Source organism: Cheilinus undulatus, linkage group 12 (assembly GCF_018320785.1).
Source record: "Cheilinus undulatus linkage group 12, ASM1832078v1, whole genome shotgun sequence".
Classification (NCBI taxonomy): domain Eukaryota; kingdom Metazoa; phylum Chordata; class Actinopteri; order Labriformes; family Labridae; genus Cheilinus; species Cheilinus undulatus.
Window position 1 is genome coordinate 11,489,399 of NC_054876.1, and position 72,089 is coordinate 11,561,487.

Here is a 72,089-nt window from a genome sequence, read left to right on the forward strand (position 1 = left end):
TGGTCTTCTGCTTCATGGCTGAGTTGCTGTTGTTTCTAAACGCTTCCACTTTCTAAAAACATCACTTACAGCTAACTGTGGAATATGCAGCAGGGCTGAAACTTCATGAACCATCTTATTGCAAAGTTGGCATCCATCATAGTATGACAAATGCTTACAAATGTAGACTGCTTGGCTAAGTGCTTGATTTTATACACCTGTGGAAACAGCATACATTAATAACACAGTCAGTTAAACAGCATTTAGAGTTGTATACATTTGCTACCAGACAAGCAACACATGACCTGTCGTCACCTCCAGGAGAAAATGTTAGTATGGTAGCAGTGGTTCTCAACCCGTGGGTTGGGACTGACATTTGGCTGTGAAGCTGTTTATTTATCACATTTAGTTGTGTGACAGAGGCAAAAACAAAAAAAAAAGAAATGCTTAGGACAGTGGCAACTACCACTGGCAGCTGCATAGCACTGGAGCACCCAGCATTTTAATTAACTTCAAATGTAGATCATTGCATCTACTCTGAGGTTGTCAATTTTCAATTTCACTTCCAAAGTGGTGTGGTGTAAACACAAAAAATGGATGGAATAGTTATGCACATATGTTCAAGTCTTTGTTTTCAGAGGGAACTTTGTATTGCTCTGTACTTGCATGACAATGAAAATGGTGCCTCTCTAAAACTTTGACTCTTGAACCCAATTTCAAAACTTCATGTTCTCAGGCAACCGTTGTCTATTAATGAAAATCTAACAAAACAAAAAAATGTTAGTGTTACATGATGCAATCTTTGTCATGTAAATGTGGCTTTAGATACAAGTGGGGGGGCCTCTGATGATTTGGAACTAAAATGCTGGTGTAGACACTGGATGGATGGATGGATGGATGGGAAGGTCAAACTCCATACATGCTGAAACACAAATGTGTCTCTAGGGCAGGAGGGGCAGTGGCCACCCCTCGTGGCCCAATTGTTAAAAAAACGTGCGCTAAAGTGCCCTCTTTGGAGCCAAAACACGTTAAAGTGCCCTCTTGGGAGCCAAAACACGTGCTAAAGTGCCCTTGAGAGCCAAAACGCATGCTAAAGTGCTCTCTTTGGAGCCAAAACACATGTTAAAGTGCCCTCTTTGGAGCCAAAACACACGTTAAAGTGCCCTCTTGGGAGCCAAAACACATACTGAAGTGCCCTTGAGAGCCAAAACCTGTGCTAAAGGGCCCTCCTGGGAGCTAAAAGGTGTGCTGAAGTGCCCTCCTGGTTGTTAAAACACAATAAACTGCCCTCTTGGGTGGAAAAAACACACTAAACTGCCCCCTTGGCTGGTAAAAACATGATTAACGGCCCTCTTGGGTGGTAAAAATGTGTGCTTAAGTGGTTGGCAAAACACACTAAACTGCCCTCTTGGGTGAAAAAAACAAACTAAACTGCCCCCTTGGCTGGTTAAAACATGATTAACTGCCCTCTTGGGTGGTAAAAACGTGTGCTTAAGTGCCCTCCTGGTTGGCAAAACACTACTGCTCTCTTGGGTGAAGAAAACACACCAAACTCCAGAAGACCATTAGGACCAAGAAATACTATGAAACATTACTGTCACAATGACTTTTATGTTGGTGTTTTTTGATCTATATTGAGCCAGAACTATATCTCACAGAACCAGTTTAGATTATCTGGTACTAATATGGTGTTAAAATGCACTAGAATACAGGATATGGCATCTATGTAATTGAAAATGTTCTGGGGGAAGACCCCCAGACCTCCTAGGGATTTCTTTATTTATTTATGTATGTTCTTCACAGTCCAGCGTTGAATCTACACAGTACTTGTGGATGCTGATCCTAACTACAGACTAACTTGAGTAGTCTGTCTAATTAGTCTGTTTTAAGGCTATATAATGTGCCATGTGTATAACATATAAACATGTCTAAAGTGACCTCAAAAACACATGAAACTTAGTGCCCTCTTCAGTGGTGAGAACGTGCTGTATGTGCCCTTTTTTTTCCTGCCCCTGCCCTTGAAAAAGTCTGTGCATGCTACTGGTGGACTGTCATGGTGGAAGCACCCATGGTCTCACTGACAACTGAAAGTCATGGCAGAGGGTGAATATTCCTTTATTCCTCCCAGCATTGTGAGTATTCTGGCTACATTTCGCTGTCTTTCTCTGTTACACTCCAGCTCGTCTCCTCTACCGGGCATGCGTCTTTCAAACTCTATAAACTCCAAAACTTTAAATAGAAACACACCAAAAACATGCTGCTGGGATTCAAGTTACTCATGTCTGCCATCTCCTGGTGTAAAGTGGTAACAGCGCAGAGCTCTGCCATTAGCCCCATCTCCCAGTAGTGAAGAATCCTTCAAAAAATTCCTGGATCCAGAAGGTGATCGGGATCACTCCCAAAATCTAATCAGTTCCTCCTTGTGCCATTTCTGTAATTTTCTGAAAATTTCATGAAAAAAGATTGAACAAATGAACAAACCCACCCGATCACATAACCTCCTTGGCAGAGGTAAAAAGTGCGAAGTATCCGCTCAACTTCAAATACAATATCATGCATGGACATCCGATCATATATAATCACTATATCAGCATCACACCTCATCCTGCAGCACAAGCAAAATGTCACTGGGAGGTCAGTGAGTCACAGAGCTAGCTAGTTAGCTTTTGAGGTGAAAAAACTGAATGAAACCACACATTCCTTGAAGCAAACATTTAACCTTTATCTTCATAATGTACTTGCCCGAGGGTGGAAGCAATAAAATCACAGAATAATGTCAAAATGGACAGCAAATCAACCTCAAGAGGGCAAAATAATCCACTGTTGACATACTATTACTGCGTGAACTTGCAGTTCCTCCATGATCTCTGCCCTCTTTGAAAGCTGATCAGGGCTGCGCTGCTTAGCGCAGAATTCTAAACACACTTCCAGTGAGCAAGGTCACTTGCCTTCAGTTGAAGCAAAACCACTGTGCTGTGGAGCGCAGCTCAGCCAATGTATGGAGAAATAATTAGTAAGGCTGGCTGGTTGATGTCTCTGACTGAGTGGCGACCAGGCCAGAGTTGTCCCAATGAGAAACGAGGAAGGTATATAGGCAGTGGGTGGATAAAAAACTGAGCCTCCTGCTTATCTTTGTTTGCTTGGAATGATTATACAGAATGAGGCAGGTGAGTAGCAGGAATGATATAGGATTTCTTCAACCATCCATCCATCCATTTTCATCTGCTTTTCCAGAGCCAGTTCGCAGGGGTTGCAGGCTTAGCAAGTCCACCCAGACATCCCTTTCCCCAGTGACACTTTCCAACTCCTGCCCAGGATCCCAAGGCATTCCCAGACCAGGCAGGATATGCAACAACGTGTTCCGGGCACGTCAGGGTGCCTGGAACACCCCAATGGGGAGGCAGCCAGGAGGCATCCTGATCAGATGCCCAAACCACCTCAACCGGCTCCTTTTGATGCAAAGAAGCGGCGGCTCTATGACTAGCTCCCTCCAAATGTCTGAGCTCCTTACCCTATCTCTAAGGCTGAGTCCAGCCACCCTCTGCAGGAAACTCATTTCAGCTGCTTGTATCTACGTTTTCATTCTTTCAGTCATTACCCAGAATTCATGACCATACGATAGGGTTGGGAGGTAGATATGATATGATACTTTGATAGTTTTTAGTTTGTTTGTTTTCTTTTTTGTTATTAGAGGTTTGTTTTACTATCAAATGACACATTTTGTTTTTGGGCAAGAAAAAAGCACACACTGTTCTGCTTTTGAGAATATAATAACATATATCAAGGCTGCATAGGAAATCTTCTCCACTGACATGACATGGACAAAACCATGGAGGGCTGATATATCTCTCCACACAGCAAGGCACAGAGCCCTGACCTCAACCCTATCCAACACCTTTAGGATGAATAGAGTTAGTGTTCTAGGACTTCTCATCCAACATCAGTGCCAAACCTCAAAGATGTTCTACAGAATAAATGGGCACAAATTTCCACAGAAACATTCTGAAATCTTGTTGAAAGCTTTCCAAGAAGAGTGGAAGCTGTAAAGAATAATATGAGCCAAGAGATCAACATTTCAGCTTTTATTTCCAGATCCAAACCTATCTGGCCCTGTGTGAAAAAGTATTTGCCCCCTGAATAATAACTGGTTGTGCCACCCTTGACAGCAATAATTGAAATAAGGCATTTGCAATAACTGGTGATCACTGTGGAGGAATTTTGGCCCACTCTTCTTTGCAGAATTGATTTAACTCAGCCATATTGGAGGTTTATCCAGCATGAACTGCCTGTTTAAGGTCACACCACAGCATCCCAATTGGATTTTAGTCCGGACTTTGACTTAGCCACTCCAAAACATTAATTATGAAAGATTTAGAAAATCTTTCATACCATCAGCAATTAGACTGTATAATTCTAAAGAAAACAGATAAGACCCCCAGATGATTGAATTTCCCTTCGGGGATAAATAAAGTTCTTGTATTGTATTGTATTTTGTTTTTCTTGAGCCATTCAGAGGTGGACTTGCAGGTATATTTCAAGTTGCCCTGCTGTATAACCCAATAACGCTTGAGCTTGAGGACACAAAATGATGGTCAGACATTCACCTTCAGGATTTTCTGGTAGACAGCAGAATTCATTGTTCCATCAATCACAGCAAGTCATCCAGGGCCTGAAGCAGCAAAGCAGCCCCAGACATCACACTGCCACCACCATGTTTGACTGTTGGCATGATGTTCTTTTTATCAAATGCTCTGTTATTTTTACACCAGATGTAACGGGCCACACACCTTCCAGAAAGTTCAACTTTTGTCTCGTCAGTCCACAGAATATTTCTCCTAAAGTCTTGGGGATCATCAAGATGTTTTGTGGCAAATGTGAGACTAGCCTTTGTGTTTTTTTTTGTCAGCAGTGGTTTTGCCCTTGGAACTCTCCCATGATGCCATGTTTGCCCAGTGTCTTTCTTATGGTTGAGTCATGAACTCTGACCTTAACTGAGTCAGTGAGGCCTGCAGGTCTTTGGATGTCATTCTGGGTTCTTTTGTGACCTCCTCGAAGAGTCGTCGTTGCACTCTTGGAGTCATTTTGGTTGGCCAACCAATCCTGAGAAGGGCAACCACTGTTCCCAGTTTTCTCCATTTGTGGATAATGGCTCTGACTGCAGTTCACTGGAGTCCCAAATCCTTGTAAATGGCTTTCTAACCTTTTCCAGACTGATAGATTTCAATCACGTTTCTCATTTGTTCTTGAATTTCTTTGGATGGTGGCATGATGCGTTTCTTTTTGGGATCTAGTAGCCCACTTCACTTTGTCTGACAGCTTCTTTTTAAGTGATTTCAACAAGTCTGGTGGTAATCAGGCCAGGCTGTGGCCAGTGAAACTGAACTCAGCTTTCCAAGAATTGTGGTCAATCACAGTTATCTCATGATTCAACAAGGGGGGTGATTACCTTTTCACACAGGGCCAGATAAGTTTGGATTTTATCCCCCCTTAAAAAAATCAAATAATCATTTAGACACTGCAGTTTTTATTTACATGGGTTAAGTTGTTAAATACAAAAATTGGTTTGATGATCCAAAATATTTGAGTGTGATAAATATGCAAAAACATCAGGAATCAGATAGGAGGTAAATACTTTTTCATGGAACTGTAGTACTTAAGGTAACAATAGCATGCTAGTGGAAGCAGCAGTAACAGTTCTATTAGTATAAGTAGTAATAGTGGCAAAAGTAGTAGAAGTAGCAGTGGTAGAAATGGTAGTAACTTGTAATTGCTGTACAAGTAGAATTTGTAACAGTAGCAATAGCTGTCATAGCAGTAGAGGTAGGAGTAGCAGTAGCATTAGAAGTAGCAGTTCTGTTAGCAGTGTAAGTAGTACAGTACAGTATTACAATGTCATTTAGCAGACACTTTTATCCAAAGCGACTTACATATGTGACAGGTATTTCTGTCGTTAAGGAACCAAGGGTCCACACTGGACACTTGCTCTGACTGGGATTTGAAACCCCATCTCCTGTTATCTGCCCGCAGTGTGGCAGATTACAGCAGATTACGGCAGATCTGCGGCAGATTGGGGTTGATGCAGATTGGACTTTTCGTGGGTCTGAAATCTCTCCAGTGCTTTTGCCCAACTAAAAAAAACATCCCTTACGAAAGCTTACCAAGATTCTTGATCATGTGTTGTGGATGGGAGAGGGGCACCCATGTTTTTGCTGCAGTGCAGACTTCACAAAATACCTTGTTTTTAGATGCATCGTATGAAATCCATTAAAGTTTTCCTTTCCAGCTAGCTTGAAAAGTACGACCCTTTTTCAGTAAAACTTTGCTGCTTCTGCTGCTGTTGTCCACTGGTAAATCGTAGCTTTACTAGTTAAGTTGACAACGCTTTTTAGTTACAAATTTAGCCATTGTCAAAAACTGTGCAAAACAAAAATAAGTCCGCACACCAGAAGCTGCTCCAAAGGCTTATTTAATGAAGACTGTCACCACATGTGACATTTTGGGCCCTAGCCCTTCATCAGACATTTGCGTACTAGCCCTTCATCAGACATTTACGTATTAGCCCTTCATCAGACATTTACGTGCTAGCCCTTCATCAGACATTTATGTACTAGCCCTTCATCAGACATTTATGTACTAGCCCTTCATCAGACATTTATGTCTGATGAAGGGCTAGTACCGTATCCGTACCATACCTAAACCAGAGCGCAACTCACTGTCACACTGTTACAACCAAAGCAAACGACAGCAACAGCCTGAATATTCCCAGATAAAAGTGTCCTGTCTATGAACACTTTGTTTCCCAGTAAAATACAACAGTGGACAAAGACAACAATAGTAGCGCTGACATTATTCAGCAGGTCGTCCAGCGGATCAATCGAAGCGTTTGTAAAGGCACCGCTCAAACAATAACGTCACTGTAACGAAGAGGAACAACAAAGTCTCACCAGCTGGTTATAAATTTCCCATGATTTAGATCTTTTTTCTTATTTTAACAATGGTGCTCTGGTTTATTAATTCTAAATGTGGTACCTTCAACTGTCAGCCTCAGAGGAGGGGGAGAGGGGAATCCATCATGTCTGCAGCTGTGTCATAGGTAAAATTATCTTCAGATTTCACACAGGTCTAACCTCTTTATCTGCCAAGATGGGCTGTGAAAAGTCCTCCCAAACTTTGTAGTAGGTCCCATTGGTTAAAAAAAGTAATCCAGTGCTGAAGTCTGTGCTGAAATCGGCAGGAGACACTAATTAGCATACTTAACAAGCTAATTTATAGTTGTATGATGATATGTTCAAGAGGCTAGGAAATTTTAGTGTTTAAAGAATGGGTATAAATTAGTGCTGTTACTTGATTTAAAAAAAAAATCAAGTCCCCATTGCTATCACTATACTGTGATTAATCATGATTAATCACAGCATAACTTTTCTTATAGTTTAAGTATATTTTTTTATGTTATTTTAGATTTTAAAAGGTTTTTATTGTCAAGTGTTTTATTTTTATTCTTTTAATTCTATGTACCACACATTGAAACTGCTTGAAGAAAAAAAGAAATATTTATAAATCATACATTCAAAATACTACCATTTACTTGCATTTTAGTTTGAGATAAAGCAGTACAAGTATAGTGTTTATAAAGGAAAAATTAAACTATAGTTTTTAAACTTTAACATTTCAGCTTAATTGTAATGGTTTGTAAAAAAAAAATGTCTTAATTCTCTGAGCAATAACATTTATAAACTGCAAACAAGCCCAGCAGACAAACACATCAGGTACAAAATAACTTCTGCTGTAAAGTTGATGATCAGGTGTGCGTTTACCCCGAGGTAGTCATGGTTGCTGACCGATGTCCAGTGGTCTCTATACTAAATTTCCCCATTTTTATGTGACATTGAACGAATCATAATATACTGCATACAGTCATCTAATTTACTGAGGTTACCTGAACACCTCGTATTTTCCGTCTTTCAGCTACGTTTGATAACATTTGCTAATTAACTTCAATTTTGCTAATTCCACCACATATATCTACACTGGATTAATAATTTTAACAAACAGGACTTGTTAAAAAGTTTTGGAGCACTTTTCATCATTTATCTGAGCAGCTGAAAAAGAAAACTGTCCTGAAGCAGTTGAAGAGAGTGGTATAAGCTGAAGGTACCACATTCTGGTTTAATGTGATGCACAATTTTGATGTGCAATTATGTTCCCCCAGCAAGAACTGATGTATTTTTTTTACACCAGTTATATCTTAAAATGACATTATGTAATAGAGAGTCTCAATAGCAGTATCCATAAGCTAAAAGTTGGTAGTCTCTGCCCTTTGCCATCAGTGATGTTGATGGTCTGCAGTCTTTTACAACCAATTACCGATTGCATTAGTTAGCTTAGACCTTGTCATTGTGTGGACAAATCCAGGTCTGCTGGACTCCGCCACTGTAGCTTGACGACCATGGCTTGATCCCTTGTTGTTGTTAGCATATTTGCTAACATTAGCAAAGATGTGATTTGCCTTGAGGTGGTACTTAAGACTCGTTGTGCTTCGGTGTAAAGACAGATCATCGCTGCAGTTTGTACCATCAATTTTGGTATTATATCAACTACCATTCGTCGGCTTTTTAAAAAGAAAATTGCCCTTAGGCAGACCTGGGTCTGTCTCCTCACTCATCACTGCTGGCTGTGTCTGACCCGCCTCTCACCTCTTCACCTGCAGGCAAGTAAACATACACGCTAGTTAACAGTGAAGCTTAGATGATAAATAAAGCCAAATATAAGCAAAAGCAAATATAAACATGACTAGAAAACTCACAAATAAGTTTCACGGAGACAACATGTACTTAATCACACAGTAATTCATAACACATTTAAAGAAGTGTTTATTTTTAGTTAAAGATTCACAAAGGATTGACATTAAGGACATTTATGACATTTTAACATAAGTAAAATATACATACATTGTAATAAGAGAAAAACAAATCCATACTAGTGGTGACTGCTTGCATCTTGTCTCAAGGTAACATGCTGTGTTTTAACGAACCCTTTTCCCATTTTAATACCATGTCAAGCCCTGATGTACTCATGCACTTCAGGCCTGATGCCATTTAAATCCATGACCATTTTGTGCTTTGGGTTTTAGGGTGGACATCAGGACTGAACCATGCAGTTTTCACTAGTTTAGTAAAAGCTCTGTACCCAAGAGAGAGGTAAGCCTTCCTCCCACTGGGTCTAAGCATTTGAGATGTTTTTCAGAGCTCAGCTGGAAACAAGGATAAAGTGGTTAGGAGGGTCAAGTGAGTATTTGCTGAAACATGGTTGTGTTGACTGAAAACAGCAGCACTATGATGTTTTTTTCCAAGTAATGTGGTACATCAGTCATTGATACATCAGGGAAAAATACACACATTATAAATGATAAATGGACCATCATACTTTGTATGCAACACTTGTCACATTACTTTTTCACTGATACAAAAGAATAAACACTCATAAGTTAGAGTTACAACTAACCCAAAATCTGGTGCAATAAAAGGCATTAGGAGGTAAAGATGAGTGTCAGCTTGGGACACTTTGTGGATGTTTCATATTATGGAAATGTACTATAAAAGGAAATCCCATGTTCCAAACTGTTATTTTATTTGTAAGCATGTACCGAAACATCCAAGATATACTGTAATACTGTGATTTATCTACAGAACACACACTTAAACACACATTTGCATGTTCATGAATAGGACGTTGCTTGTAGTGAATCCTGGCAGCTCCAGTAAGACATCAGAGGAGGCAGCAGCTGGCACCATGTTCACAGAGAGGCAGGCAGAAAGATGACGGGGGATATACGGAGTCTGTCAGAAGCAATGTCAGGGCACGGCTCTCCTCATCTGCTCTCTGCCGAGCTCCATTCATCTTGGCAGATAGCAATTGATATGTCAAGTTAACCTCCCTCCAAAGACTTGGCTCCGATGTCTGACTGGGGCAGAACAACTCCTCTGACAATTCGATGGTGCAATAACACAATTACAGGGCAGTGAATAGAGCAGGGAACAGCTCTAACAGCCGCACTACATTAACCTCCTTTCACCACAATGGCTGGATTCATACTCACATACAGAGACGGAGAAATGTAAAGGTAGAAAATATAACCTCTTCAACAGAATCAGGTCAAAGGAGTGCAGTCAATGTTCAAAGAGGCTCACATGCTGGAATGGGACAAATGTTGGCTTTACTGTTTGATTTCTAAGTTAGTTTTTGGGGGGATTGAAATTTGAGATGATGTTTTTTAAGCTTTTAGAGAGTTGAATGTTTTTTACTGAAACAATGAATATCTTGGTAGCTGTGTCTGCATACTCAAGTGTTTCTTAGAGGTCCAGTGTTTAGTTTTTACCTGAAGTTTCTGCAGTAACTAAAAATGAACTAATCATAGATATAGGTTTTTAATTAGTGCTTGCATTACCTCAAAACAGTTTTCTAGAGAAACCCTTACTTTTCGTAGTTGTACCAGGATGTATTTTGTAGTGGTGGCCTTATCTTAAAACACAGGCAGTGGTGCCACTGCTAGAAACAGACACACACTTTTTTTTTTTTAAGATTTATTATTGGGCATTTTTGTGCCTTTATTTGAAAGAGGAGGACAGTGGATAGAGTTGGAAACAGGGACGAGAGTGAGGGGAGAGACATACAGTAAAGGGCCTCAGGCTGGATCCGATGGGGCACGCCTTAAACCACTGGGTCACCTGAGCCCCAACAGACACACACTCTTAACGCATGTCTTATAAACACATTACACTGTAGATTATTTTTATGATTGTAATTAAAGGGAGACTGTTGCTATTTTGAAATACCCCAGGATGCTGAATTATCACCCAAGCATATTGCAAAAAGCATCTTTTTCACAAACGATGGCACTAACATGTACAGTAATGGATCATTTATGCTCCCTCAATGTATGACAAAGCACAAAGGAAATGTGTGCTTGGTAGATTATTCCTTTGTTGTTACAATTTTTTTTTGGTAATAAATCTTACACAGTTGGAAAGCCTGTTTATTTCCCTTTAAAATGGTGCCATAATGGTAAAGAACATGCATTTGTGGGATGAGCAGCAGAGCTGAGAATGTGGGTTCTGCCCACAAAATACTGGCTAAATCTTCTCTGCCAATGCAAAACAGTTTATTTCGCTGTTTCTATAGAGTGGTGCAGGAATGAGTCCTAAAACACGAGTTAGCATTTTTCAGCACTTCTGGTTCCCTCGTCTGAAAGTCTGTAGGATTTTTGACTGAGTTTTTGGTTAAATGCCTGAAACAAGGTATGTGGTGAACAGAAGCTCGAGAGTGTTAACGTTTTATCCTACAACATAAAATATATTTAACAATGCCCCACCTTTGAATTGTGTATCTTTTCACGTCTTAATGAAGGTGGTTGCTAAAGGAAAGCTAACAAGGACTACAGCATTTGTCGGGAAGATCATTATTATTATTGTAGTTCAATATAGCATGATGTTAGTCTTTCATTTTCCTCAGTTGTATTAACCCTCAGGCATCACTAGGGACATTTTTGTCCATTTGGGCAAATTTTTCGTCTTTACCTGCTCACCATTTTGGCTATGTTTGTCCATACGGTCTAATTTTTTGTAACAAACTATCTTTCTTGGCAAATTTTCAAACTCAAATTTCAATTGCTTTAATAGGTCAGGGGAACACTGTGAAAAAAATTTACCATCCTTAAAAGGCATTAAGGACAAAAATGTCCACGTCCAAAAAAACTGCTACAAAAACTTCACAGATTAATGTTTTTCTGTTTTTTGCATAAATCTCTTAAACAACTTCAGCTGTGGTCAAAACTACCAAACATTCAATTATTTTGAGGGTTTTAACCCTTTAAATGCCAGTTTGATTACTTAAAGTAAATGTTGTTTTTTATGAAAAAAAAGTGAAAAAATGTGATATCTTTCTCAAACCAAATGTTGGATGGCTGGGGCATTATTTCTAAATCCAGCGTCAATGTCAATGATTAGCCAAAATATTGACTTTGATACATTATTGGGTTTTGTGTAGCTTCCAATTTAAAATTTACGACTCTTTCGAGTCATTAAGGACAAAAACGTCCACTTCCGAAAATTGGCAATAAAATAGTATACATTCATATTTTTTCTGCTTTTTTGGGTCAAATCTTTTGATCTGAAGAGAAGCAGGAGGTTAGTACCACTGAAATCCAGGAACTCTTGGATGTGGTTGCCACTCAGAATGATCGACCGCAGGCTGAAATGTCCAAGTCTGACTTCCTGCAGAGAGAGGTAGCAGAGGTCCGACAGAGGCTGACGACTGAGGTGGACTCCCTTAAACAGCAGATAAGGGTCCTCCAGAATGAAGCCTCCAGAAAAGACACACCTACCACCCTGGAGAAGGAGGACTTGATAAAGCAGCTGCAGGCACAGATCAGCTGCAGTCATGAGCTGAACCACAACCTGCTGACCCAGATGGACACCATCCAGGCCCTGCAAGAGGAGACTGACCATGCAAGAGAGGTCATCGCACCTCAGGAACGCCGTCTGCAGGCTGAAAGACTGAGGGCTGACACTCTGGAGGAACTACAACATGTCAGGCTTCAGGTTTCAGAGGCAGAGGACAGGGACCCAAAGGTGCAGGAGGAAGTGAAGGAGGAGGCCACCAGGACAGATGTGTCAGACCCCCAGCAGCAGGAGAGCACACAATTCCAGCTCCAAGAAATGACAGAGAGCTGCATCACCCTGCAGACAGAGGAGGATGGATTAGATGGACAGGTGGAGGAGAATGTCTCTTGGTGAAGGAAGTTTAAAAAAGCTCTGACTCCGTTGTAGCACCGCCAGTACAAACGACAGAAGAGGCAGCAGGACCAGCAGAGAGTCTCCTCACTCAGTCCTCTCCCACCTCTGGACTCAGACAGGCTGTAACAGGTCTGCAGCACAGTGATGTCCTGATATGAAGTCCTGATAGACAGAGAGGAGTAGCTTTTTTCTGTCAGGATGTCACATGATCCACTGAGTCAACACGGGTTTTCTCTGGGAGCTCCAGTTTGCCCCTGAAAATTAAAAAAAAAAAGCTACAATTTAATCAAAACATGTAAATACAATAAAAACACTCTTGAATTAGACAGGTGAATTACTGTTGTTCAGTATTTTAACATTTGCATTTAGAGTGAATTAAACTCTTAAAGTTTGAAAGAATAATGCAATAATGCCTCTGCCTCCGTCCTCTGCCAAGCTGTTCTGTTGTAGTTGTCCATCTCTGTGCCCAGGTGAGCTAACATCATGTACGTGTCTTTAGTTTTTTTGTGTCATTTTTCAGATTATTCTTCTTTTGTTGTGTTTTGCTGCTTTAGACTGAACTGTTGGCTACATTGCCAACACTGCCCCAACAATTACCAATGGTATTGCAATGTTTCATCTGTATTAGATAGCTTCAGTGGAACACACAGAAACACAGACAAAATGAAAATAGAGTACAGACAGAGAGCTCTGCAAGTGCCTGTATGTGTTTCATAAATCCAGAGTATGTTTCACCCCAAGGTTGAACAAAAGTTTCTGAACAAATGAATGTTGTTTACTAACAACAAATCTTATAACCAGTGCACTACAGCAGGCTGTCTAAGAAAAGCAAGTAAAAAGTACTCACAAGGTTTCAGGTTCAGCAAAATCAGATTATTTCACTATGTAAACAATTGTCCCCAGGGCACATCCTCACATCTTATCCCTCCCTGCAGGTTCATGAGAGCGGCACAGATTCAGAGTAGTTTGTCCTTCTTTCATGCCAGACTGATAAGTACAGATTATGAGATGATTTTGAACACCCTCAGTCTCCTGGTTACTCTTTTCATGTGTCTACGCACAATTGCAATCTCTTCTATGAGCTTAACTTCCTTGTTAGACAGGTGATCTCCTTCCTGAGTGAATCCTAGTAAAACAAGGTTAACCCCTGTCTCAGTGAGCAGAGGTCTCTCTCTGCCATCACTTCATCACCAGGATGAAGGTTCTCCAGGAAGACCGACCCCTGAGTGATGAACTTGTTGGTGCACTTGTCACTTTAAGTAGGTGACATGAATATAGCAAGCCCACTCTGGGAAAAAGCAATGAAATACTCAGTGTTCTTGGAAATGTTGAAGCTGTGTGACCTGCTTCCTACAGAGAGGTGATTTCTGCAGCTGTTCTCCCTGAAGCACTGAGGCATCATGGTCTTGATCCTTTCCTTTGGCAACCAAGGAATATAGATTCCATGTTTTCCTTCACGATGTTTATCTAATAGCAGATGGCACTGCTCACAACCAACAGAGACAAAGCAAAGTGCTCTGCAAGATCACCAGTAAACGGTCTGCAATGTGTATGTGAAAGATTTTCTGGAGAACTGATGTCAATTTGTAGCAGGACATAAGAGGATGCAGAGAGAGACAAGACAGAGAAAGAGTTGTACTCAGGAAGGTATGAGTAAACAGTTACCATACTCCAATTTTTTTTTTCTCTGTCACTCTGGCTTCTTCCTGCTTACTTCCTGCCTTTGTTACAACTTACCCCGTCATCGGAAAAAAATGTATAATTAGATAAAGACAATCTGTATTTTTGCTTCATTTGGGATATATATAAAAAAAATCTGTTAAGCATGTAATGTGTTTAGGGGATAACACGTTTTCCATATTTTTAAAGCCCGAGGTTTAACTTTAAATGAATGAATAAAATGTTTATAGAAACTGCTAAATGTATTTACACCAGTAGGTGGCGGCATTGCAGCGTTCTACGTCCGATACGCCGTTAATAGATACAAGAAGAAGTTGGTGACGTCACTGGTCGTTTACAACGTCAAGATGTCTGAACGAGCAGCTTAGCTCAAAAGATAAACGCTTAGTTTTGTTTTTGATTTAATTTAGCCTTTGTTGTGTTTACTGACTCGGTCGTTGTATTAGATGGGGACCAAGCGCCTACCATGAAACTCCGGCTGCAGAATGACAGGTGAGCTAAAGCTTTCAAAATAAAAAGGACTGAGCTGAGAGAAAACATCTGTTAGTTGCTAATGCTAACGCCAGCACAGCTCATCTTTACCTGTCACTACTTTCATATCGACTGATGAGGACGATGGCGTTCGTTTGTAGTTTAGTCAACTTCAACTCACTTTTTCAATCATATGCCGTTTGCTACTTTATATTTAAACAGCTTGTTAACAACCAAATTGAAGCTGATGGTGTATTTATGTTGGTATGTCATAATCGCCAAGTCAAAACAACGCATAGCAATGGAGTCATGTTTTACATAAGGTTTTACTAACCTTGATTTTTTAAGCAGTCCGTTGTAAATGGAAGAATTGCATCCCTGTGATCATCTAAAGGGGTTCAAATCTTAGCAGTAGTGTTTGACTTATTTCTAGATGAAAATATCACATTGCATTTATCAAAGGCCACTTGTAAAGTTAGACACGTAAGTAGATTTGAAATAAAGTGTAGATTTTTCTAGTGAATGCAGCTGTGGAGTGTAACTTCCTATTCTAAAATACAAACTAGGAAAATGCACATTTGATTTTTTGCATTTTTTTAATATCTTTGTTGAATCTTTTATTTGCTTTTTGGAAATAAATGCCAGATTCTTTTGTGTGGGGATTAACTAACAAGCCTGAAATTAACATCTGTATTTAATTTAATATTGTTCAGTTAAATGTACGGTGGAGCACAACTATGAAATTTTGCAGTAAAATTGTAACTTATTTGGGTACTGGAGTTGAAATTATTTTGGCCAGTATGGATATAAATGGATACGATATACACATGTAGTTCAGACCTAAAACTTTAGACCTTAATGATGCAGTATATAGAATTTTTGTAATGAAAAATCTGTATTAATTTAAAATGTGACCATTCCTGTTATATACTCTTTTAATTGAGGTCTTACAGTATCGCAGATACTTCCTTAACTCTTCAAAGTCTGAGAAATTCTTCATTTTTATCATTGTAATGGCACGTGTCTTTTTACGGTGGCTGGAACAGGTTGCGAGTTCAATCGCTCAAACTCACTCCTTTAACAAGGACCTTCACTTCCAGTGAGGTTAAGACCAGCACTGCTCAGCACCCCCCACCTCCCTCTCAATACTTTTTGTTTTAAATTGAGGACTCTGGTCAGTAAAAACGACACCAAAAACGGCTTATTTACTAAACAGAAAACTGACGTTCTATTTTATTCATAAACGTCTCATAATGAGGGAAGAGTCACATCCCGGTCACCTTGGAATTGGTCCCAGGATGTGCTTGTACTCTAGCAGTGCTTGAAGCATGAATGTACATTCTGGGACAGCTTCCAGCATGACGAGGAAGTGTCTTTTTTAGTGCATATCTCCCTCATTTTGAGAAATTTATAAAGGACAAAACCTAAGTTTTCTGTGTAGGAAATCTCCTTATGAGGTGCCCCATTTTAGTGTACAGAGTTCTCTATTTGAAATATGAAATAAACAGCGGAGATGGGCAGAACTGGGCAGAGCTGGTCTTAACTCAACATTTTGTGTAATTGCTTTGGTTGAGAACCCCTTGGGAGTATAATTTTACATACAGTGTGTTTAAAACACACTTAAAATATGAGAAGGAACAAAGCAACAGACTGCAGTCCTTTAAACACACGTTAAAGTCTTGGGTGAAGAAAAAGAGAGTCTTTACGAGAAGCAGGTCTGTCCTGCTTTAAACTCCACAAACCTGTACGGAAGGCCAATGCTTACAGCCAATATATGGGCTGTTATCATCAGCATGAATTTTCATATCTAGCGAAACTAATAAACTTTTTAAGCTTACGTCTGCTGATGCTATTGTGCATTCCTAATTAATAGTATCTGTAAATAACGAAGCTTTAAAAATACCAAATCTATTTAGAAAGACAGGTGTATAGGAGATTAATAAAACTGCAGCCAAACTTCTTTACATTTCTGTACCATGACATTGCCAACACATCTGTGTAATGTAGTCAGTATGTAGGAGTTTGTCTTCAGTATTAAAATATATAACTGAAAACAAGAAATGATGGTCCAGGGCTTCTGTTTTTGTTGTTTTGAAATTAATAAAGTTACTGATATTGTTTAATTTTAACTAGAAGCTTATTGGAGCTGTGACAACACTAGCTGTTTTTGAAGCCTATATGGTATAAAAATAATTTCCTGTAGGGATGCACAATATTATCCAAATGTCATCAGCATTAGTAGATCTAGCTTTAAAAGGTAATTACCAGTATTGCCAGGTATTAAAATTTCTGCAGATATTTACAACTGATATGTCAACTATAAATTTTAGCCTTTACCAGCTGTAAATATCTGCCTTTTGGCTGTATATAAATATCCGCCTATATTTGCTGTAAATATGTACCTATGTCAGCTCTCAATGTCTGCTTTAAGTCCAAATAAGTTTGTGGAGTTTTGGGCAGGACTGACAGACCTATATCAATTGAAGTCTTTGTATTTGTTGTTACTCATTCCTTTGATTTTAAGGGGTGTTTAAAAGAGTGAAGTTGTTTCTTTGTTCTTCTTTCAAGTTTAAAGTGTGTTCTAAGGACTGAAGTTTTAGATCTGAACTACATCTATATATCTGTATCAATTTTGATACCGGCTTAAATGTATTTTTAAATATTAGCATATTGGATATCAGCAGAAATCCACTATTGGGCAGCCCTAATTTTCAGTTGTCCAAGAATCAAAAGGATATAATTTACTGAATGAAAAATCTGATTTAATTCCTATTTGATGTGCTGTGACTGACACTATTTGTTTTGATGTCAAAGGAGTGATTCCAGAAGAGCACTGAAACTGAGGGAGTCTTCTACTGTAATGCAGCCTAATTCAAGTGAGCGGGGCGCTCATGCAGGAAATGGCTTATCCCTGAATCTGCAGCCAGAGCTTCTCACCAGGACCCCAGCCCCCGGTGCTGCTGCTGCACCTGCCAGCCCTGAGAATGTTGAAGTACGGGTACCTATAACTAGTGGGCCTGGGGAGTCAGGTGGAGGAGCATCATCCAGGAGGTGTAGAGTCAACTCTCATGGCCACTCCCATTCTCAGTCACATGGACACCATCGGGCGCAGCATCACCCAAACTCGGAGCCAGAACTCGACTCACCTGACTCTGACGTGGACTCTGGGGAACCAAGCACCTCTTTGTCTGAGCTTCGCTGTCTCTTCCGCTGGATCCAAAAGAGCCTTCCTTTCCTTGTCATACTGTGTGCTAAACTGGTCATCCAGCATGCTCTAGGTGAGTCTGAGCTCAGTAAACACCTTCATTGTAACCAAAGACTGTAAAAGAGTACCTATTAAAGTCTTTATGATTGTTCTCCAGGTCTAGCTGTTGGGGTTGGCCTCTTTACAACTTTTCTATATGTGAATAAGAACATTCAAACTCAAGTTTTTCTCCAGGTAAGTCAAGAACCTGTTGATTCTTCATGTGTTTAATTGCTGTTAAGATTCCTAAACAATGCTTTGTGTGTGTGCGCACATCCAGGACCGTCAGTCCAAGCTGCAGAGTGTTTGGCTGCTGCTGTTCCTGACCTCATCCACACTTCTGCTTTATTATACTTTTCTCACTGAGACACTTTACTATTGGTAAGTTAACTCTTTTCTCTCATAAGTTAAATTGAATGACTGGACTATGGAACTATTACCTGTAACCAAAAATGTTTTCCTAGTCTCTGTGATAAATTTGTGGTATAATTTTCAACTTGTGTGACAGATTGTAATAAATAAAAACCTGCCTCAGAGGATCTTAGAGGTAGTGAAATATTATAACACCACAGAGAGTTTGTCATTTAAGCTTCACCTGAACCATTTAGGGCCTCCTAAAAAAGTAATAGACCTTTAATATCAGTTATAGAAGATGCTGGTATCACTGTAGCTGCAGTTTCAAGTTCACTGGAGCGAACTGCTCTTTTTTCTTGTTTTGGTTTAAAGCCTGGCAGCAGAGGTCAAAATAAATCTGTGTTTATTAATAGACTTTCCAGGGAGACCAGTGAAAAGAGCATTGTAGTGGTGTAATCTCTTGGAATAAATGCATGAACAAGTGTTTCATCATCTTGTTGGGGTAGAAACTGCCAAACTTCAGCAGAGAAAGAAAGAAAGCTGCTGGTTGTTACCTTCTTTGTGCAGGATTTAAAGTTATAGAGCCAAAGACTGCCCAACAAGAAAGAAGGAAGTGGAACTTTTGTTTGTAGACAACTACTAAAATTCCTACTTTCTCACTATTTTATTCAGGACCCAGCGGTTTACTTCCAGATGTTAAAGGGTTAGCGTTAACTCAAGTCAGGCTAATATAGATAAAACAAACACTAACAAAAATGACAGTAAAAATCACTGGAGGCACCAAAGACGACTTCAGCTGAGACCAGGACCATTCCCACCTATGGACCACAGGAAAGCCCTCATCCATCTCATTTTTCAAGTCTCCTTGGGCGCTTTCTCAGAGGAATAGCAGGGGTTCGACAGTGCATGTGCCTCAGTGTAGGAAGGTTTGAAGTAAGCTTTCCAAGACATTTTATAACCTCACTTCATGAGGAGATTAATGAAGAAGTGACTGGTGATCAGAATGAAGTAGAGCAGAAATATTTGGGCACTCTGACAGCCAAAAGAAAAATCAAACCTCTTTATAAACTGACTTTATATGACATAATTTATTTCCAGTTTATACAGCCCTCTTGTACTGGTAAACCTGGAACACGGTGTGGGCTTTATGAAATGAATACAGTTTAATCTGCATGTTATCCTTCTTGTAGCCTCATCTTCCTTGGCCCAACCATCCAGCCACTGGGTTTCTGGGAGGTCCTATGGGCTGTGGGGGTCACCAACTTTGTAATAAAGTTCCTCTTTATGGGAATAAAGTGCCTTATTCTGCTGCTGCCATCTTCACTGGTGACCTACAGAGCCCAGGTGAGAGCAGTGGCGATGGCTTTGTTATCTTATTTTCTTATTCTCTGCAGTGTTGGTTTAGTAGTTTGCAGTTTCTGCGTTTGTGTTTGCAGGGCCGCTGTCTGATGCTGACTGAGGAGATGGGTCAGGTCTATCAGGCCATGGCGCCTGTTCCACTGTGGTTCCGCTACCTGGTCACCTACCAGGAGGCTGACGGCACCCCTGGGCTCACACTGGGGGTCCTGCTGGCTTTGCTCTACCTCATACTGAAAGTGTGTTCTGTGAAACTAACCAGATCCTTATGAAACAATGTCAACAAAGCTTTTTGGAGGGGCTAACTTTTGTCATTCTGTCTCCTTTAGCTTTTAGGATTGTACGGACAGTGGACATCTTTACTGAAAACTGTGAGGATATTTCTAAAAGGCGAGGTCAGTGGAAAATAACATTTAAATATATATTCAACAGTCAAAAGCAGTTACCAACAAAACAAAAGATGGGCAAAAAATTTTAGTTTTTGTCTTTAAAAAAACTCCAAAGAAACAATATGTAGGAAGTACATGATAACCTTGTTTTTATGATTGTTGGAAGCCAGAATTGCAATTGAAAGCTCTCATAGGAAGTCAGTTTGGCATGAGATGGATTACTTGATTTATTTATATGCAGATCTGAGACATAACTTGAGTTATATGATTTACTGCACTCGGTAAAGCAGCTAAAAATGTGACAGCGATGACATGGAAAACAATGCTCCCTAATGTTAGGTCTCAGTCTGTTCTGAATAATAACTGCAGAGATGTACTCTCTGCTGTTGGACTGTTGCTTTCCCTTCAGCCATGAGTCAGACTATAATCCCTATTTGCTGGGAAGTAGTGTAACCAGTTTGCAATTGTCCAACAGCAACATACTCAGCTCGCTGTCTGACTTCCTGCCTCGTGTTTGGTGAAGGTCTTCTCAAATTGTAAATGTCTGTCCAATATTTACTCTAGTCCAGCTTCTTTCTCTGTCACTTTTTCTCTTCTTGGCTTCATCCATCACAGTCCTTCTCTGTTCTTTAGCCTTAGCCATTGTATCAAACAGCTGAAGGCCACTGCCAGAGTTACATTGTGCTGAATGCAGGTGACCTGGTCACTCTGTGGTAATGCGATAGACACCATTTTCTGTTGAAAGTTATCATGCTATCAGATCAATTTTAAAACAACTAATTTAAGGTTGAAACGTTACATATTGTTGCTTTAAATACTTGGAGTTCTTTCAGAGATTATATTCTATATGTTGCTAAAAAGATGAAGTTTTTACTGTTTTTTAATTAATTTATTTCTAATACAAACAGGTCTTGTGTCTCCTTTGATGTGTTAGAGACTAGTGAAGTCTACTTTATTACCTTTCCTGGATTAAGATGATCTATTGTACATAAATGTTTCCATTCAAAATCCTAAAACAAACAGTACACATTTATAATAATACACTGAGATTTATCACAAACTTACTCACTGTTATATTAATTAATAAGTCAACTTGACTGTTTGAGTACATGCTGGTTTGCACATCTTCAGTTACAAAGCCACTTTTCTTTCCTTTCTTCCAGTTTTAAAGGATGAAATCCTCGATTCGTTTCAGACATCCTTCAATTTGCTGTTCCCAAAGTCTGAACTGAGAAAGCCTTTAGGTTTTTGGTACCTTTTGCTTGGAATAATTTAGTCTTATTTTAAACTGCAAAAATATTACTGTAAGTTTTTGTAAATTCATAATAAAAAGTCTTGACTTCAGGCTTTCTGTAGGCATGTTTATCCGATAACAACAATAATATTTTCAAAGTTCTTCAAAGCATAGAAATAGAAAAACAAGATTTAGACAGCAGCATTAAAGCAGCTGGACACTGATAAAATTGTAAAAACAATCAGATCATTAAGATGTTTTATATCTTCTGTGTGAGTTTGTTATTGTTAACAGTTCGTGCCTCTTGTCCTGGTTTCATTTGAAAAAGACTTCTGCTCTCATTGTGACTCATCCTGCCAAATAAAGGTTAAATAATACAGTACTACCATCTGTTTTTAAGCTATGTTGTTTTCTTTTGTTTCTCAGCACGCAGGCTCAGCAGCCACCAGGAGTCAGTGCAGCGAGGCTGGAGATGTTTGCCCCATCTGTCAGGGAGAGTACAGGGAGCCTCGAGCTCTGATCTGTCAGGTAAAACACACAGGAGTGCACTTCAGGACCCGTCATAGGACTGTCAACCTTGATGTTACTCCTTTTTTTCTTTTTTTGCAAAAAAAAAAAAAAAAAAGAAAGTTTTATTAATTTACCAGAGAAATAAAAAAATATGCAGATTTATCACACTGATGACATCACTGATGATTAGGAGTATAACAGTATCAAAATCTCGTTGTGCAATATTACCTCAGTACTAAGTCCAAGTAAAGTATTTGTTGCAGTATAAAAAGAATATCTTCAGGTGCATGTAAAAGCATAAGAATATCATGGAGAAGTTCAATTTTCCTAGGATTTATTTCAAGAAGTGAAACTTCCATATACTCTAGATTCATCTCATGTGAAGTGAAATATAAAATACTTTTTTTTTTTTTTTTTTTTAAACCTTGAAGATAATGGCTTACAGCTCACAAAAATCCCCTTTCACATATTAGAATATTGTAAACCCCCAACAAAAAGAGGATTTATAATCCTTTGAAATGTTGACCCTCTGGACAATCATGCTTATTTACGCACTCAGTAATTGGTTGGAGCTCCTTCTACACAAATTATTGCATCTTTGTGACATGGCATGGAGCTAATCAGTCCGTGGCACTGCTGGGTTATTTTGAAGTCCAGGTTGCTCTCATAGCAGCCTTCAGCTCGTCTGTATTTTTAAGTCTGGTGTCTCTCATCTTCGTCTTGACAACACCTCAGAGATTCTCTCTGGGGTTCAGGTCAGACCAGTTGACTGCTCAATCAAGCACAATTATACCACGGTCAGCAAACCAGTTCCTGGTAGTTTTGGGTTCACTGTGGGTGGGTGCATAGTCCTGCTGGAAAAGGAAATCAGTGTCGCTGTAAACTTCTCAGCAGATGGAAGCATGAAGGTCTCTTAAATCTCCTGGTAGGTGGCTGACAGTGTTGACTCTGGTCTTGATAAAGCACAGCAGCAGATGACATGGCAGCCCAAACTATCACTGACCGTAGAAACTGAAAGTTGTGAAGCTTATGCAATCTTTGGTTCAGGAGTGGTTTGACACTGGGAACAAAAGACTTGTAGCCCATTTCCTGGCCCCGTGTGTGTGTGTGTGGTGGCTCTTGACCCACTGTCTCCAGACTCAATCAGCTCTTTGTGAAGCTCCCCTAAGTTCTTAAATCTGCTTTGCTTGATAATCCTCTGAAGGCTGAACTCATCCCTGTTGCCTTTGCACCTTTTCTTAGCACACTTTCCCCTCCTGTCAACTTTCCATGAATATGCTTTGATATAGCCTCTGAGAACAGCCTGCCCTTTCATCAGTGAGCTTCTGTGGCTTACTCGCCCTGTGGAGGATGACAGTTGTCCTCTGGACAGTAGTCAAGTCAGCAGTCTTCCCTGTGATTGTAGTTGTGTGTACTAAACCAGAATAAGAGAATAAAGGCTCAGGAGACCTTTGCAAATTGGACTTTTCCACAATATTCTAATATTTTGTGTGTTGTTTTGAGAGCTGTAAGCTGTAATCATCAAGAGTAAAATATAAAAGCCCTGAAATAATTCACATGCTACAAGATGATTCTAGAAAATATGGAAATCTAACTTTTTGAAGTAAATCATGGGAAAAAAATGAACTTTTGCATGATATTCTAATTTACTGAGATGCACCTGTATGTACACTTTGTTACATATGTTTATGACATGTATGACATGCTCATCTTTTTGTGTCCTTGCAGCACATTTTCTGTGACGAATGCATCGCTCTGTGGTTTAACCGGGAGAAGAGCTGCCCTCTGTGCCGCACTGTCATCACAGAGAAAGTCTACAAATGGAGGGATGGAGCCACGTCTCCACACCTGCAGATTTACTGATAAAACGTGGCAGAAGGGACACTTTGGATGAGGGACACTGGTGTTAGCTTTTATTTAAAGTGGGTTTTTCTATGAATGAAAATAATGTTCACACTGTTTCATGAATCAGCAAAGGGCTGTGATCCTGGCGGGTAGTGATCTGTAAGGTCACATGACTTTCACCTTCATGTTTCTGTTTTATTAATCAGGACTTCCATACCTGGCATTCCCAGGAGAGTTGATTATTTTTACTCCAGTGTTTTGATTTTTCTATTTTAAGATTTTTTTCCTCGTGTTGTTTTATTACTTTTTATCTGAATATGAACTTTCCTTATGTGGCAGTGCTCTGTCCACCTGTAAATAGAGGAACATAAGAGAAATATATTAAGTATTTTCAAAAGATTTTCCCTTTGTATAGTGTTTCAACATGAAAACCATGACCCTTTTTTACCCAGTGTTTCTAAATTTGTGGAAGTGATTTTTGTCATTTGTAGTAATGAATGTGTGAAGGTAATGAGCTGCACACCTCAGGATTGCTTCTGAATCGTGCTTCAAATGAATTTATAAGCCTGAATGTGCTAAAATATATAGAGACTTAACGTCTGACGAGCATGCTGAAAAAAGGCTTTGTGAAGCCTGAACACAGTGACATCACACATTCAGCTGACTCGACACTCTGAGCTGTAGTAGAGGGCTGAAACGTAACGGTATGTGATGGATGAACAGTTTGTTTCATGCTTTCAGCTTTGATGACTGATTTTCATAACTGATAATAAGGATGCAAAGGAGCTTGTGAGATTGATTTACACAAAAATTATTTTTCTATAAAGAAGACATGACCATGTTTTTGTAAAAAACCAAAGACTGGGAGAATAATCTATTTTATTATGGCAACGTCGGTTCACTTCTTATATTTATCAATTTAAATCTATAAACTATCTCAATAAAGATCTACATTTCTATTGTATGTGTGATTTGTTTTATAAAGTGAAATGAGACTGAAGAATCAGCAAACATATTGAAATCACTGTAATATCTTGTAATTTTTGTAGGCAGTTCTCATACATTGAGGTATTCTCCTGTATGGCCTTAAAGGTATAGTGTGTAAAATTTGGGAATACTAGCAACATCTAACAGATGGCAATGCTCACCTCTGGTGATAACCATGGCTACCATGGCATGGAATAATACAAAAAACACTGTTATTTTGTCCCTTCTGTGGTACTGAAGAAACGTATGATGAAGAAATCCGAGATGGCGGAGTCAGTGTATGAGGCCCCTCCCTATGTATAAATATAAGCCTTTTATCATTCAAACATTAATATAGATAGGCTTTATAAATTATTTTATTTTTACCAAGTTTGTTTCGTAAAGTGCTTCTAAGCAAACAAACCATTTTAAACAAACAATAAGAAATCTGCCAACAGGGGGCCCTCAGTCAAAACAATAACATTGTATGACCAGAGGTAGGAAAAGTACCTGACTATTGTACTCAAGTAAAAGTAATTTTACTCTGGTTAAAATTTACTTCAGTAGATGTACAAGTGCTGGTCTATAAATCTACATAAGTAAAGTAAGTAATTTAAAATTCACTCAAAGTACTGAGTAGCTACTTGTGTTACCCAAGTAGCTTGTTTTGAATTAAGGACTGTTCAATACAAGAGGCACATCATGAGGCATAATTACTAAACAAAAAGTTTTATTTTCATTCATAAGTTTCTCATGAGGTGAGCTGAAGAAACTTGAAACCAGTGGTAGCCTCCATAATAAGAGGTTTTGTTACAATTCTAAAAGTGATGAATTCTAGTCTATGAAAACTTTTGGAAATATATGAGATAATGTAAGCACTGCATTCATTCATTCAGAACTCATCACGTATCAGAACCTTCATTAATTTTTTTTTCCTTATGTACAAATTATGTAAATATGTATCTGCCTTCCCTCCCCCAACAGTCACAATGTAGTCAAGAGGCATTCTATAGGGGTAAAATCATGTTTATGATAAAAAAAAAGTAGCTTTAAACAGGGCTGAAGTTGATTGAGAGATTTAACCCAAACAAGTTGGTCTTAACTCCACGTTAAAGTTTGAGAATGAAATAGTCCCTGAAATGTTACCTTTAAAGCTGACAGTGGACCAACAGCAGCAGATGACACGGCACCCCCAAACCATCACTGACTGTAGAAGCTGGTACCACTGAACTCCAAGCACCTTGGATTCTGTTCCTGTCTGATCTTCCTCCAGGCCCTGGGACCTTGATTTCCAAATTAAATGCAACATCCAGTTTTATCTTAAAACAGGACTTTGGACCATTGAGCAGTGGTCCAGTTGTTTTTTCTCCTTAGTCCAGGTTGATGTTTCTGGTTCTGGATTTGCTTGACATTAGGAACACAACACTTGAAGCCCTAACCGGATTGTCTGTATGTTGTGGTTCTTGATGCACTGATACACTTGGTACAAGGCTGAGCTCATTTCTGCTGCTTTCACACCTTTTCTTACCACACTTTTCACTTCAGTCAACTTTCCATGAACATGCTTTGATACAGCACTCTGAGAACAGTGTGCCCTTTCAGCAGAGACCTCCTGTAGCTTACCCTCCTTGTGGAGGGTGGCAATGAAAGGGTTTTCTGAGCATTTGTTAATTCAGCCGTCTTCCCCATGATTGCTGTTGTGTGAAATGAACCAGAAAGAGAGAATGAAGGCTCAGGAAAACCCTTTCAAATTGGACTTTTCACGATGTCCTAATATTTTGAGATAGTGGATTTTCATGAGCTGTTAGCTGTACTTACCAAAATTAAAACAAAAAAAAAGTCTTGAGATATTTCACTTTGTTTGAGATGAATCTAGAAAATATTAAAGTTTAACTCATATATAAATTAATTTTTACTATATGTTCTATTTTTCTAAGATGCACTTATGTGTAAGCTGAAGTCTTCTACCTTATACTCATTCTTAAACATTAAGGTTTATTTTTAGGACTTTAGCTTTAGTTCTGAACATTTTTACTGGTATAAGCCAATGGATGAATTTTGCATATTGGATATCAGCAAATATCAAATATTGTGCATCCCCAAAAATCTGCACCATGCATTTAAATTAAATGGTAATTTAATTTAACAGCCATGATAACATATTGTTGGTATCTATTTATGAAAACTGCAACCTGCAAGTTTTTCTTCAAAACAACACACTGCAAATTGAATCAGCTTGAAAACAAGATCCTCATGTTTTTATTGTGACCTCATTATGTACATGATACATTTTAAGCATTCTTCATCTGAAGAGGCGGGTTTACAGCAACAAAAACGATGCTATTCAATGCCCACCAGAGATTGAAACAATTCAGAGATGATATTTGACCTATCAGAAGTGAGCACAGCGTGGAGAAAACTCCTCAAGCGTCCTTCAACAGAAGCTAAATGAATCTATTCAAACCTTCTGACCTCTTTCAGACTTAACAGAGTAACAGCAATGATCCTTATTGGATCATATCACCGTCAGTAAAGGCACAATGCCATCCTCACTAGTTTTTGTATCTGTTTTTCTATAAAAACAGCTCCCTTGCTTTAAGCACTGCAAACACACAAACTGGAGTTCAAGTCTTATGCAAAGAAAGTCAAAGATATCAAATGTTTCTGCAAACCCCATGTGAATCTGATACTAAGCAACATAATAAATACTGTAAGACTTTAAAAGGTAACCGTCATCAGTTTTGGTATGAGGAAAAAAAGATGCATCTGAGGTTTCTTTAAGACATGTTCAACTGAGATAAAATCATACTGTACATGCTAATTATGAAAAAAATCATCCCACCTTCTGCAGCCTCGTCTATATAATACTACAAAATAAATACAAAGATTGCATAGTGAGAACAATGCTGTGGAAACAAAATGGCACTTCAAATAAATACAGTAACAACTTAAAGGAAAGAATTGGAGTGACTGGTCTTAAAATACAGTTAATGTACAGGAATGGAAGAAAAATAAATCAATCAGCAGCTCATTAGATTTCAAAAGGAAAAAAATAAAGAAAACTTTTAAAGCCTCTAAGAGCATTAATGTGGAAAACTGAATCAGTTTAATAAAAGATGACAAACTATCTTGTTGAGCGGTTGTTTTTCAACCAGAAAAATAATTTAGTTCATTTCAAACAGTGGTTTTATAACGAAGCTACCTATCATTCATTCAGTCAGCATCATGGGAATCTGCATCCATCATTGTGGTCCGTTTCAGGGTTTTAATGGCTCGACTCCAGAGGCTCATAAAGCAGCTTCATAACACACACGTCTCTCATTAAACAGTATAAAGTCGGTGGTCCACTCATTTAGGCTGGGGTTAATACAATACTGCTGATACCGTGAAGCTCTCAAACACACAAGACATGATATGAGTTAGGGTGACAGTGACAGTGGAGACAGAGCTGATGGAAAAAAAACACTGCAGCGGTTTTTCACACCTCAAACATCCTATATAGTCTAATCCAGACAATTTGTCACATCATAGATGGTAAAAAGAATGGACAACACAACACCCTGCCTCAAGTGAAGCCAAAAGATCTAGAGTCCCCCCACCGTGCAAATCATAAGCTCCACTTCCTCCATGTTAATATAAGGGACATGGATCAATTTTAAAATTAAACTACACACCAAATAAACTTCTCTTTTGTTCAGTTTTGTTGTGTTTTTTCCTTCTGTAAAGCTGTCTGTCATACACACTTATACAACCAATTTTTAGGATATAATCCTGACACACATGCTGTCATGATTGTAAGTGCACCTGCTAACCAGTGTCCTTAACCTAGGGGCGACTGAAAAGTTGACCCCACTCAATGTTTATGCAAGCAGCTGCTTCACCACTCAAACATGCTGGAATGAAGAGCAACGCATACCAGGCAAAGGGCATTTTTAACATCTTTTCCTCATCGTCAGGTGATAATCTTGCATTTAAAGAAAAAGGGAGGTTACTATTGCGTAAATAAACCTTGCATAGTGCTGGTTTGTTTGATTGAAAACCCTCTAAGAGTCTAAGAGTCTAAAATACTGGTGTATTCCTGATATTATGGTGTATTCCTGATATTATGATAGTTTCCTTAAATTATGCAGGCGTATAACCCAAACTTTTAATAACTATTTTTCATGTGCTGCGTGAGACTTAACATGGTTGAAAATTCACCAGATTCATTGTGTATTGCAAACAACAGCTTCATTGCTCAGAATGTGCTGGGATATCTAACAGACAGCACCAGTGCACAGCTGGAGCTGTTCATACCAAATGTGACTTTAGTCCAGTCATAACCTTTAACAACAAAGGCTACTCTTAACGCAGATATAATCACTGCTCCAGATCAATTAGCTCCCTGAAGTGACTCCTCTGTCAGTCCAACTCCATACAGTAAAAGCACAGATGATACTAAAATAGCGACACAGGTGCTATGGATTTTACGTTAAATGATGTCAGAACTCTTTTGGGGGATATTTTGGCTTCATCTTTTCATAACCAGAGGATGTTGAGTTGTGTTGTCCATCTGTATATAGTCTTTATGCATATAGTTACATATACATACATTCTTCAGGCTTTTGCTACAGTGTTCTTTCTAATATGTTTCTCACATGAACACCCTGCACCCTTAGGTTTACAAAAAATGCGGTTAGTTTAGGAAGCAGATAGCAGTCCGTAAACAACAATATTTCAACTTTGCCTTTCTGTTTCAAGTGAGCTCTCACCCTCTGTCTCCAAGGTCAAAGTCCTGCATTATAACAACCATCCACACGCTTGAGCTGACTAGATCTATTTTTCTGATACATCAGTCAGAGGAGCTGCTGGGTATCTGATACTGCTACAGATGACTTTTCAGCGGACCTCGATAAAGCCCATTGTGTCTCATGCACATCCGAACAGGTAATTTATACATCTGTATCACAAATGCGGGGGCTTTGCAGGTATCATATCTTTCTGTCAGCTTGGGGGGCTTCAGGAGATTTAAGTGACATACTAAAAAAAAGGCATCTAGAGTCTGTTTACATTCAACACAAAGGAACTAAACGGTGCTTCTGAAACAAAGGCCTCCTACAGAAAGCATCCCAGTCATTTGGTATCGATTATGGTGGAAGTGATATGTGTTCAGCTAAAATTTCATTTCTTCTTTTTATAGCTGCTTTTCCAGAAGTCGTGCTCTAACTTCTCTAGTAAAAAATGCAATGTGATTGTTTTCTTCAAACATAAAGGACTACTGAGGAATTATCATCCAATAATGCTGCAAACTAGCAGGACCCCCTGAACACAGTATTTCACCCTGAGGTTTACTTTTGGTGCTGCAACACTGCCTTTCTTTTATGGACGTTTTACACAACTTGCATCTTGCCGTCTCATTGCCATTGCGATAAGCCAGCAAAACCTTCCCTTTAAAGGTTTCTGATGAACCTAAAACCTGCATCCACCCAAAGATCAAACCTACAGGGGGCCCCTGGGCTAATTGTAATGTTAGCAGAGTTGATTGTGAGTTTATTGTTGTGCCCTGAAACTCTCTATAAAGCATGACTGACGGAGAAAGGGCAAGCATTTCCTGCATATTTTCAATAAACTCTTACTGTGGGGAATTGTGATATTAAACGCACATTAATTTATAGAGAAAAATGCAGTATTTACTGACATTACAATGCACTTAATTCTGTCCAAAGACCAAAACTACTCTGACAGGAGTCTCTATCAATATGGTGGACCTTTAAGTTGTTCTTTTTACACAGATCATGTTTTTCTTCACTAGATTTTAGACAAATAAACAACTAAACATCCTCATCTTTGCAAGTTGACACCAGAATTAAGTTTCAGCCAAACAAATTCTCTCTTTGTTTTTTGGCTGTGTGTTTGGGTTAACTGTTATATGTTTGCTAGAGCCTTGGTTAAGGGGTCTGCTTTCCCATCTCTTCTACAAGTTACCCAGAGTTCAGAGTTTTGTGAGCCCAAAATGCAAAGATGGCACTCAATGAGCATCATGCTATGTCTGTCAATGCATCCCAGGCCTGAAATGTAGGACCAATACTTCCTCTGGTGTACTTTTCAAAGTAAAAGCTTGATTTTTTCAAAGCCCACATTGAGCTATCCGCATTTCACTTAACGCTCTTATTCTGAAGTTGTTTCCAGGACAGTTGTTTAGTGAATTAAGTCACTTCAAGAATTGCTAAGCTCTTTCTGGTGTTTCTGCAAAACTTTCATCCTGATTAAAAAATATCACTTCATATTCATGACAAATTTAAAGCATTAAGTAATGTAAGCTTACTCATTTGAGATCTCTCTTTCCATTTCACCAACAAGGAAACTACCAATCTAGGAACATCCCTACTTAACCTGACCAAACTGCAACCAATTCATTTTCTGAAACGGTTGCATTGTTGTTAGTTTTAAGCATCAACTGTTCTTACCCAAAAAAAGGATGTTTTCATCTAAAAGGATTACTTATATGTTGAGTTTGGCTTTCATTGATTCTCCTAAAACCAAAAATTAAACCCAACTTTGAACCCTAATGGATTCATCAAAGCGTGCACAGAGCTCCTCAGGTGAAATACTGTCATAGAGCGTCCTGCTTACTAACGGAGTGATCCGCATGGTTTATCTTAACATGATCATTAAAGAGAAAAAAACTGGCCTATTGAGAAATAAATAATTACCCCCGTTATGATATATCTCACTGTGATGGTGATGGAGGCATTGCTTTTTAAAACTAAAAGTAACATTGTCAAGATAAAAGAGCACCAGTCAATCATATAATAAAGCCAGCTAAATACACCAGAACTACTTCAGCTAGCATTACCAAGCCAACTTTCATTGAGGAGCACCTTCTCCTCCATATTTGCTCTCACTGGAGAACCTGCTTATTATCTGCATCAGGCTGTGGAGACCAGGCTGAGTCAGGAGGACTTTAAGAGGCCGAGAGACGGAAAGGCGCTGCTGGAAGAGCTGGTGATCAGCATTGACAGTGTCAGTCAGTCAATTTAAAAAGATTCTACAAGCCTCTTTAAACCAATAAAAGAGGAAGAGGAAGAAGAATTAGAAGAGTCCTAGTGTTCACAAGCAAGCCGAGCGTCATAGGTTCATCCGTAGGTGTTCGGGTCTCTTGGAGTTCAGGGGGTAGACCTGCTTTTTGTATGGCCCTGCATTGATGCCTGAAGGGTGTCGGATTGGGAGAGGAGCAGAGGCCTCACAGTTACTGCTGCTGCTTGTGTCCATTTGCTCCACCGTTGAGACCTCCATGGGCTGGTCTAAAGAGTTACTGGGGGATAGAAGGGAGGGGCAGCCAGTCAGCGTGGGACCCCGGGGCCAACAGTCCCCTCCTACAAACTTCACTGGACTGAAGAGAGAGAGAGAGAGAGAGAGAGAGAGAGAGAGAGAGAGAGAGAGAGAGAGAGAGAGAGAGAGAGAGAGAGAGAGAGAGAGAGAGAGAGAGAGGACAAAGCTTTGACCTTATTTGTGATTTTTCCCTGTTTTTTTTAACTTTGTAAAGCCATCACAGATAATAATAATAATAATAATAATACTAATAATAAAAATAATAATAATAATAAAACATGTTATTTATAAGCGCCTTTCTCAAAACTCAAGGTCACTTTACAGATAGAAACATGTACAATAAAACAACAGATAAAAGCTAACAGTATAAAATGGGACAAAGTGATTACAATGAATAGCTATCCTGAACAGGTGGGTTTTGAGTCTAGATTTAAAGAGAGGGAAGGAGTCAATATTCCAGATGTCTGGTGGGGGTGAGTTCCAGAGTTGGGGAGCAGAGCGACTGAAAGCTCTGCTCCCCATGGCAATAACAAAACTGCAGCACCACTCTCCCAGACTTTTGCACAGCAACCATGGCAAACAAACAAATTCTCTAATATTTGTCCCTTTGGACAACTGCTGAGGCACATGGTGCATAAAAGTTGCCAACGCTCTGCCATCGCTAAAGCATTCTGAACTTCCACTGGCATTAATGTAAGCACAACAACTGTGAACGTAACCTGCCTGTCTGCATTTTGCCAACTGTGAAGGGAGATGGAGGAGGGATAATGGTATGGAGCTGTTCTTCAGGGTTAGGGCTTGACCCCTTATTTTAATGCTTCAGCATACCATGACATTTTGGGCAATGCTATGCTTCCAACTTTGTAGCAACAGTTTGGGGAAGGCCTTTTCTTTTCCAACATGACTGTGCCCTAGTGCAGTGTTTCTCAACTGGTGGATCGGGACCCAAAAGTGGGTCGCTAAGTTCTTTCAAGTGCGTTGCGAAATGTGTGCCAGGGACAAAAATGTGGAAAAAAAGTGTTTTGTATGGAAGCCCTAAGGGGACATACCTGTATTCTATAGGTTTTCCTATGATTCCAAGTAAATTTACGTCATTTGTTGCTGAAGATTTCAATTTATTTATCTCATTTTCTTTGGATAACAAGCAGGTTTTTCTAAGATATTGATGAAATTCCTTATGAAATTACCAAATTTCCATGATGTCCTGGGAAAATAGGGTAAAATCAAATGCATGCACTCCCTTTTATAATGATGTTCTTTCAAAACATATTTATTTTTGCCTTGCTCTTTGTTTGACTGTTTTGTTCCATTTAGGGTTTAGACTGACAAATTCTTTATTAGATAAATGTGAGAGGTTGAAAATTTTAAAAAATTTGGGTGGCGATTTCTCTTAAGGAGGTTCACAATAACTGTGAACGTTACCTGCCTGACTGCACTGTGCCAACTGTGAAAGGAGGTGGAGAAGGTATAATGGTATGGAGCTGTTCTTTAGGGTCTGGGCTAGGCCCCTTATCTCCACTAGAGGGCAATCTTAATGCTTCAGCATACCAAGACATTTTGGACAATGCTATGCTTCCAAATTTGTGGCAACAGTTTGGGGAAGGCCCTTTTCTATTCCAACATGACTGTGCCCCAGTGCACAACCTTGTTTTTTGCAAGTTTACTTCCTACTCCCAGCAACCAATCGGTGCTGGCACTCTGTAAGAAGGAGGGTATTTAACTTTTTAAAATCACACCTCTATTGTTAGATTCTCTGTTGAAGATGCACTTCAAAACGTTAGTCCTTCGCACCTTATCAAATTTCAAAAAGTGACTCGTGCTCCACTTTGTTCTTTGGATTTGTATGTGAAGAAAACAATCTACTGAAATATCTTAGGAGAGTTTCTAGCCTTTTCCCAAGAGCACCAGCTTCCACCAGCAGAGGGGCTAAAGCACAAGAGACTCCTGCTGTATTAAAAGCTTGAACCTAAAGAAGATCAGCTTTAAAAGCAAAAACATGGAGCAGAAGTGTAATACCTCAAGTGATATGAAAAACACAGCAGTAAAGGAATAAAACAGCTAAAAAGCAGTGTATGAAATCAGCCTAAAATTGATAAAATCACAAGTGGATCTTGTTTAAATCATCTCATTCTACTTATCTAAAATTAACAGCTGTTTCAGATCCCAAAGAGGTTGTCTTGTTGTAGAGGGACTAATTTAGTCTTGTGTAGATGGCTTGTTGTTTCAGATCAATCTGGCTGCATTTACAAGCTCAGCAAATGAGTAATCGAAGTAGGAAAGACTTGCTGTGTGGAAAATCTGTAAGCGATGACTAGAGGAATTCTATGGAACCAGAGAAAGGAAAACAAAACATGTTGCTGTTACCTCACAGGTGTTCTTGGACTTCCAGGGAACTTCCGTGGTGAGCGGACCTTTGGCTCAAACGAGAACTTCTCTTTGACATTTTCCAGCACAGATGGGGCTACATATGTGAAACCCTGGGGGAAGGGGCGAAGGACAATAACAGAGAGAGATGAGAATCCACCTCTTCAAAGAGCATGTTTCCAAAAACAACCCACAGCTGATGATGAGCAATGAAACACCAAGTAAACCGGATCATGCAATGTGGTGAAACAGTGAGAGAAGCTTCCAGGAAAGCCAGCAACACGGAACCAGATGGGACGCATTAACCGATTCTCGTAAGACGGACTTGTTTAAATGGAAGAAAAAAAATACCAAGAGCACAGCTGACCTCTTTTTGTAAGGGGGTTTGTTTACACGATATGTCTGTACAGCATTATGACCTTAACTGAAATGAGAGTGAAATATTAAAATTATGGAGGTTATTTCTCAAAATGAACTCTTACTACAAGTGTTGAAACAGGGGAGTTTAACTGCTCACTTTTATCATACAGTTACATTTATTAAAATGACTTATAAATCATGAATGAAGAAGAAATTAATGCTGTGGGGGATTAACTAAGATATGGGTCAATTCTGGTCAAATGTTGAAATGAAGTTACAATGTGGGTGACGCATGATCAAGTCTGTATTTTCTGATAGAGAAGTAGCTGTCACAAATCCTTTGAATGTCCTGTGCTACATTTGTGTCAACCATTTTATTAAACAAAAATAATAATTTGAATTAAAAAAAAAGACTTCGAACAAATACGTACTGGTCCAAAACGATTTAAGAATTTGATTCGTCTCCTCTGTAGGGCCTGTGTTCACAGGCAGTGCTTATTTTCAATTCAAAACCAATATAGTCCTGCATTACTGGCGCTTAGCACCCTGGGCAGAAAAACAACCCCCTTGGTCACCCAGCTGGTCAATGTCACTTCTTCCTCACTTGCCATTTAAAATCAAAATTTGATTTTAATTGGCAAGTGACGATGGCAAAAGGGAAACAAATCCAGCTCATCTTTTTGAGAGCAAGTTTTCAGGTCTGCAGCTTCTGTACATGTCAGGAAGGGTTCCTTCGCTTGGTCTTCATGTTTTCTGTGTGAGATTTCCTTTGGAATACAAAATTATGAACACACAGCTATTTGAAAACAATGTTATGGATTCTACTGAGCAAAGCAGGAGTCATTTTTACACATAATGAAAGCTGATGAGTAGTGCTCTGAAAATTAGGTTGTAGGTGCTGCCAGCGTTAAAAAAGTCAGTTGTGGGGACAAAGGCCCTACAGGTGCTTTCTGACTATGTGGTTGTGGCTCGACGTGTCTCAACACTAGCTGAAATAAACTGAACTGACACTAAAATGCGGTATCAAGTCACCGCTGAGTGCTCAGGGAGTATCGCCACTAGAGATGTAACAATACGAACATTTCATATCACAATTATCATGACCTAAACTATCAGGGTTATCAGTATTATCATGGTATTGTTGTGATTTGCAGAAAATCTAACAAGGTGCCAATGCATCATTTCAAATCATTCTATCAAGTTTGATATTAAAACCCTTTAATTGGCTCATACACTTTTAATTTGTATTAACATTAAAAGTAAACATGAAAACCTTATCAAATGTGCATTAACAAAGGTATTTTGTGAATAAGGTTGCTCAAATTACTTATTTGATTCCACATTCTTTAAACAATGTATCAGTCATTATTTTTATGTCTAATAGGACAGAAAAGCACAAATTCTTTTAAAAAAAAGATTGTTGTTCATCTTTCAAACAAACAAATTAGTGGTGTTGATAAGTACTGAGATTTAGATTGGAAATATGACTTGGAAATAAGTTGGTCATGAAACCTCTTTTATCTATTTTATATTGCAGAAAAGCAAACAGGTCTCTTACTCGCAAATGGACAAATTCAATTTTCTCATCAAAAAGCTGAATTTACATTTTCTTCTTGTTAGATGTGACTCCCTTTGGTCCAATGTACATTTTTCCCCCACTCACCTTACCTCAAATAGATTGTCACTGCTTTTGAATTTATTCTAAATTCCTGAAAACACAGGTATTTTAGAAAATACGAATTTAAATATGCATAAAAGTTGTGTTTCAGACAGAGGTTGTGTTAACCGACTATTCTCCATCAATGACAGATTCTTTTGAAGGATGACAGAGAATATTGAAGGCTGTCCGTCATTTTGATGGGCTGGAATGACAAGAATGAGCCTGCATTTCAGCGCTCACACACAGATAGATTCATAGACCTTTCCATTTAGCACACATGGACTATCAAGGAGGTTATTTAATCTATTAAAAATCTTGTACCCTGTGGGCTCTATCACTGACCTCAACACTGTCGATTTGTAAAAGCCCGTTGGTCTCTGTGCTGACAGCACTGAAAGGCTGCTGCAGGTGTCTCAGTACACAGGTCGGCATGCAGAGTGTTAAGGCCTTTGCACAATGAGCCCATTTCATTCTGTTCTAATCATGTCTGCACACTGATGCCGAAATTGTCGTTTTATTTGTTCCGTTGTTTTGGGAACAGGTTCGATTTTTTGCGAAATTCCGTATCAGTCAAAGGTGACTGATGATTCAAAACAGTTTCCCCTGCTTCCACCTTGCTTGTTCGCCACCGAAACCACACTTTAAACACCAAAGTTTGCTCATTTATCATGTGGATATCAACCATGGAAATTTTACAGAGAGATGGGTGAATGATGATTCAGATCTGCTTTATTCTCTCTTTCTCGCTCACCACCCCCCCCACCCTCCCCCTCTCTCTTACTGAAACTTCACTTTAAACTCTGTAGTTTTCCCGTGTATGTGGATATCAACCATGAAAATTTAACAGATAAAGGCATGTTTTTGTAGCCTAGGATGTATCCAGCTGGATTTTAAAGGAGTGACAGACACAGGCTCGCAATACGACACTATTTGCCACGTTCTACAAATTTTCGCAGTCAAGGCCAAACGCACCTGACTCAGTGTGCAAGGTCAGAGTGTGTGATGTTTTTTTTTTTGGATTAGACTCCTGTGGAGCAGACAAAAATGCACATGGATGGCTCCACAGTACAGCCTTTAAACAACTTGTTTTCACCTATGGTCCTCAAACTACAACATCTTAATATAAAAAAAAATCTTTAAAACTGTACGTGATATCTTAAATGGCGCAGTTCATAGTTGCTTGCTTAAAGACAGGGGTTGTTGCTCCACTGTCACAGCGTAAAAATGATGAGGAGTAAACGCTGTGCTGCTGTGTTCATCTTTCTCTCAGTGCCATTTAAAAATGCAAAACCTCAAAGATTGTTTTTTTGAATATAAGTTTAGAAAAGGTGCTCCATTAATTAAACACTAGAAATAAAGTCATATTGAATTATATTATATACAGATATTAGAGAGAAAATTATAATGACAGATTGTAAAATGGCATGATGGAATTTTTACGACCCTTTCCGTCAAAATGACATACAACAAAAAAGCCCAGCGCAACCTCTGGTTTCAGACGATATGCTCTCTTGCACACCATATCATTAAAGCAAGATTTAGCAATTTTTTTGAACATCACAGTTTTTAATATTGTGCAGGACTAAACTTAAATGCTCTTGCACATTAAAGCTAACACCTGTACCACTAAACAAGATAGTTTCTACATTCTGTCTACATTATTGGTGTAAAATAGAGAGCAGTAGGTTAGTTGTTGGACTGACAAAGGACTTAGCGGCACAAAGATACACACTGAGCCAAGAGAAAGAGCCACATGTGATTTTTGGTTTGATTTGCACAAAAGCTGTGACCTTCCTGCAGGGTTGTGTGATGACGGGTGCATGTTTACTTGTGATCTTTAACCAAAACACTGCAAAACAATGAGTATCGTTTCAATGATTCATTGTTTTCTTTATTCAGTCAGTTGTTGAGCCAGGGAGGAGAGGTAAACCTTGGAGTTGAATTACAACAAACAGTGCTGTGTGTTTCTTACATCAATGTCCTGAAGAACTGACCTACAATAACTTTTTTAAAACTTAAAAACAAGCTATTACTTTCTGTTTTGCTGGAGGTTTAACCTCTGGACAAAAACTTACCAGGAAGACCTGATTGGCACTCTCGCTGAGGGTTGAGTCATCAGGACTGTCCACGGGAGTCTGGCTGGTGAACTTGGAGTCAAACTGGCTGGCATCATCAGCTGATTGCTGCCCAAAGAAGCAGTTCAGTTAATCATATTTTGAGGACAGTCACAGAGGACAATGCTGCTATAGACAGAAAAAAAACGTACCAGGAAAGGTTTGAATGGAGGCTCAACTTTCCGGGCGAGGAGGTCGTCCCAGTTTATATGTCGAAAGAATGGGTGGACCTATCAAATACAACAGGGTTTTATACTTTCAGGTAATGTCCAGGTTTTCGAAGGAGTATTGGCTTTTTGGAATGGTCAAAAATTACTATGTATCACACTGTGAGTAAAAACACTCTACTCTAATTTTATGTAACTACCTGGACCTCTGCAGCATCTCCTGGCCCAGCTCCGAGTCGCAGTGAGGCATTTCGTTTCAGCAGCTGAAAGAGAAAGGTTGGACACTTACTTTCCTGCCAAAAACATCGGATGTTTCATCAGAGACAGACACATGCGCGAGGATCTCACAGCTCACCTTTTTCAGGAGGTCCCTGGCTTCTTGTGTGAGGTAAGGTGGAAGGCTGAGTTTGCATTTCAAGATTTTATCAATCGTCTTCTTCCTGTTTTCACCAGTGAATGGAGGCTGAAAAATACACACAAAAAGACACAAATGATAGAAACAGCAATAGTGGCACATGCTTCCTCACTAAAAAGGGTGCTAAGGGTTTCAAAGTTCCAGAGTAAATCAAACATTTATATAATCTCAGAGCAGTGTCAACAATTCCCTTTTTCTCACACTATTATTTAAGCTTCTGAAGACAATACAAACAGCTAAAAGGCAGCCTAAATAGCCACTAGCCTTTAGCTGCACTTCTAGAGGCTTCTCTACTTCTATTGAGATTGCAGTTCTGTGCTTTACCTTCTGATTAACCAGACTTGCAAACGGTCAGCTGGTTTGGTTGTAAACACATGACTTGACAGGAGCGAGAAACAGTGTGTTGCAAAATGCTGTAAAATCCCGAATGGGATGAATGTTGTGAAAATTAATGCTCCCCCTTTTTGTTGCCACATGTCTCTCATTCTACTTATTTCCTCCACCAAGGAGGTTATGTGATCGGCAGGGTTTGTTAGTTAGTTAGTTAGTTAGTTTGTTAGCAACATAACTCAAAAAGTCATGGACAGATTTTGATGAAATTTTCAGGAAATGTCAGAAATGGCATAAGGAAGAACTGATTAGATTTTGGGAGTGATCCGGATCACCATCTGGATCCAGGAATTTTTTAAAGGATTCTTTACTATTGGGAGATAGGGCTAATGGCAGAGGTCTGCGCTCTCCGAGTGCTTTTCTACTTTTAACTGAGAAGCTACAAATCACCGTAATGCATTTTTTTTTTTGCCTTTAGCCTTTGTTTCATAGAACAGCTATAGAGAGACAGAAAATAAGAGTGAGATGCAGATTATGTGCACCAAACAGCTAACTTGACACGTCAGATGGATTTGTTTCACGCATCCATCTGGAAGACCTTTGATATACAGCGTTTGGGAAAGGGCAGAGACTTTGGAAAAAAACTCAGAGGGTGATTGGATGAACATTCTGTCTGTCACATCTTTATGGGACAATCAGAGCAACAAAACACGTGACGTTGTCACCGCTACCGAGGTACACAACTACTGAGGAATAAACTCCATATAGAACTGCATAATGCGAACCATGGCAACTATAGGCATGTCAGTACATGACTTTTCGTTTTTGAAAAGGAAACAACGTACTGCTGTTCTTTGTTCTTCTTTTAACAAAGAAATGTCAAATTCTGATAAAACTGGTGCTTTAGCAGCATCCATAATGTCTTAAGCCATAATGGCACCGGCCTCTTGTCGCTGCTTGCTTAAGTCACGCCGTGCCGGAAAGCACTGCCCCCCGTCACTGATTGGTCCTGTCACTTTCCAACTGGGCACAAATGGTTCAGATGGGATTTTTGCAAAATGGATTTGCCAGTGAGAAACATGGTAATGGGCATATCCATCTGCTTTGCAAGGTTACCAAACAGCGTTCCTCAACAGTGCATTCACGCAGACATGTGCGTAATGAGTGCGTAAGAACATTCCCACTACAAGTGTGGTATTTATCACTTAGAGGATGTGTGCAAGTTTAAGCAGAGCTCTAACTATGATTACGCACAGAAACCCATGGTAGAATAGTGAAAATACAAAGTATTATGAGTGTCAAAGCATTAATCAGTTATCCATGTGTGTTCGGACTTTTGTCAAACAAAGCAAATAAAACAAACAAAAATAACACCATTAGTAATTCTGTCCCGTTTGAAACACACATGCTGTCCAGTTGTTCACACCTTATGATACAGCTGTGTTAGGCATTTCAAACGTAGTGCTCTGCCTGAACCTTCCTTAAAGGAAGATTTGGAAAACTATGTACTCCACTTGCTGTTCTGACATAGGATTTGTGCATTCTGTTAGAAAAGTGGTTCACAACTGGCGGGCTGAGACCCAAAAAGGAATAGCCATTTTGGTGGGTCATGAATGTGTGCCTGGCAAGAAAACTGAAGTCATAAAGTCTTATGAGGTGATTCTGAAAATGTGTCTCTTTGTTTTCCCATCATCTGAGTTGCAATCTGCAAGGATTTAAAAAAAAAAAACATTTGATTGGATGGAAAACACCAGAAATTTGGATCATCCTTTCAGGAGTTGGTACAGGGTCATCATCCTCAAGTACCTTGTAATCTAGTCTTCTGTTAAATTTTGGCATCATTACAATAATGTTTATTGGCCTGTGCTCAAAAAATCAACATGGCAATATATCAACATGTGCTCCTTTCCATTATGTGTATCAATACAGATTTTACAGAATCAGTATGACCATGAATGCTGTGACGGCCATTTTAAAATACACCACCCTATGGTGCAGTTAACAAAAAAGCAGCAGATGGCAGCAGGCACTAATCTATATGATGCAGCACGCATTCAGATCCAAAACAAGACTACCAGCTACATGGACAGAGGATCTATTTGGGAATTAGCAAGAATAAAAGCAAATTTTCTGGATTTTTACAGGTTTCTTCACACACCAGAAAGTCAGGACATAAATCATGCAACATACAAGCTCTGCAAAAAACAAGGTAAAAACCTGTAGCAACACTATTCTTCAATTACACATGATACCAGTTAGAAGTTAGCAACAACAGCTGGGCTCGGCATTGTGTGCCATCACAGCGAGCACTGCTAGTAAATGAAATTTCCCTCAGCTTTTGAAGGGGATCTGAAGATCACAGGAAGCACTTTCATGCTTTATTTGAATAGACTTGGGGTCTGCATCTGGATATGTATCATATTATATCATATCATATCATGGGGCTGTTTATAATACCACCTGTCCACTGGAATAACATTAATAATATAGGCCTGTATATAAATATCGTACTTATAACCTGTAAAAATGATATGCTATAAAATGTATCCACATGGCCTTCTAAACAAATTCAGCATTAAGTTGACTATAGATTAGGAGGATCCTGACATCCTGTCAGCGAGGTCATGAACAGTTTTACTTTATTTATAAATGATTTTACTGGATTGGTTGATCTGCACTTACCGCTCCCGTCAGCATGTCATACATTAGAGCCCCTAAGCTCCACCAATCCACTGCTCGGTTATGCCCACTCCTCATCAGGATCTCAGGAGCCCTGAGGGAAGAGAAATGTGTGAAACCATATACAGCTTATACACATAGCAGGCAGGAAATGAGAAACAGAGTACATTTATAAATGTAGACAATGACTGTGTGACTGATAAGGTTGTCAACATGGCTGAGCGATATGATATTGAATTTTTCTTTGCATAGTGATTCTGTTTTTCACATCTGATTCACATTAAAAAAGGAAAAAAAAATTTCATGTTGTGCTAATCGTGTTTGCATCCATTTACTTACAGGCTTGATCTTTTATGTCCTTTATGCCTCAATCCAAAGTCCTTTGAATGGATAGTAAAAAAGCTGTTCTCTAGCTCTACAACCTGGCACAGTACCCTAAAACCCAGACTTGTTCAAATAACCTTTATGAAGGGGCCTGTCAGGATGCATGGACCCAGTTTTTTCTTTTTAAGGACTGAAAGAACCACAAAATGACCTTCAGTGCATTTTTCCCTTCACATCAAAAATCATTTGTCTCACCTGCAAACTTTCACAATGAACAGAAAAATAAATGCCTTATACTCAGTATGCAAGGTTTGGGTGTGGGACATTTTTTTATCTGGTTACGGATCCAAAAACCACACATGACAGTAATAGACTCAGTGGGCAAAGACCTTAAGGGTATGATATCAAAACTAAAAGGGATCATGCATTTGAATGCATATTCAAACACTACGAACACTTCTACCTCTTAAACAAGCCAATGACTTAGCTCAGGTCTGTACATTAAGTTCATTACTCTTACAACCAATTCTAAAAACACAGATCTCCAGTTACGTTTTTGACTAAACCTTCCCTTGAGAGCAAAAGAGAGAAACAGAGAGAGGGAAAGAGAGCACTGTCTAAATTGCACAAATATATTAGCAGTGTATTTGTGCTATTACAACAGTTTGTAGGAGTTTTCCTGCTGTTTTTGGTATTCAAACAAAATTATTGTGTTAGGTGCAGGGTTGATACACACCCTAAACATCAAATTTAAGATGTTTTAAGACATTTTCAAGACCTACACTGAGAAAAATTAATGTCTCTTTTTGCACAGCAAAAATGGAATGTGTGTGAGATTTCTCGGTAAGTTGACCAGAGCTGAATTTTCTAATTCAATGCAATGTTTATGAAATGTCATATGGGATAGGAGAAATATTTTTTGGGGTCAAAAATGCCAATGTTTGATCATTTCTGGTCGATTTAAAGCCTCTATTCTATCAATAAATAGTAACCTGATATTCATCATAACATATATTTAGCAGGTGTGCTGGGCACCTGTAGTTCAGTTAGACATCTAAGGTCATTGATTAATTATATAATATTGGTGGGTTTTTTTTTTTGCAAAGCTCAAATTCTAGTGAGCTTGAATTTGTTGTTTATCACATATTCATTTTAAAATGAGCAGTTTCATGTAGACACGGTATGTTGGAGCTTTGCTAAAACGTGCTGAAATGCTTATTTGTTAACGCAAGACCACTATTTTGTCTAAAATGTAACAAACTACAATGCTAAATATCAATTTATTGGATATCAAGGTGTAGTGGTTGACAGAGAGAGAAGGGTGTGCAGACATGAGCGATTCAGCGAGTATGAACACTAGAGATCTTTTGATCCTTGCTGTACAGCCGTCACGTTGCTGCCACTGTTCTTTTTTGCTGTTTTCTGGGGCAGTCTTTAACAACGAGTCTTGTCTGTGTGGTTTAAAACATCTGTTGTTTTATTCTTAAACCATTTCACTGATATCTTGTTAACACTGAAGGATCTTCTCCAAGAACCAAGGACACTGAGGTACAGGGCTGACACACAGTTTAATGCAGCACTGCTCTAGATGCCGTAAACTGTACTGTGGACATACATGTGCTAAATGTAAACTGTTTAAATAATTAAAAAAAAAAACAGCTTACAAACGAAGACTGGATTAAAGACATCTTAGGCAACGTGCCTCATAAAATCTTGGCGGTCTCACAGGTGAAACTGAGACGTTTTCAGACTTTTTATGGCCCTAAATTTCAAATGTGAATTTTAAGACTTTTTACAGATCTGTGACAACCCCGTAGGTGCTTTAGACTTCTACCTTTTTGTTGCTGTGGTATAGAAAAAGGTATGGATATCATATGATTTTGTATTGTATCAAAGTATAAAATTCAAGTATTGTGACATCCCTGGTAACATACATGTATTCGATAGTCCCACAGAAGGTGTGGGTGACCGTCCCGTCATGGATGGACTCCTTGCACAGACCAAAGTCTGTCAGCTTCACATGCCCTATAAGGAGATAGAGCCAGAGCAGCAACATGAATGAAACTACACACCAAATAACCTATAGATTAAATATCAGATGACTCGCAGAGATGATTTAATCTGGGAAGTAAAGGTCGTACATGGGAAGGACATGTACAAGTCAATCGGCTCTGCCCTCATGTTTCAGTACCGTGGTTGTTGAGCATGATGTTCTCAGGCTTCAGATCTCGGTAGATGATGCCTTTCTGGTGCAGGTGTCCCAGTGCCATTGAGATCTCAGCCAGGTAGAAACTGTGGACAAGAAAGACAAGACAGTGGTCTTAAATTCAGCAAAATGTTATTAAAAAATCACATTTTCCCCATGATCCATCACTGATCATATACACTTATACACTTGTCCACAGTGATCTGCAGTGACGGTGTTACTCTCAATGTCGTTTAGAGTTTTCCAGGAATATTACACACCCCTATTTATCCAGCAGCTCAGTTCATGTAATCACTGTTTTCATCTGCAGGCTGTGTTTATAAAACAGAGCTGCAGATACTAAAAGTCAGTGCCTGTTCCAAGTGAACATCACACTGACTCAGAAACCGTGTCACCGTCAGCCTGTTTTCAAAAACTACAAGCTTCAGACCAAAGCCGTTTGTTTAATTGTTCGCATTTGTTTGTTATGATACAACTTGTAACAATGGTTGTTTTTCAGGATGTGCATCCTGTCAGCATTTGGAAAATGTTTCATGATGTAAATTTTGTGGGTGGCTTTTTAATATGTGTGCAAACATATGTGGTGTGAGTGAAAAGGGGATGATAGATGCACCGACATTAAGATTTGACATGTTTAAGAAAAACATCCTGAAATGTAGCAGTTTCCAGAAACAAAACAATTTACACTCATTTAAGATTCCTGATGATGACAAATTGACCCACAATTTCCACAGGGTACATCTCTGCAATGGTCTGTCTGTGCTGTGCACTCCAGAGCTGACTGCTCTCGTTCTAGTCAATCTTTGTGTTTCCAGCATTAGCCAGAAGCACCAGTCTGCTGTTCAGCTCGAGATCGGTGATGAGCCTATTTTTGGCAGAGCTGATGCAAGCCAGTGTAAAGCTGAACAGAGCAGATAGACTCAGACAGGAAGTCAATCACTGGAGTACAAAGAGCATTGGATCAATTCCCACCACTAAAACAGCATTACATCAAAACTAGAAGCATATGAACAGCAAAGAAACCTCAGTCAGGCAAAGTAATAACGCCATTTGTTTGTCATTTTCTCTTCATGTATGAACTCTTGATTCAGCTTTCCAAGGCTGAGCAGTGCTCAGCTTAAGAAATGGACCCAGTGGGCGAGGGCGTGCTTCAGTCAGTGCAAAACCATGGTGCGGATATATTATGCTGCAGACCCTCTGGAAATTGTAAGTGACCCACCATGCTGTGTCCTCCATGAAAATGCCCTCTCTTTCCAGCTGCATGAAAAGCTCCCCACCTGCAGCACAAGAAAGAAGACAGATAAGGCAAAATAATCAAAGTGGAAATAATGAAAATATATCATTGACATTTTGTGTGAAACACCCATCTTGTTTCCTTTACTGCAGAAATACAGTGACTATAAAATGTAATCCCCACCCTAGGATGTTTTACCATTTTATTTATTTTTTATTAATCAGTCATGGTTCATATAATTTGGCTTTTTGAAGAAAAAAAACTCTTCAACGTCAAAGTGAAAACAGATTTGTTTTAGATTTGTATTGTCAATTAAATAAAAATATGCAAGGTAAAATAAGTGACTGCATAAAAATGTTCACCCCACTTTAAAGCGGTAATAGATAGGGTTTGTATGAAATTGTTTCTCTTTACATCAGCTCTGTTAAAAATTAAGAAGTGACAGGGTATATTAAATCCTTATTCAGTCTAGATTCACATATGCCATCACAAAATGCACATAGGCTTTTCAGCAACAGCAGCACTAGACTTTAGGTAATCGACAGAAAGATCATAAGAGAGAGAATGATATTTTTTAACTTCGACTTCTTTCTCTCAGAAGGAAAATTTGTTTTTCAGCCTGGTTTAACCAACAAACATATCAAAATTGGCACACAGACTCGAAAAACATTAAAACACATAAACAAAAACAAATTAAGTGACAACACAAAGTTCAACTATGCAATAAAAACATCATCAGTCATAAGGAGATGACAGGAAATTGTGTCATAAAGGGTCTTCATTAAAATTTAGTAGTTTGTCGGCCCTAGTGATCAAAGACTTTTCCATCATGTTCTTCCTCCAAGGGAGGAAAGTACAAAGGTTTCTGAGAACACTATGATGCCTCAAGCTGCAGTTTTGACTCTCTTAGGCCAGCCACACACACTAGACGATTTTTAAATCTGAAACAATTTTCAAACCGTGGGAGACCAAAGACTTCAGGACATTTTCCAAAGATTTTTCAACTTTAACCCTCTGAACGCACACACTAGACAACTCAGCCAGATTGTCAGATCACTGGAAACCACACACCTGCCGACCTGCCTACAACCTTACGTGATCATGTGACTTCAGAAAAAAAAAACACGGATGTCTGTCGATACCGTCTTGCTATCCCTTCACAACAGGCTGCCCTGGCATGTGTTACAGGTGCAGCAAAACTCATAAAACAAAGGGAGAGACTCAAGATGAGATCCTGGCTGGAACTAAGCTACAGTTGTGTTTAAAGTTGTGAGCAGCGAAAGCGTGCATGATCCATCTGGTGACGCTACCTAGTCTGCTTACTCTCATTGGTTGTTGTGGGTACTCTGTCAGCAGCACTACAACCTAGAATCGTAGATATTTAAGACATCAAACATGTATCAAACATGTTTGATATTTACGATTCAGGGTCTGGGAAGCTAAAACGCGATTTGGAGCAGTAAAATAATCGTGTTGACACTGCACAAGGATTATTCAGACAAATAATCGTTTGCACGAGGCTCTACTTGGGATACGCCCCCACAATCGTTGGGGGAGGCAAATCCTGCCTTAAATTGGGCTTAAAATCCTGTAGTGTGTGGCTGGCCTTAGACGGTGTTCTTGTCTCCCATTTAGGTAACATCAAATAATCTAATAACAGTTAAGGTGAGGACCAGCTCTCAAAGTGTGATGAATTTGCCATACAACACTTGGCTGTGGCGTTACACTGAATAGATGCTGTTTCCAATTTCTAGCCCTTAGTGAAATAGAGTTTCTGTGTGCAGGTCATTCTATATGGTTCCCCTGTCTGTAAGTTCACACTGCGTTGTGGGTTTACAGGAGTGTGAGAGAGCACTGTGCTAAGCTGGTGGCTCCGCTGATCCCACTGCCACTGTAACGTCCCTGTGACTACCTCCAAAGGTGGCACAGAGGCCACACTTTGTCCCTTCATTAAGCATTAGTAGTGTTTATAGTGAAGGCAAAATGTTTCAGGTGTGTAAGTATCATGGCTTTAAATGGCACTGTGTATGAGCCCACAAACCGGCAGGAGAGACAGTAATGCTATGATTGTGATACAGATAACCTCCTTATTCTACTGCAGACTCCATCTGTTTATAAAGTAAGAAAACATATTAGGGACACTTTAAAAGAAATTACCAAAAAAAAAAAAACATGAACCATTTATTTATAAGAAAAAAAAGATTTGAATTTGAAAATTAGGAGAAAAACAATCATATGTTTGAGTTTAAAAAGACTCTAACTTCAAATTTATTAAAGATTATTTAGTTGACAATAGCCTATTCCATTGAAGAAAATCATACCAGAGGAAGCCAGTTGACAGTGTAATCAAACTGGGACTGGGTAATAAGGAAATACAGTTTAGGCCAAGAAACATCACAGTATCACTAACATCTGGACTTTGAAGAGAAATAAGTGTGAACTGGGAATAATCAGAAGAAAAAAAAAAGACACTGAAAGCATACAAGAGATGATCTGATCCAACCGGGTTTTAAGTTCTGTTTCTTGTAAATTCAACACTTTATAAACTTGAAATTTGTCAAGTTCATTAATTAAACATCTACAGATTTTGAAACTTAGACATTTTTTCTAAGACATGTATGACTTTTAAACTCAAAAAATATAAGTTCAATTTCTTCTACAACTTCATTTAAAAATGTTGAGTTTTTTTTCTTGAAAATCAACTGCCCCATTTATATTTTTCTTTTTTAGAGTGGCCCCTTGTAAATTGTTGAATATTTATTTTAAAAAGCAAATCTAATCTCCTTTCAGGGTCTAACTGAGAAGCAGTGGTGGTAATACAGAAGGAACTGTACCCCCATGTTGGCACCATGTGATTTTGTCATGTTAACATGAGATTACAATACACTGTATATAAATATTAGATTAATTTTTGCATTAATTTTATATTTTATTTTTTAAATTAATTCTCTCTCTCGTCTGGACATCATCTTGCTCACCGCTCAGATACTCCAGGATGAGGTACAATTTTCCCCCAGTTTGGAAGGCATAGATTAGGTCCACAATGAAGGGATGCTTCACCTCCTCCAGAATGTTTCTCTCAGCTTTGGTGTGTGCTGTGTCTTTTGCATTACGCACAATCATGGCCTGGAGAGGGACAGAAAAGCACAGGGAGTCAGAACTGTGAAACTATTCAGGCTGCAACTTTAACCCTGTTAGCTCACAGCTCCAACATCAGCTGCTGCAGGGGCAGAGCACGCACAGGAAGCCAGGTCGGTAGCTACAGTAAAGTCTCATTAAGCCAATAAACACAGTCATTAACCCAAACCTCAAGCTTCAGGGAATAAGAGCTGGCTTTTCAAGCATAGTCAGGCACTGCTCTGTGTCAGCTGCAGAGAGGAGGCCAAGCTGAACAGAAGCTGCACAACTGAGGTTTAATGGGAGAAAGCCTGCTGCCATTATTTTGGGTGGTCTGCCCTTAGCTTCAAGCCTCACGGCTGAATGCACCAGTATGTCACCAGAGACGGCACGCAGTGACATTCAGAACACATGAAACAGTAGACACAGTTAATCTGCATTTAGCTTGTGACTGCACCAAGTATTTAAGGCGCTAATTCCCCCATACATGTAAGTAACATGTGTTTGCTTACATTGGATAACAGTATGCAGATGCCATTCCTCTTACACAACAATGTACTACACTGTTTGTACAGTAGGGGGCAGCCAGATTCACATTTACTCTTCATTTAATTGGTAACTGATTGATGTTTTCCTAAGTTCCTGCAACTTATTAAAACCAACCTTTAAAAGGCTAAAACCAAGAAAGTATAATGCAATTTCTGTGCCACGTAGAATTGGTGATTTCATTTTTGGGACTCAACAGCTTTGAATCTCATTGTCCCAAGTTTTATAGCATTTTGCATAACTTGCAAGTCGCCCCAAAAATGTTGTTGACCCTACCATTATTTGGTGTAATTTTTATCTTTCAAACAAATTTCCTTAAATCCATTTTCCCTCTTTTCCTTCTTCTTCGCTCTTCCACTTGAAGTTTGTGGATGCATATGCAACAAGCTGCCATACATGAAGTGGGTAAAGATGACAACAACCTAATCCACAAAAAAAACAACATCCTAAAGTGAATTAACACCAACTAGGTGTGTATATTTGATAAAATATTTGCATGGCTCTGGCAAATAGTACACATTTTGCTAATTAAATAATTTTGAAGACATTTTATGACTTTGATTTTTTTTAAATGTTTTTTTTCAAGATTATTTTTTAGTTTTTCCCTTATTTAAGATAGGTCATCTAAAGAGCGACAAATGGGGAAAGAGAGCAGGGGAAGACATGCACAATACAGCACCGAGACAGAGAATTGATCCCACGACCAGTGTGTTGAGGACTCGAGCCTCTGCTTATGAACACCTGCTCTAGAAATCCAGCGAAACCGAAAGTCCTGATTTACTCACCTTCTTTAAAACTTTCATGGCAAATATCTTCCCAGAGTTGGCACCTGACACTTTCCGAACTTGAAACACCTGGAAAAAATTACGAAATGTCAGTCAAGTCGACAAGTCTATATTCATCTTCACAGGGTTTAGGCATGCAATTCAATACATATTCCATTGAGTCCACGTATAAAAGCATGATGTAAACATGCCTACAACCTTTAATGTATCATTTTTTTCAGACAATGATCTCAATAATGAATTAGCTAGCTTGTAATTTAAACAGAAGCCAAGTAAACTGTTAGCTACAGATCTCATTGCATTAAAGGTGACAGAAAAACCTTCCTGCACACTTCAGTGCTGAAAAAAAAATCAAGCTATAGTTTACAGGTGTACTGCCTCGTTTAATATCAGTCCACACAGCTACACATAGATAACTACCCCTTTTTGGACCAAGCCTTGAATAACCTTGACCTACTGTGTTAAGTAAAATGATTTAGGCTATTCAGAGCCAGTTTATATGGCTGTATTTTAGGGTCTGGTTTTTCTAATGTTTTTTTTTTGTGCAGACTGAATATAATGCTACTTTACAAGACTTGTAAGTATGCCAGAGTGAATGTAGCTTTGGCTATTTAAAATATACATTTTGTCTGTTATTTGACAATTTGAGATAAAAAAACTGGATTCCAGTACCAACAGGAATCATTTAAAGCTACTTTGGATATATATATAGTTAAATCTGAGTCAATAATAAATTACCAAAAGTTACAGTCCTTCTGTATTACAAGTGTTAAGTCATTTCACACATGCACTTCAGCTGATTTTCAGAAGAATTTCAGGCAGTCTGCCCCTGAAATCTTCCAGAGTTGCATTTTCACACATGTCCCTCACAGCAGGAGTTTTTCCCTATAAAGCAGGAAGGGGGTATGCTTCTAAAGATAGCAGATAAAACACTGGAGTCAGATGCACCGCTGCCTGTTTTTGCTTCCTATCAACGCTGCATTTGATAAAATGTGTCTATAGTAAGCAATAGAGTAGAGACTTACTTGACAAGCCAAAGAGAGTAAGAAGCAGCATAATTACATGCATGAAGATTAAACAATCACAAAGCAGATCTCTGGAAGAGATTTAACTAAGAAGCTAGCAGGAAACTATCCAGGTAAAGACAGATTGAAAAAAATTTGTCTTTGCATTTATGCATGCAACCCAACCCAAAAATAGCAAAAAAATTTCAGGAGTTTGTGCATGTGTGAAGGGACTTTATATTTTTTCTTGTTCTGTGGCTGAAACAGTTACTGCTCTGATTCAGTCTGGGTTAGAGTGCTATGGGTTGCACCAGCTGTGCGTAAGTCCAAACGTAGCCTAATTTGAACGTAAGTTCTTACTTACGATGGAGTTTACGCTCTCCCAACATTTAAGGTGTTGCACTAACCGTGAAAGTTTCAACGTAGGCTTAAGTTATAACCTTTTACCGGCAATTTGGAGTCAGCGTTCACCATGATCAGTAACGCTGTTGTTTTCCATGAGCGGAGATAATTTCCGCCGTCCACTGTTACATTATCTCATGTTGTTCGCGATTCCACCACTCGATGTCAGTGTTATCATTTTATACTGGCTTTAGGTTTAGGCTGTAGGCTTTACAATACTCACATATGCAAAATGCCTTGTCATATTTTGCATTAACAGTGCTGTTTGAGAATTAACGGCCGTTGGCACATGTTATTTTTAGCCATTAGCATGTGTAGCAAAAGGGGGTTAAAAATGCTTTTCAGTGATTGGTTAGAGTGAGAGAAAACATCATATCCACGACAATATTTTAGTTAGTTTGGACGTAAATCTCTACTAGTTAAGATCAACCATACGTCTCTGTGGTGCAACTGTACAATGACACAACTTAAGTTATAACTTAACTAGTTTCAACGTAGGGTTTAGTGTGGACTTTACACCATAACTTAAGGCAGAATGTACGCATAGCTGGTGCAACAGGCTGCTGGTTTCAACGAACAAAATTATAAATTATTTGTTAATAACAATTTTTTCATAGTTGCTGAGGACAAGAAACTTCCAACCTGAACTTAAGTCGTCTTTGTCAACAGACAAAAATTCAAAAAAAGGCGCAAGTGTCTTTATAAAACTGTTGTTGAATCACAAAACTGAAAAAATCCCAGGATGCAGGAAATGACTTCTTACTCATCAGACATTAAAACCACTTCAAGACAGAATAAGTCACACATCTGTTTGCTGAGTGAAAAGTGTATCCAAAATAACTGTGATGTGCACTTTCTTTGCCAGGCTTAGAAAAGAAGAGGTCAGAAAATTTCCAGAGCTCCAAGTGTTGGTAACACCAAAATAAAACAATAAAACAAAACCCTCCTTATGTCAGTGGGCTTACACTTTGATGACAAGGGTGCAGATGATGACATTTCAGATTTGTATTGATGTGGGTTAAGGAGGAGGCTGCTTTGTGAGGGAAAATTTTACATTTGAAGTGTGATTTTCAAACTTTCCACCAGCTACAACATGCGGATATGCATTTCAGTGTTTTGACAGTGTTTCTCAATTGGCAAAAATAAGACATGAAGAAACCTTTGGTGTGCTAAACACAATTTCCAACCACTTAGAATAAAATCCCCACACAGCAAGTGTAATGTCCTCACACCATGCACGTACTGATAGTGTGACGACAGGTTGAAAACCAAAAAATGACAGATGGGTATTTCCCCCACTTGTGGGAGATAAAAAGTAGTACATTCTTACTCCTTTAGGTCTATTGTGTTTTTTTTTTATTCTCTAATTGAGTAACTCTGCCAAGCTGCTAGCACCAGTGCTTCAGTGTTTCCATTTCAAACTCTATGCTGGCAACCTTTAAGATCAAATGTTTAAGCTGAGTTACATCTCACAGTAAAGTTGTCACAATACCAGAACTTTGTATTTCATTTTAATACTAGTAAAAATCAAACACTATTACTACCCCTTTGATACCACAGCAAAATACTATTTTAAAAACTATTGCATTATTTTTTTAAAGCATGTGGAATCAGTGTGGCGTGTGGAACAGGGCTCAAAGTTTAATTCCAGAGAATCAGAGGTCTTACCTTTCCATAGCCACCTTTCCCCAAAACTTTGAGCAGCTCAAAGCATTCGGGCCTGATCTGCTCTGTTCCCTTATTTACGCTGTTTTCTGATATTTCAAACTTCTCACAGTCGTCCATGTTACTGTCACAAAAACAGGGGAAAAAAAAGTATGAAAACATGATCAAAAATATTCAAAACTGACAACACAAGGTTTTTTATTATGAAAAAATAAACAACAGAATCATCAACAAAGTTTAAATGCATTTCGGTGTTACTTGAGTTACTTATTTAGCTGGGAAAAATATGCCTACTGTTAAAGTTGTTCCAAAAAATTTTCGTTTAAAAGGCTGCTCATAGAGTTTAGCTCTCTTCAAAATTATGGTCCACATTTTCTACACGCAGAAAAGCATCAATAATGGCCACTGTGTAGCTGACAATAATGTAAAAACTATTACCAATTTAGAATTACAGACTGAAACCAGACCTTGGGGATATCCTGCTGGCTCTCGTTTATGTTGATATCAATTAACATGTTTTTATACTTTTGTCTTTTGATGAAAAGTTCAGTGAAAAATTACATAACTTGCAGAGCTGTATTTTGTAGTAACATTCAAGTGTCACATGGTGGCAGCAGCTCTGCTGAACAGAAACTGTGCAACTCAAGTGAATTTCTCAATAAAAGCTACTTACAATATTGTGGAATTTGGACCGATATAAAAAGCTACAGGGCAATTGATTGAAAACAAATAGCATGAGTTTTTAGTTCATCCTAATGCTAAAGTGCAATAATGCAGATAGAAATGAGGCTTTGTACTAAACAATACCAATCATACGAATAAGAAAGTAGACTGCACCTCAAGGCTAACTTCATATACAGTCTTGATCTAAAGTAAGGCTTTGTACTTTCTACAAGAAAGGGTAAAAAAGGTCTCAGACTCCTGGTTGGTATTTGATGATAACTGTCCCTTAATGCATACAGATGGGAGAAAAGTTAAGGCAAACCCTTGAAAGTGCATTAGTAATGGTTTAATGGAAATAATAATGATGACTACAGTCAGCTAATAACAACTCAACTTAATGCCAGTGTGAACCCTTAGTGTTCAACACTGCTCTTAACAACATTAAGACAGCATTAGGAAGAGTGCTGTTTAGGCCTATCCCTTCAATAGAACGTACAATGGTCTTACATGCTAAAACGCAAGTTCACCCTCTAAGTCATCACTCATCTCTTATTTATTATGGCATGGCTATATGATAAAGTATGAAATAGTTTAAATTAAGTAGATTGGATGAAATCGTATCAGTGATACAAAGATAGCAAATCTGCCAAGTGACCCGAAATTCTCCAGTGTTAGTTATATTTTCAAGTCATTTCAATGAAAATATGTATGACTTAGTTGATGTTGTCAGGACAAAGTGAATAACAGCTCTACATTTACTCACAATTCAAAGCCACTGCATTGGTCCATGTATTCACTGAGCTGGCCCTGAAAACAAGAGGAAAAAAGAGTCAGAAGACACCAGCACACATCAGCATTACATATAAATGGTAGTGCATATAAAGTCTATGCATGCTATCTTGATTTTTACCAAGAGTCTGAAAGAATTTAACCTGACAAGCAGATAGACAGTTTCATATATCCACTGCATGAAATATACATCACACACATCTGGTAAACACCCCATACAAAATGTTTGTGAAGGGCAGGACTTTTAAAGACCAAATGAGGTAGTGGGCATGCGCAACTCCGATAAGCAATGTGAGCTTGGCAGGCAGATGCTGTTGTAGGTTTTGCTCTTCCCTCAGTCAAAGAAATGCTGTCCAGATCTGGTTAAAACCGTCACTAAAGCAACATCTGAGCTGAAAGCTTAATCAGCAGAAGTCATTGCTACCAGCTTGCAATATAACTAAACACCGCCCCAGAGAAGGGTGAAAATAACGTCACCATAAAAAGCTTTCAGTGTGATCTTTTGCTTTTTTTTTTAAATCAAGAAAGGTGGCCCAGTCCAGACAAAAACTGCTGCTATATTATAACTACATCCAAGCTAATTACTACACAGATAGCAGCCAATGCTGCCTGCTTCCAGTATAACTAAACTCCACCTGTAGCTACCGCCTCATTCTCCTCAAATGACACTGACTGCTCAGGTCTGTTCTCAGACCTGGCACAATCGCTTCAGATTGGAGCTCTGTAAAAGGACAGCAGACATGGAATCTGGCAAATCCATCTGCTTTGCAGGGTCATTATGACTTTTAATGCCTGTATATCATTTTATCTCAACATAACTCTCAATCACAGTTAATACGTACATTAATCCAAGGTGCCTGAAAAAACATTATTCAAGCAGATATTGTTAAATGCTATGGAGGGAGATACATCTACCTGCAGGCACCCTGTCTAATACTAGAGATGCACTGATTTGAAAATATCAGGGAGATGCCGAAACACATGTTTAAAATAACTATTTACCTGTGGCAAAGTACTTTTCTTCACTTCACCTGGTTGAACATTTATACAATGCCAACTTTCAGTTTTCTCTTATGTTTGCCCATGAAAACAGATTAGTTTATCCAACATCTCACATCTGCGCAAGATCTTTTCCCAAAGTCTGATACATTAATTATTATGGGCAATCTTGACTAATATCCGCTGCTTTATTTTTTTTTTCATTAATGTTTTATAGTCATGTATCTTTTTCTTCATGGCTACTTGTTGTTTCACTAGGAACTTTAACTGTACTGCTGCCTGTCTTTTTTTAACTATGGTATAATTAATGAGTAAAATCAGGATATATCTATTGATCCCTCAAGATTACAGTCCATGTTTACACTCTGTAATTGAACATGCCAAACATACACACAGGTGAATATACATGCACATGCACAAAGATGATCCTGTGGGCATGCAGATGTCAGAATGAGGTGCTGCTGAAAGGTGCAAAAAGCAGAGTAGGCGTCTTGCTCAGAGGCACTAAAGCAGTACTCGGGAAGTGAACTGACACCTCTACAGCTACTAGACCAATGTCCAAACTTGGTCTGACCTGGAGAGCATAAACTCCGTTGTAAGTTCAAACTAAGTTTGAATTTAGGCACAGCTGGTGCAACCCATAGCTGGACTTGGGTGGAGACCCTCAGGTTCCCCACTCAAGTCCTTGCACATTAAGCTATCACTGCCAAAATTATTAAATAACAAAATATACTAGATAGACTTTCAAACCAGAGATGTAAAACTAAGTATGTATTTCTAAAAAAAAATTGTGTATATATATATATATATATATATATATATATATATATATATATATATATACACACACACACATATATATATATATGAACAGATAAAATTACGTTTTGGTCGATGTAATAGTTCAATATAGTGTGTAATGTCTGCTTTGAATAATGGTATAGGTGATTTCCTTTGACTTCAAGTATTTTAACGTAGTTGACTTATTAAAAAATATTCTAAATAAAGCTCTTCTATATTAATTAACTATTCCAGGTTTAATTGTAATAGCTAAAAAAATAAGCTGAGATGACTCTTATACCCAACTTCACGTTATGTGAGTAATGGGAATGCTAGCCAACAGTGTGCTTTAGAGCCGTTAGCAGTGGTTGTTGGTCACCTGTCCATTACATGTATTTATATCTCACCTCTTTTTGGTCTAAGTAGTCCTCATAGTATATCTGGGACATTCAAGTCACAATACTGTGTAGTTACATCCCTACAACAGGCGGATGCCGATAGAGAGCGTAAAACCGCCTCCTCTGGTAGGCTAATTCCATTGTCGGACATGCAGTTCGCTACGCCCGGTGAGACACGTAGTATAGTAGTTACTAGTTTTTACTTTGCTTTTCATGGCACTGTTGTCATGTGTTTTAACGTGCTACGTTGTTGTTTGTAGCTCAGTTGATTCAAAACTTGAGAAAAGGTATAAACTTTATCGGCGCTTCGACGTTTGTTCCGTCAACTCAAGCCGGTGTACTGATTTAAAGTGTGACCATGTTGACTGGCGACTTTCCGCCGAAAGCGTCCGTCGTTGTCGTTATTAAGTAGGATTTCTAAGACTAAAATTATCCGCCGAGCAGATACCCTTTTAAAATTGAAATTAAAAATATCACAGGAAAATATTTCTTAGCCACAATATTTAAAAACAACAAACAACTACGCACTTGTTAGGGCGCATTTCTTCTTCAACATCTGTTGTGACTATGATAAGCACAGACACTACGACCTGAAAATCACCGGTTAACACGGTCACTCTTTTAACCGTTGCACCAGAAAACTCAAACCTATCCGGCGTCATCAGTTTAATGTCAGTGAATGTGTTTCATTGGAATAAATCCAACTGTTATCCAGTAAGACATATGTTTAATTCGATAAATAAAACGGAAATACAACTGGAATACAGTGGAGTGACTGTTTTGGGGCTCTGCCAGTTTCCGCGGGAAAGGGGTATCTGAGGACATGTCCGATAACGGAACCACTGGTGTTAGCAACGCAGGCCTCGAAAGTGCTAGCGAAGTGCTAACTAGCTAGTTAGCTAATTGGCTAACATCGGCGGCGTTAGCCTGAACGGTAACGTAAACTCACCCCTTCCTCCAGTTCGTCGTCAGAGACATTCTCATCCGGTTGATCCAAATCGATGTCGAAAACTCCAGCCATGGTCACGGCACTTCTCTCGGCGTTTGGTCGGAAAACACAGACCCGCTCCCCCGCTTTATGGGAGAGCCATCACTGCTGCAGCCCCGGTAACAGTAGACAGCATGTGCTAGCATCCAGCTAACCAAAACAACACAGAGAGAGTAGAAAGCCTCTAGTGTCAGACACAGGCACTACTCAGCCCAGGCGAAGATGCACGGATATGCCAGAAAAGTGTTGAAAACTAATACTGTGTTTAAAAAAAGAAATAAGTCGACGCTATATAACACGTTAGGTTTGTATAAGAGGAAAAACATCGCACATTTTTACCATTTTCTCAGATAACGAGTGGAATTTCATATATTTTTTGTTCTTCACAAGCATGGTACTGTCAACGCTTTATTTAGCAGGTAAAGTCTTTATTTTATCAGCGAAACACATACAGCGACAGCAATAAATAATGTTAACAAACAAGTGATCGTTTGTCGAAGCTTACATGAGTAGAGAAGTAATTTAATTTCCCTTTTGGTACCGTTTTCAGGGTGTGAAAGACAAGAAAAGAGAAAGGTGAGTACAACATAAGCCCTCTCTTACTAGCTCTTAGCGGATGTGTACTCATGCATTCCAATATATCCTGTTTTTAGTGATAACGAGCAAATTTCAGTTGCTTTCTTTGGATTTCTCTGGGCTAATTTCACTCGTTATCTCGAATAACCGCTGGTTTTCCTGTAATCAATCATATTGTAAAGTCCGCAGCACTTCAAATTTTCGTGTTTCCTATTCTGTCCCATTTTAAAAAGACAATTTTAATGCCACGCACTGATGACTTTGTCTCTTCCTGTTTATTGTGGTATGAACCTCAGCAACAATGTAAATGAAGGTCCATCCGCCAGTGTGTTTTGGAGGATTCACGTAAATACTTAGTTTTTACTTGAAAGTTTTCTTTACTGAGTTGCTACTAGGTAGGTTAAGTTCCTCATCTTAGGTGTTTTTACACAAACACAAGCATTGAATCATATATAAACCAACACAATATTAGACAGTGATAATCCTTTTTTCTGTAGGCTGGGCATACATGCAGAGATGACACAACATGATGCATGAATAAGTATGAATGGCATATCTTTATCAACTCTGATCACAGTATTAAATTGCCTGGTTTGTTTAACACAAAGCTTTGTAGCAATCATAATGAAAACTAGGGTTGAATAATTAAAAAAATAATAATCAGACTATTCTGACTGATATTGCAGAGGCAATGTGAATTGTTATATTGAAGGGAGTAATCATTTTATGTCATTCTCATTTTAGATAAAAAAATACAAACATAAGAAAAGTAAGATTTTTGCAGACTGTTTTAGAAAAATTGATGCTTCAGTGTTTGCATAATGTGTACAGCATTACAACTGCAAAGAAAAAGAAAAAGAAAAAGGATTGAATTGACTTTTTATACACAAATTCAGGTCAAAGAAATTTTGCAACTTCTGTGTTTGGCAAATTGCAGTAGGACATGTTGGGATTCATTCAATTAATTGTGCAGCCTTAGTAGCTCAGGAGATGTAAAATAAAATATGAACTTTCTCTATTAGCAGTAACAATGTGAGAATATAGATCCCCAACCAGGTTTGTCAGGTATTGTCTTGACCATGTCTACCTGCCTAAATGTACAAGTACCCCCCAAAAAAACTACTCAGTTACAGTGATTTGAGTAAATGTAATTGGTTACTTTCCACCTCTGCTCTTTCCACCACCTTAACAAGATAAATAAGTCAAGATTTCATGCAATATTGACTCCTTATCACAGAAAAAAATGAACAATAGGAAAATATGGATGCATGTCTTTTTAGGGTTCCCATACTGGAGGGCTCTCATTTGACTCTCTAATTGCCTCCATCTGTGTAATTACAGTCATTTTCCACGTATAATCAGAACATGATTATTAGGTTTATATTTGGGGAGTTAACACAGCTCTGCTAAGATGTGCTTAACAAAAGAAAGATTAAACTCATTTTGCTGACTTTACATCTTCGTTTACAAAAAATAAAATCAGCTTTCACTCATTCATATACCGTACATTCATATAATTTCTCATGCTTCTATTTTTATGCCAGTGGCTCCACCATAGGAAGGTGTTAGTAAAAAGCATATCAAAACACGCAAATAGCAGATGCAAAAAAAGGACCCTTAAGGCAATGAAAACTGTAAAAAGTAATTGATTAGTTGCTGGAAAAAGAAATGGCCGCTATTTACAACGTCAGAGAATATTTCAAGTCACTATTAGTCATAAGTACTAAACAGCTATTTTATCTCCAGTTCCTTGAAAGTTCATGGTTTTACTTAGTTTTATGGGAGTGTAAGTAAATTTGGGCTATGGATTGTTTGTTGGTGGGGAAAGAATTACTTAAGCTTTATTTACTGTTTTGTGATATTTTATAAAGGGACTCATGTAGTGGCTTTAGAAGAAGTTATCAGATTGCTGATAACATCAAGTGATTAGATTTATCAAGACTAAGACGTAGAGTCAACAACTGAAATTTTACAGCTCATCGCTGTACAAGTCTTTAAAACTAAAGTAAACTGTGATGTGTTGTCACAGTATGAGCTGTGGCTTATGAGATCACATAAATAAAAATACAAGCTGATCACAGAGTGTGATAGGAGAGAGAAACTGCAGCTCTTTATGTTGGATTCAACTTATTTTTTTCTGACTTATGAGGCTATCCTACTGGTGCATCAAAAATCAGCTAAGTATCAGAATTATGTTACTTTTAGATTGAGACCTGTGGATTTAGACTTTAACTTAATACTATTTTGGATACATCAGAAGATTAAAAAGGACTTTGAACCTCCCAGAGACCTTTAACACACTTTGACATGTCATATCAGGATAACAATGATGTTAACAATGCAAATCAAGATAGCTGAATCACCCCTTAGTGCTTAAATTTAAATTAATTGTATTATAAATGCTGATTTATGTCTCATTAGGATGATTTATTGGGCTCTATTTGAGGCTTTATACTGAGAGGTTAAGTCTCTGGCTGTAGTTTGTTCCACCCAGTAATAATCAGATTAAATCTTTGAAATTCAAGGCAGAGTGTCTTTATGTCCACTTTTTACCAATAGGTGGCAGCAAGAAAAAGGGATTGCTGAAGCAATTTGTCATTCATCCCTTTCTCTTTGTGTAGGTGCACCTGTCGACACTTTTATTGTAGAAAATCAAGAATTGTAACTGGGTTTAACTACGATATAAACTTACTGATCACTTTATTAGGTATACCTGTTCAACATCTCAATGAAGCAAATATCTAATCAAGTCAGTCACATGGCAGCAACCAGTGCATTAAGGTATGAGGGCGTGGTGAAAATGATCTGTGTGAGTATGAACCGAGTATCTAATGAGGAAGAAAGGCGATTTGAGTGATTTTGAATGTGCCATGGTTGTTGGTGTCTGACAGGCTGGTCTAAGTTTTAACATAACGCTGATCTACTGGGATTTTCACGCACGTGAGGAAAAAAATAACTTTCTTCTTCCTTCTGGTGGTCAGTTTGATTTTTTTGCAGATTTTTAACCAAGTATCCCTGTTAATAATGCTCATTTTTGCCCCTTTTATCCCATGTCTATCACCTGTAACCCATTTTCACCACTTCTGCTTGTTTTGCCACCTTCAACCTATCATTGCCCTTTTCTACCTTTTTTTTTTTTTTTTTTGGCTCTGTTACTTCATTCTTGCCACTTCAACCAATTTCTGCTACATTTAAACCCATTTTCATCCCTTTTTGCCACTTCAAACTAGGACTGAACAATTTTGGAAAATAATCTAATTGCAATTTTTTTCCCAGTATTGCCATTACGATTTGATATGCGATTATTTTTTAACTGTCTTTTACTCCTAAATAAAGGGCTGAACAATTATTTTAAAATATTTAACTCTTATAATTTTGAATCATACTGCAAATTGGATATAAATGTTGCATTGACATTTTTTTTCATTCTCAAATTTAATAAGAAAAAAGTACAAAAATGCAGGTAGGATTTTTAGAATATTCTAAAAAACAAATTGGTGCTTGAATGATTACATGATATGTCATGCATAACATCTCTGCTGCAAAAAGTTTAAAACTGCTATTTTGACTCAAATTTCAGGTCAAAGAAATATTGGACCTTCTGTGATTTGAAAATTGCAGCAGGCCATGTTCCGATTTAATCAAATTTTCAATTAATTGCCCAGCCCTACTTCAAACAAACATTTGCTGCTTCTATCCCATGTTTTCTACTTCTAAAATCCCATTTAACTGCCTTTCCAACCATTTTGGCCATCTTAACCTATTTTTGCCTCTGTTAACCAATTTCTGCCACTTTTTAATCCAATTTCACCATCATTACTACTCATTTCTGCCACTTTTAGTCTATTCTTCCACTTTCAGACCCTTTAAACCTCTATTATTGCCAGATTTTCTCTTTTAACCTTTTTTGCCACTCCTATTCCTACATCTGTTGACTTGTATTTGCCACTATTAACCCTTTTCACCACTTTTTACACCTTGTTTTGCCATTTACTGCATGTTACCATTTGTAAGACTCATTTTTGCCACTTGTAACCCCTTTTTACCATTTTATACCAGTTTTTGCCCGTTTTAACCCATTTTTGCCACTTCAAACCCATTTCTGCTATTCTTAAAATCCATTTTCACCACATTTTCTGCTCATTTTTGCCACTTGTAACCTATTTTAACTCTGTTTTACTCTCTCTTTTACCCCCCTTTTTGGTGGCCTTGCCAGCTTATCGATTGTTCTCATAGCTCATCCTGGTGTAAATATCAACTTTTCACTGCCAGTAATTAGGGGTGTGGCGAGATATCATGCCATCAGATGTCGTGAGACTGTTACATCATGAAATTTCTTGGCAAGGTAAAATGTCTCGTGAGGTTATCAGGCTGCATAGAGGCAGAGTAGTAGCTCCCATAAGGTGGTCCAGTTGAACTGGAGATTGCCCATGTATTTCCCTCTAACACTCTGAAATATTTTGTGTGGCAGAAACAAAGCACCGCTGATCGTCTGTGACCTGTTTGAATCGCCGCTGACAGCCCCTCAGCTGCATCATTAGCGTCTTTGTAAATACACGTGCCTGTATGTGATGTGTGCTATTGGAGGATACCACTAGAGGGTACACCAGAGAGCTCAGGCTGTATAGAGCAACCTGATGTCCATCTATCCATCCATTTACTCCCGCTTATCCAGAGTGGGGTCGCGATGGCAGCAGGCTAAGCAAATCAACCCAGAAATCTCTCTCTCAGGCCAGATGAGATATATAATCCCTGCAGCAAGTTCTGGATTTACCACGGGGTCTCCTTTAAGTTGGACGTGCCTGGACGACCTCCACAGGGAGGCGACCATGAGGCATCCTCATCAGATGCTTGATTCACTTCAACTGGCTATCGACGTGAAGGAGCAGCAGCTCTACTTTGAGATCCTTTCAGATGTCTGTTCTCCTCACCCTATCTCTAACACTGAGCCCAGCCACCCTTCTGAGGAATCATTTTGATTGCTCGAGCCCGTGATCTTGTTGTTTCGGTCATTACCCAGGATTCATGACCATACGTAGGTGAGGGTTGGGACAAAGATCAACCAGAGTTTTACCTTCTGGCTCATCTCCCTCTTCACCACGATGGTGCGGTACAGCGTCTGCAATACTGTAGATGCTGCACCTTTACGCCTGTCGATCTTGCAGTCCCTTCTACCCTCACTCGTGAACAAGACCCTGAGGTACTTGAACTCCTTCACTTGGGGGAAAAGACACTCTCCCCACCAGCAGGGAGCAACCCACCGTTTTCTGGCAGAGAACCTTGGACTTGGAGGGGCTGACCCTCATCCTGTCAGCTTGACACTCAGCCATAAACCATCCCAGTGCCTGCTGGAGGTCCCCTGCTGAAGAGGCCAATAGAAACACATCCTTTAAAAAACAGAGATGTAATTCTGAGGTCACCCACCCGAAAACCCTCCTGTCCCTGATTGCACCGTGAAAATTACAAACAGAATCGAAGACGAGGGGCAGCCCTGGCGGAGGCCAGTCATCGGGAATGTGTCTGACTTTGTGCACGGTCATAGATCTTCACCAAATCCACAAAATACATGTAGACCAGATGTGCAAACTCCCATGCCCCCTTAAGGAGCCCTGCAAGGGTTAAGAGTTGGTTCACTGTCCAACGGCCAGGGCAGAATCCGCATTGTTCCTTCTGTATCAGAGGTTCCACAGCCTGATGTAGGGGATGTAAACGACAGACATGGTAGTGATACTGGTGATTTTTCTTGGCCAAAGATAGCATAACATTACCAGAAATAATTTATAATACATCAGATCAGCTCAGACTGAAGAACAGTGGTCAGATTTTACTGTCAGCTCTCCATTTATACAACATTTTCGTCTATGTATGGACAAAATGCAACCAGTGTATTAGTTTAAGTAGTGACCCTGTTAACTTTAAAGACAGTGTTAATGCAATACACAATATGTCTTTGAATAAACTTTAAAGGCAATGTTTTATTTCTGTTTCTGTTTAAAGTGCGATATTTTCACTTGGAAAGACATAAAAAAATAATTTGGACCACTGCATTTTCTCATATTTTTGGCATTTTTATTGTGCCTTCAATAAAAAACAAAGAACATTGTGTTCACCCAGCCCATTACACTCCAGCTGAATCCTAACTAATTCTCAGAATATCAGCAGTCTTTTGATGTTCTTTTATTCAATACCTAAAATTAATGAAAACGGATGCAAGGAACATTTAAAAGGTCAACCCCAGATATATTTTAAGATGTTTAAATACTTTCAGTGCTAAATATTTGTTAATGACTAGTGTAATGTTTTCTTTTCTGCAAGAAAAAAGTTTAATGAAGTAATAAAAGGCACATCTGCCTATTCTTTTGCTAACAACAGATTCAGAAGTGCAATGCTGAGCAAAAGATGCCTTCAACTTAATGAAAAGGTCTTTTAGGAGCCCTGTGCCATAAGCTTGTCTCCCCACAAATGCTTAACACAAGTCACAGAGATGATGAGGCAATAGTAGAAAGATACAGTATGTTAAAAAGGAGGAAAAATCTGCAAAAACACAAAGAAAGCATTAAAGCAAGCAAACAATGACTGACTTTTATTGTAAAGAACTGGTCCGACATAGCCTTTTAATCATTAATATAACTAAGCTTTAGCAGTGGTGTCGTAAGTGTAGGGAGCTACTGTGTTTACAGCTGCTTCTCTGACCTTGTTTAACACTAGAGCCTGCTTCTTTGAATCATCATGATCTCAAAACAGGCAAGTTTTGAGTTGAACACATACCTTTACACAGTTTTTTGAGCTGTTAGAAGACAAATCACAGCAGCGTTGGGCTCAAACAAGCCAAGTTGATCTATTGCAGCTCAGTTTCAGTTGATTCCAGACAGGCTGACAGAGATGCTCTGCAAAGCAAGCACACTTAATGTATGTTGCTGTTATTATATACATTATACTTGGAGAGGATAGAACACATGTTGTTTTTACACAACCTCAATTCCAAAAAAATTGGGGCACTGTGTAAAATGTAGACAAAAACAGAATGTAATGATTTGCAAATCTACTAAACCCACATTTTATTTACAAAAGAACATAAACCATGAATCAGAACTAAAACTGAGATATTTTACCATTTCATGAAAAATATTAGCACATTTTGTATTTGATGGCGGCAACACAAGTCAAAAAAAGTAGGGACCAGGCCATGTTTGCCATTGTGTAGCATCTCCTCTTATTTTTAACCACAGTCTGTGGGCGGCGAGGAGACCAGTTGTTGGAGATTTAGGAGAGGAATGTTGTCCCATTCTTGTCTGATGTGGAGTTGTAGCTGCTCAACAATCCGGAGTCTTCTTTGCCAAGCTTTCATTTTATAATACACAAAATGTTTTCTATTGGTGAAAAGTCTGGACTGTAGGCAGGCCAGTTCAGCTCCAAGACTCTTCTACTGTGAAGCCATGCTGTTATGATGGATGAAGTATGTGGTTTAGCTTTGTCTTGCTGAAATATGTAATGGCTTCCATGAAAAAGAAGTTTTGTGAATGGGGGCATATGTTGCTCTAAAACCTCTATATACATTTCAGCATGTATAGTATAGTATAGTGCCTTTCCAGATGTGTAAACTGCCCACGCCATAGGCACTAATGCAAACCCATACCATCAGAGATGCGGGCTTTTGAACTGTGTGCTGATAACAAGCTGGAACGTCCCTCTACACTTTAATCAGCAGGACATTGTGTCTGTGGTTTACAAAAAGAATTTCAAATTTTGATTCATCTGACTGCAGAGCAGTCTTCCAATTCGCCTCAGTCCATTTTAAATGGGCCTTGGCCCAGAGGAGAAGGCTGTGCAGTGATTTCCAGTACAGAATCATGTCTTATTTTAATGCAGTGCTGCCTGCGGACCTGAAGATCACAAGCATCCAATGTTGACCTTTGGCCTTGTCCCTTGCATACAGAGATTTCTCCAGATTACCTGAATCTTTAGATATCATGTACTGTAGATCAGTTCCCAACCTTTTTCCTTTGAGCCCCCCCCCACTTGTCCATCGCCCCAGCATACTCATTTAACAATATTTATGCTAAATTATTTCAATATAACTATAAGAAATATTATAACATTAATAGTTAATACAAAGTCTTTGCAATTTAACCTGAGTTAGATGTATATAAGAGACACCGTTCTTAGTTGTAATTGAATCATCATCATCAAGGATAACATACCAAAAACAACCACAGACATGTGACTTATAGCAAAACTAATTGTTATCTGAAAAAAGTCAAAAAAATTATCATGCTTTTAATGATCATATTCCTTGTTGCAATAATAAAAATAATGTTGTTGATTTCCATCTGTCCTTTTTTAAGGTAATCACTGTGGGTTAATTCTTTGAATCATAACATTAATCCCATTTTATTAGCTATCGGTTTTATCAGAGTCTTCTCCTCAAAATTAAGTAGCATAAACCTGAGGATCTCGCCCCTTCATCCCCCCTCAAACACACCCCTGCACCCCTTCCCTTCCCTCTCACATAGCAGCTCATCTGTTTTGCTTCTTTCTCTTCTTCCCTGGTTTTCTTCTTCGGTGTTATCATCAGTAGATCGTCTTGTATTAAATCACTGTAAAATATATGTTGTATTTATTCATTTATACCAACAATCTGATTTTAAAACAGCTGATCTGCACCAGGAATTTCGACAACGTCAATAAATTCCTCATCAGAACTAGCGCCAGAACTTTATGAAGTTTTATCCTAAATTCACAAACTAAACGATTGTAGAAGTTAATTTTTGACAAGAAAGGTTGCAGAATAACGGGTGACAGATGGAATGAGAGTTGCTGTGCTGCAAATAAGAGCGAGAGAGAAAGAGGGAGAGCAAGCGGACACTGTGTGCACTTAATGGATCGCAGATGGCACCAGTCTCCAAAAAAATATATCTTTAGGGTTAATTTACTAATGTGTGACTGTCAGGTCACGTCAAGTTTTTGTTTGGTCAACGTTGTATATACATTACCTGGATCATATTTATCATGCAAACCCCAGCCCCCAAAGGTGATGAGGCCCTATGCTCTATGCGTAGTTTGCATATATACAGGGGCAGGCCTGGATACTTTGTGGCTAAAATTAACATACATTTGAATTATTTTTTGTGGAAATACAAACAAAGTAGCCCTAAACACAAATTCTTTTACCTAACAACCATTGCATGAATTATTATGTGTTTTACGATGATTTTTGTTAGTATGTGCAAATCTTATTTTAACAACCTCAGGGCAGTTGGAGCCTCGCGCCCCCTAAGGGGGTCCCAGACCCCAGGTTATAGGAACCAAGGCTGTAGATGGTGGGATATTCAAAGTCTTTGCAATTTTATGTTAAGGAACATTTTTCTGAAATCGTTCCACAATCTTGATACACAGTTTTTGCAGATTGCTGAACCTCTGCCCATCTTTCTGAGGGACTCTGCCTCCCTAAAAATGCTCCTTTACCCAGTCATGTTACCTACCTGCTGCCAGTGCTTGTTACCCTGTCCCTACTTTTTTGAGATGTGTTGCTGCAATCAAATTCAAAGTGAGCAAATACTTCTCATGAAATGGTTCAACATTTTCTATGTTTATGCCCTATTATGAATAAAATATGGGTTTATGAGATTTGCAAATCATTGCATTCTGTTTTTATTTACATTTTACACAGCGCCCCAACTTTTTTGGAATTGTGGTTGTAATTATATAAACTCCCTGAAGTCAGGCAGTAGAAGTAATTGACAATGTGCAAATAAAGGCCCATTTTTATGTGAACTAACATGTTACTGTTTATGAGATGCAGCGTTTATTCTCTGCTGGATGGGCTGCTTTAAAAAATAATTGGGGCATGAATCAAGAGTATACCAACATCTCTTAACACCACTTCACCACTGGGCATGATCATTCAAAATGATACAGGGATACAACAGGGAAGCCAGATGAAATTGCACATTATAAAGTGTAATCCTCAGCAATCCCTCCTGCTGTTTCCTTCAGTACATCTGATGTAAAGCAGTCCGCAGGCTGCTCAGCTGCTGCCAGACTTAAATTATTGATGAGATTTTCCTTAAAAGAGACACGTCTTTTTTTTATTTAAGTAAAAGTGACAATGATTACAGATCAGTCTAGGAGTAAGAAGGTCAATCTTCACCACAGCTTGTTTTATTGCGGTGGGGTTTGCCTGAAGTCTCCCTCTTTCAGCGGCCCCCTGCTGGGCAGCGTTTCTTTGAGCACTGCCTCGATTCCCTCTGATAGTTTGTTTTACTTTGATTGCCCGGTGATCAAATCCAGCTGCAATGGGTAACTAAATATGTTTTCTGTGTGTGTTCTCTGTTTTGTTTAGCTTTGTTTATGTTTACAGGAGAACAGACTAGACACTGTTAGAAAGTCGCACAGCTCTGTTGTGGGTCCGTGTGATGATTTGAGGTCAGTATTGTGTTCAACCAAAATCACTTTGTATATCGACTGAGTGCGCTGTGCTCACATGTTTGGACTTTGTCAATATAGAAAGGCATTAATTTAAAGAGGAAGGGTGAAAGCTGTCAGCATCTTGATTTGATTTTTCTTCTCCTGGTGTTTACTGCAGAACAAAGACTTCTCGAGGTTTCTAGTCGAATTGAAATGTTTTTATGTTAACTATAAATCCCCACAACTGTAGAACACAAAAACATATCAGTCTTTACAATGTTAAGTTGCCGTGCAAGTACTAAACTGATGAAATATGTTCTCCTAAAGCAGTAACCTTCAGGGTGCACTAAGGAAGCCTGCAGTTCCTTTGATCGCCACTTGAGGTTGTCTCCAAAAGTGAGTCAAGCCCTGTTGTGTCCCATAGTAAAATAATCAACCGTATAGCATAGATTAAGAGTTAACAACCTCCTGTGATGGCAATTATTTTAGGGTCATTATTAGGGCCTGAGCACCAACCTCGGAGCAAGGCCCCTATTGAAACTGAAGGAATCTTTTTTAAAATTTATTTAGAAAACTTGCTAACATAGGGGCCTTAAGATGCCTAAACACCATACACCACACAAAGGGATGGGTAAGAGCTACATGCATGAAAATTGGTACACATATGTATCATGATGAGACAAAGCACATTTCTTGGGACCGTCCTCTAAAATGTAAAGGAAAAGCACTACAAACAATTTTTGGTCATATTTTGGCATTTTTGTAACCTTGCAAAGCAGATGGATATGCCCGTTTCCTTGTTTCTCACTGGCGAATCCATCTTGCAAAGCTCCCATCTGAACCGTTTGGGCCCGGTTAGAAAGTGACAGGACCAATCAGCTACGAGGGGCAGTACTTTCAGGCGCAGCAGAGTCGTGACGTAAACAGGCAGCAAGAGGCCGGTGCAACTGGCAGAAGAGCTTAGCATGAATGCTGCTAAAGCGCCAGTTTTATCAGAACTGACGCAATTTCTTCATAAAAGAAGCACAAAGAACAGCAGTGAGTTGTTTTCTTTTCAAAAATTACAAAAGTTGTGTACTTACATGTCTTTAGTCCTCATGTTTCACGTTATTCCTCGGTAGCTGCGCACGTGCTCAATAGCAGCTACCGTGTTTTGTTGCTCTGATTGGCCCGTAGAGATGTGACGGACCGAACGTTCATCCAGTCACACTCCAAGTTTTTTTCAAAGCCTCTGCCTCCTCCCAAACGTTTCCTATTGAAGTTTTCCCAGATGTCAGGTTAGCGTTTTTGCGCGTTTCATAACTTTCACATTTTAATGAACTAGTCTGAGGAATTTTATCAGACTAACCTCAGATTTTCTCAGATTTGGTGATGAAATATGATCAAAAGCTCGAAAATTCACCATGTGGCAGTGCTGTTACAGTGGCCCCTGTTGCCAAATAAAAATTTCCATGTCTTTATCCTCATAAATCATCCCGACAGACCATTCATGTTAGGTGGGTGATCTTGGGTCTGTAAATGCATTATGACAACCTGTATAATAAAGCCTCTTTGACCCATCCCAACAAGAAGTCCAACACAGTCATTTTTTATTTCAAAATATTGTTTTTTTTGTGGTGCTAAATGGCTTAAACCTGTTGTAACCTCTGTTTACATGATTCTGTTATTCAAAATGTTCTGACAAGTCGACAGTATGACACCGAACAAGCCTACATTATAAAATCTCATTAGAGCGCCCACTCCAGGCAACAGAAAGTGATGTAATAAAGCAATTTGCCAATTCTTCTCACTTTGTAGAACTTACTAAGGCCTCATCAGTGTTACAGTATCTATCCAAGACACTGACATTTTCACTGAAGGACACTTCAGTAGCGACCCTTTTGATATCTCAGTGTTTGACAGGAATCTGCAGTGTCTCTCATTTTAAACATCTGATCTGCTTCAGTTTTTCACATGCCTAATAGAGCTGGGCGATTAATTGAAAAATGATCAAAACCGACATTTAGAGCCAATAACCGACATAAACCTGCTGTGTCAGGTATTTCGGAAGACGAGTTTATGTTAGTTTAATTATGTGGAAAACATCAATAAAACAGATAGCATTAATTAAGCTATGGTTAAAATAATAAACCCTCAGTGATGGCAGTTTAATGATTAATAATAATTAATAACAGACACATAAAAATCTAAAACTTTTATCTTTTTTATTGCTACTAGGAATATGATCATTAAAAGGAATGGTCATTTTTATGACTTTTTTCAGATAAAGGTTAGTTTTTATAAAAAACAGCAGTCTGTGGTATTTTTTGGTATATTATCCTTGTTGATGCTTAATTGTAACTTATGTCAGTAACTGATGTCAATGGCCATTTTTAAGGAAAAAAAAAAACTGTTTCATGTTAAATCTTTATCAGGGGGTCAGACCAGGAAAGTTCATGTGAAAATGGCCAGTCAGACTGGAATCAGCACCACTCTGTTTTAATTACTACAAGGGCAAAAAACTGTTTAGAGAGAATGGAATTTTATAGATTAAGCCACATAATTTTGTTCTGGAAGTACACAAGATTGATGCATTAAACTTTAAAATATACAAATTTTCAGTTATTTGTTTTAAAATTATACAAATATTTACAGCACAAACCAAGGCAGGGGGTGGAATAACCGTTTATTAACCGTAATCGAGGAACAAAGTTCAATTAATCGAGATTATGATTTTGGCCATAATCGCCCAGCCCTAATGCCTAACCAAGCTCTGCCCCTCTTCACATTTAAATGTTAATTTCATGGTTTTGTTGCAGTGCCACCCACTGAAGAAGCGAGTAACACCTCTGTCGTACAATCGCCCCTCTTCCTTTTATTTCACATGTCAATCTGTCCTGCCCTGGTCAGATCTACAAATTCATCTTGCTTTGTCATACTGTCACTTACTGTTGACAGCTAGAAGTACCTCTTATACAAAGTGCAAAATGTTCATTCATATCACTTCA

The 72,089-nt window shown here is 38.7% G+C and overlaps 2 protein-coding genes across 2 annotated transcripts; one reads left to right on the forward strand and one right to left on the reverse strand.

Moving 5' to 3' along the window:
• Window positions 1-14,785: 14,785 nt before the first annotated feature.
• On the forward strand, window positions 14,786-24,810 carry rnft1 (ring finger protein, transmembrane 1). The gene is made up of 9 exons (XM_041802244.1): window positions 14,786-14,942; window positions 17,736-18,199; window positions 18,284-18,360; window positions 18,446-18,546; window positions 19,710-19,863; window positions 19,956-20,114; window positions 20,205-20,270; window positions 21,925-22,026; window positions 23,737-24,810. The coding sequence occupies exons 1-9, from the start codon at window positions 14,917-14,919 to the stop codon at window positions 23,869-23,871; spliced, it is 1,284 nt and encodes a 427-aa protein (XP_041658178.1). The 5' UTR covers window positions 14,786-14,916; the 3' UTR covers window positions 23,872-24,810.
• A 2,240-nt stretch (window positions 24,811-27,050) lies between these two features.
• rps6kb1a (ribosomal protein S6 kinase b, polypeptide 1a) lies at window positions 27,051-58,277 on the reverse strand. The gene is made up of 15 exons (XM_041800922.1): window positions 58,081-58,277; window positions 54,929-54,972; window positions 53,506-53,626; window positions 50,432-50,500; window positions 48,962-49,109; window positions 45,969-46,026; window positions 44,735-44,835; window positions 44,478-44,568; window positions 42,223-42,313; window positions 39,151-39,258; window positions 38,996-39,058; window positions 38,781-38,858; window positions 38,590-38,697; window positions 34,495-34,607; window positions 27,051-32,191 (listed from the first exon to the last, which is right to left on the reverse strand). The coding sequence occupies exons 1-15, from the start codon at window positions 58,150-58,152 to the stop codon at window positions 31,927-31,929; spliced, it is 1,530 nt and encodes a 509-aa protein (XP_041656856.1). The 5' UTR covers window positions 58,153-58,277; the 3' UTR covers window positions 27,051-31,926.
• Between the last annotated feature and the right edge of the window lie 13,812 nt (window positions 58,278-72,089).

Bases quoted from the DNA above. Each gene is read 5' to 3' on its own strand.
- rnft1 (XM_041802244.1), top strand. From the start codon at position 14,917: ATGAAACTCCGGCTGCAGAATGACAG. The intron at 19,864-19,955 runs GTGAGAGCAGTG...TTGTGTTTGCAG, and splicing joins TGGTGACCTACAGAGCCCAG to GGCCGCTGTCTGATGCTGAC. The intron at 20,271-21,924 runs GTCAGTGGAAAA...TTTGTTTCTCAG, and splicing joins GGATATTTCTAAAAGGCGAG to CACGCAGGCTCAGCAGCCAC.
- rps6kb1a (XM_041800922.1), bottom strand. From the start codon at position 58,152: ATGGCTGGAGTTTTCGACATCGATTTGGATCAACCGGATGAGAATGTC. The intron at 44,569-44,734 runs GTACTGAAACAT...ATCTCCTTATAG, and splicing joins CATCATGCTCAACAACCACG to GGCATGTGAAGCTGACAGAC. The intron at 39,259-42,222 runs GTAAGTGCAGAT...TGTATTTTTCAG, and splicing joins ATGACATGCTGACGGGAGCG to CCTCCATTCACTGGTGAAAA.